Source organism: Nylanderia fulva, unplaced genomic scaffold (assembly GCF_048542155.1).
Source record: "Nylanderia fulva isolate GAGA-0341 unplaced genomic scaffold, ASM4854215v1 Scaffold292, whole genome shotgun sequence".
NCBI classification, from domain to species: domain Eukaryota; kingdom Metazoa; phylum Arthropoda; class Insecta; order Hymenoptera; family Formicidae; genus Nylanderia; species Nylanderia fulva.
The window spans coordinates 1-55,385 of NW_028190361.1; the positions used below are offsets into that span (position 1 = coordinate 1).

At 40.6% G+C, this 55,385-nt stretch overlaps 1 protein-coding gene and 1 pseudogene across 1 annotated transcript; both read right to left on the reverse strand.

Annotated features, from left to right (window-relative positions):
- Positions 1-3,180: 3,180 nt before the first annotated feature.
- On the reverse strand, positions 3,181-6,033 carry LOC146722646 (uncharacterized). Its single transcript, XM_085484128.1, has 3 exons — positions 6,019-6,033; positions 5,133-5,933; positions 3,181-5,016 (listed from the first exon to the last, which is right to left on the reverse strand). Exons 1-3 carry the CDS (start codon positions 6,031-6,033, stop codon positions 3,181-3,183), a joined length of 2,652 nt encoding a protein of 883 aa, XP_085340254.1.
- An 88-nt stretch (positions 6,034-6,121) lies between these two features.
- Positions 6,122-14,142, reverse strand: LOC146722647 (uncharacterized; annotated as a pseudogene).
- Between the last annotated feature and the right edge of the window lie 41,243 nt (positions 14,143-55,385).

Here is a 55,385-nt window from a genome sequence, read left to right on the forward strand (position 1 = left end):
GATGCACGTTCTGTAAAGTGAACGTCGCATTAACCTTCGGGGACCGGAATCCACGGGCAACCGTACATTTCTTCACCCTTCCCTGCTTACTCTCTCTCTGCTTTACAAACCTAACGAATTACTTTACCAAACCAAATGACAGTGGTCTTAATGATTATTAAAAATAATTAATTCATAATTTACAATTCAATTATTGATGCTTGAAGCTGCACGTATTAATACTCTTAATATAGATATTAATACTTATATTCAAACCTCTATTCCTAATTCCTCTATACCCATTAGAGTTATATCCTGTCAGAAGGTAAATTCGCAAATCATCTCAGAGGTGCACGTTCAGTAAAGTGAGCGTAGCATTAGCCTAATAAGACCAGGACCTGAGAATCCGGAATAACCGGACGTACACCTATCTCTCTATTCTTTCATGCTTTTAATACCCTGCATTTTCCAATAATTGCGAATTACTTTACCATACCAACTGACAGTGATTTTGATATTCATTGACAATTTGTTACTTCAAAGTCTAAGACTTATTTATTCATTAAGAATTACTATTTCAAAGTTTAAGATTTAATTACTAACGATTGAAACATCAAGTATTAATATTCTCAACGCAGATATTAATACTCCTATTCAAATCCTTCCTTTTACCCACGTTATTACCAATCCTCATTTAATACAGGTTTATTACAATAATTACTGACGTAAAGTTAATTTATTAACAGGTGAAGGGCTTTCTCGAATAAGATTAACCTTTCATCTCTGTTCGCTCTTATTAACAAGTAAATCACGCTACAAACGTGAGTTATATTCAATTATTTCAAATAATAGAACAATCTATCTTACGATTCCCATACAGCACCGATAGATTGCAAAAATATTACAACAATCTTTTACTGCAATATTGCAATATTGCAAATTCACTGCAAAATGTTGCTACATCATTGCTGTTGAATTGCAGCAATGTTAAAATGTCCGCTTTTTGGAAGATTGCAACAAAATATTACAAGAATATTGCAATATGTTATGAGTTTGCAATAATGCATTGTTATTGCAACCATAAACTAATGTTGCATATACAGATATATAAATGTAAATAAATCATTAATGAAAATACGTTGTAGTTAATTTATATATATTACAATATATAAATTATAGAATTTGGATTACATGCAATATTTCCGAAATATTAATGTCATGTTGCTACAAGTGTGCTGGAATTTTGTGCACTTATATCTCTGCAATGTCTTTATAATGTTGCATTGCAACTTGCAACATTGCAACGTTGCTGCAATATAATTGCAATAATCTGTGCTGTATGGGTTTATTCATGTAAATTTATTTAACCGTTAGATGGTCTCTCCTTTCCGACGAAGGAATCAGATCGATCGAAACAACCAGCGCCTTCACAGACTACGCGAACGTAGATCTCGAAGACCTCTAAATCTAAACGTTCAAATTTATCCAACGCGAATAATCATACAACCTCCCTCTTCAGACACTTATTCGCCAATTAATAATATTCCTCCACACATTGACTATTCTTACCCTCAATTTCCTGAACAGTCTCATTCAGAATCAAATACTTACTTAATAGATCCAAATCATCAATTTCTAACTGACCCTGAATATTACGTCCATGATCAAACTCAACAATTAGCATCTCCTGAATACGATCCATTTTTACAACCCAATTCCAATATTTTCGACGAGGACACCGTGGTACTCGCTCCCGACGACGTCAATAATTTCATCCCAGAAGGAGCACAGAATAATTTTAGTTCCTTTATAAACTATCTTAACCAATCTAACGACTCTGAACAGGAGCTCAATAACATTGTAATACAGTTCCAAACTCATCCTGAACCGAGTCAGGACCAGTAGATTTTGTGTCGACATAAAGGATTTATAAATGAATAAACAATTTTTATACTTGTAAAATATCTTTATTTCTTGACCCGACCCGCAGAATTCCTTCTCCATCCGACTTTCTCAATCGAATCTCAAGCTCTCGGCATCCCAGGGTATAGCCGGCCTAGCAGGTTGCCCTAAAAAAGTAGAGAGCAGCTTCTCGAACGTTTACCGAGGTAGACGCAAGAGAAGACCGACTTGTGCATAAAGTGATTTACCGTAAGGTGAATTGCCGGACGTAACACTCACTTTCTTCACTCACACGAAGAGTCACGCTCGCGAACTTGCGGTTGCTGGTGCGAGGTATCCGGCTCGAAGGACCAAAATATGTTCGCAAACGCGCTGCGTAAGAAAAGGTCGCGCGGCGCAAAAGATGAGTCACTTTTTTATCAAAAGAATTTAATTCTCTAACACACTTAATGACAAATACACTTTAACAAACTTTATACAAATGTTAATTATTTTACATTGAAATCGTAATCAAAAATTAAAGTGCGGAATAAGCGGCGGTCGTCAACGAATTTTTAGCGGTTTATCAAGTATGCGGTTTGCGTTATGCGGTTCACAGCGGAAAAGCGATAAGGCTGCTAAGCCGGGTGTGAGCTCTTCTTTTATAATTTTTAGGATGGAGCCCACCTTCGCGTGAAGCGCCAATAGTTTTGCGGATTTCAAACGTTGCGCGAGGTGACCTGAGCGCATTACGCGTAATTGGCCGCTGTCAAAATTAACGGGACGACGGCTGGCAGAAAGCATGCGCGAGCGGGCGATCGCGATAATTATTGGTGAAAAGAGGCGCCCGTGATAAGCCGCGCATGCTCACTGAAAAATAATTATTCGGCGGAACGGTTGTGGTACCGTTAATTGTTGATGTTTTGAGCGGTTTTTTCCGAAACAGATTGATTTATGTCGCTGTGTTTTCTCCTCGAAAAACATACAAAAACGATTTGCTGAAAATATCGATTGGTCTAGAATCTTCTAAAATATTCTGTTCGAATATATTCTATTATGCGGCTAATATTTTCTGATGCGTTTTGAACATTCCCGCCCGCCTTGTCGCGCAGTGACAACAAGTTGTCGAATTTCGGCTGCGGAATCTCAAGTCGATAATGTGGTGCGGAGCGATCAGCCGCGAGAGTGAAAACGCGTGGTTGATGTGCAATAAATGGTGTGTAGTGCAATGCGGTGATAATGAGAAGAATGAGGTGCGACAAATGTTACAGCGCATGTGATGATTATGTGGTGAATGAGTGTCGCGAGATGAGAGATGAGTTACGTGCCGGCGGGCAGCGTGTCCGCGTTATTCATGCCCGGAATACGATCCGCGCCCGGAAACATGACCAATTTAACGATCGGGCGCACGAGTTCTGATGTGGCGGTGCGGACTGAGACCACGCGGACGATACCGTCGTCCCCGGGATGCAGTCTCGTGATCCGCGCAAGAGGCCATCGGGTCGGAGGGGTGAGTTCCGAGCGGATGATGCAGAGGTCCCCGACGTGAGGTACGGGCTCGGCCTTGAACCATTTGGTGCGGGGGTTGAGACCGTGCACATACTCAGCCGACCACCGCTGCCAAAAATGGTCTCGCATCAGCTGCAGGTGATGCCAGCGTGACAGCGTGGAGGTTGATTGACCCGTCAGTGATGGCTCAGGTACCGCGAGTAACGGTGCTCCGATGATGAAGTGGCCTGGTGTGAGCGCCGAAGTGTCGTCTGGATCGTCTGACAAAGTCTGTAACGGACGAGAATTAAGACACGCCTCTATTTGTGTGAGGAGTGTGCTAAGCTTCTCAAACGTAAGTGTAGTTTCGCCTATTACTCGACGGAGATGAAATTTCGTGGATTTTACGGCAGCCTCCCAAAGACCACCGAAGTGAGGTGCCGCTGGCGGATTAAAATGCCAGCGGATCCCTTGAGTGCTGGCGGCGCGGGCGATGTGATGGCCCTCGGAGGTCGACGTCTTGAAGAGCTCACGTAGCGTGCGATCGGCGCCAATGAATGTTGTGCCGCAGTCGCTGTAGATGTCCGTGCACAGACCTCTGCGAGAGACAAAGCGGCGTAAGGCGGCGATGAAGGCCTTGGAGCCGTAATCCGAGACGACCTCGAGGTGGATAGCTTTTGACCAGAAACATATGAAGACTGCAATGTATCCCTTCTGTGAGCGGTGTACGCGCCCTTTGCTGGTCCGGATAGAAATGGGTCCCGCGTAGTCCAGACCAGTACTTAGGAATGGCCGAGTCGGCGTCACTCGGTCACGAGAAAGGTTGCCCATAGGAGGTTGTGGAGTGGCAGCTCGCCAGCGCGTGCAAGTGACGCACCGATGCAACTGCTGCTTGACGACGGTCCTTCCACGTGGTACCCAGAATCGAAGGCGAAGTAAGCCGAGAGTCATCTGGACGCCGCCATGCAGAGACCGACGATGGCAGGACTCAATTAGCAGTCGCGTCATCCAGGAGGCCGGTGGGACGATCACCGGGTGCTTTTCGTCGTAGAGCAGCAGAGCGTGCTTGAGGCGTCCTCCGACGCGAAGCACACCTTGGTCGTCAAGGAATGGATTCAGCTTGACCAGTGAACTGCGTGGTGGGCCGGGCCGTCCTGCGGTGGCAGCAGCTACCTCGTCAGGGAAGTGGAGCGCTTGCACCACTCGAAGCCACTGGAGTAGAGCGGCGTCTAGCTTGTCAGGATGCAGCGGGCGACCAGATGTGGCCTCCCGGCTTGCCAGATTGAGCCATAGACAACACCAAGCCGTAACGCGCAGTAGCTGATGAAATGCGGAGAACCGAAGCAGGAGGTCCGGTTCGATGATGACGGAACTCTTGGTTATCAGGCTGGTGGTGCGTTGTTCTGGAAGGTCGTCGTCTGAGATGTCGACCTCTGAGTTGGGCCACGTCGTTTCGTCCAGTGCCAACCAGGTAGGTCCTGTCCACCATAATGCGTGGTTGACTAATTCCTCAGGAGTAATTCCTCTTGATGCGCAATCTGCAGGATTGTCTTTCCCGGCTACGTGCTTCCACTGAGCGTCCGGGAGCTGTGTTTGGATATGAGCTACCCGGTTGGCGACGAAAGTTTTCCAGCGGGTGGCGTGTCCCTGGATCCAATGGAGGGTGACCTTGGAATCGGACCACAAGTACACTGGAGTAGACGTCAAGCCGAGCGTGTTGCGGACATGCAACGTAAGCGTGGTGAGTAGATCAGCAGCGCACACTCCAGGCGAGGCAGTGAAACTTGCTTGACGGGTGCGACCTTGGATTTCGCCATGAGCAAAGTAGTTGATGTTTTCCTCTTTTCAGAGTTGCGGAGGTAAACCGCTGCAGCGTATCCTCGCTCGGAAGCGTCAGCGAAGCCGTGGAGCTGCAGCCTTGAGTGATCGTCGTCGGTGCTGAGCCAGCGATTAATTCGTATGTTGCTGAGCAGAGGTAGCTGGTTCAGCAGCTGTTGCCAACGTTGAACATCCTTGACAGGCAGTGGAGCGTCCCAGTCCAGCTGCCGAAGCCATGTGGTCTGGATCAGGATCTTCGCCCGAATCACGACAGGCGCAAGCCAGCCCATCGGGTCGAATAGCCGTGCAGTCTCGACGAGGACTCGTCGCTTCGTGAATTCTGTGACTGAACGTGGATGTATAGCGAAAACAAACCAGTCATCTTGAGGATGCCATCGCAGGCCCAAGGTTGAATGGCTCTCTCCGTCCCATGAATGCGGTCCTTGCTGCAGCCGATGCTCTTGAGGGACTCCCGCAAGGACCTCGGAGTTATTTGAGGCCCACTTCCTCAGTGGAAATCCGCTCGCCGTGCACAGGTGGCGTAGCTCCGTCTGGAGGTTGATGGCATCGTCGAGGTTGTTTGCGCCGGTGACCACGTCGTCGACGTAGCAGTCTCGCCGAAGTGCTGTGGCCCCTTGAAGAAATTGCGCCCCCTCGTCTGCACAGAGTTGCCACAGCGTTCGTATGGCCAGGAACGGTGCACAAGCCATGCCGTAGGTCACCGTTAGCAGCTCGTATTCTTGGATTTCGTCCGTCTTGTTGTGACGCTACAGGATTGTTTGAAGACGGCAATCCTCAGGATGTACGAGGATTTGGCGGTACATTTTCTCCACGTCGGTGACAAAGACGTACCGGTGCCAACGCCATCGCAGCAACACGTCGTTGAGCGCTGGCAGAAGATTCGCCCCAGTCAACAGATGAGAGTTCACTTCAACGAAGTACCGGCCCGTGTGCGTTAAGAGCCGTTAAATACGACTCGGAGTTTTGTCGTCGTGCTCGACTCCTTCAGGACCCCGTGATGCGGTAAGTAACACTTGAGATCATCCGCTGTCGTTGCAATGTTGACTCTCTTCATGTGTTGTAGGTCTTCGAACTCCTGCATGAAGTTGCGATAGAGGTCGCCAAATCGAGGATCTCGGCTGCCTTTGGTCTCCATGGCTCTCAGGAGGCGCTCCGCTGGTCGGCGAGTCTCGTGAAGATTCGTCGGCGGTGATGAAAGTGGCAGCCTCACAACGTACCTCCCGGTGGACGTGCGTGTGACGGTGCGCACATATAATTCCTCGCACTTAGCTTTCTCGGGAGTAAGTGGAGCCCGAATTATTGGCTCGCTCTCCTGTTCCCAAAAGCGTCGAACGAGGTCGGTGAGGTCGTGATCGGCGGTGCACCGGAATGTGCGGCGATGTCCGTTGGTTGTTGTTGCGTCGTAGCCGCCGGACAGGATCCACCCCAGGCTGGTCTGCTGGGCGATCGGCATCCTTGAGTCACCCTTGCGGAGACCTTCCTCGAGGATCAAGGAGTAGACCTCGGCTCCCAGCAGTAGCTCAGCTGGGTCGTCGTCCAGGAAGCGAGAATCGGCCAGCTGGAGTCCGTCGAGATGAGACCAGCTGCGTTCTTCTCGCGAGACTGAGCCTTGCTTCAATGATATGCGGGGCAGCACAAAAGCCACCACGCGGAGCTCGGCGTTGGTCACGTTTGACGTGACGTGCAGCGTGACCTTGCCACGAGCTGATCCTGAGCGGGTCCCTCCGATTCCGAAGATCGAGAGATCCGTCGAGAATCGAGGCAGGCGGAGACGTTGCGCCAAGGCCTCAGAAATGATCGACACCTCGGAGCATTGGTCGATCAAGGCGCGTACGGCGTGTGGTGAGCCGTACCGATCGGCGATGTTAAGTCGAGCTGTAGCAAGAAGAACAGCCTTATGATCTCGATCTTGAAGAGTCGTGGTCAGTGTAGTAGCGCGTGTGGTGACCTCAGCTGCCTGTGAAGACGTGGTCGCTCCGTGCAACGTAGTGTAATGTCGTGCGTCGCACGTAAGGCAGTTCTTCTTCGACTGACAGCGAGATACGAGGAGGTTTCCTAAGCAGTTGTAGCAAAGCTTGTTCGTCTCTACAAATGCTTTACGCTCGTTGACGGTCTTGGCCTTGAAATCTCGGCAGGTCATCAAGGTGTGCTTTTCACGACACAGTGTACAGTGCGGTGGCTCAGCTCCTTGCTGCTTAGTGAAGTGAGTCTTGGCAATCCGTGAAGCCTCTCCGGGCGGTTTGCTGATGCTCTTCGGTCGTGCGGCATTGAGCGTCAGGATCCGTCGGCTGATAAAGTCAACGAGTGCCTCGTTTTGTGCCGGCTCTGATGAGTCTGACGTGGACGACTCCCATTCCAGACGCGTGCGTGCGTCAAACAATTCGGTGACTAGGAAGTTGAAGAGGTCCATTCCGTGGGTGTTAATTGGACATCCAATGCTCTCCTGGCCATTGACGGCGGCAGTAACGGCGTTGTGAATGCGTCTCAACTCCTCTGCGGTATCTTCCTTTATCTTTGGCACGGCGATAAATGTGGCAAAGTTGGAGCGGATCAATTCCTTTTTATTGTTATAATGTTTGTCCAGGATCGCCCAAGCGCGATCATAATTGTCACTGGTGACAGGTAACGACTTGATTAATTTTTCAGCCGGCCCTGTCAAGCATGAGCGGAGGTGATGAAAGCGCTCGATGTTGGAGATTGCATTGCCACTCACGACGGAGAGGAAGAGATCTCTGAACGACGGCCAATCTGCGTAGGCACCAGAGAATGGCGGTACTTTGATGCGCGGCAGTGACGACCTTGGCGTGACGTCGGCAGAAGGAGGTACGTTCGATGCACGAAAGTGTTCAGCGTAGCCGTCAAGTATGCTTCTTTAATTTACATACAGATTCTCCGTATCAGCGTGCAATTCTGACTTAAAATAATCGCTCTCGCTGAACTTTTCTTTTAAGGCTGCTCGGATAAGATCGTGCTGCGCTTCGAACTTTGTCCACAGCTGATCCAAAATTCTGGTGCGTGTGGCGATAGCACTGGTAGTGATATTGGAACTGCCCATCTTCTTCAAGTACTCCACGGAACGTGAGATGCGGATTTGAATCTCACGCTGACAGTCGACCAGCGTGGGTACATCCATGATGGCTGCACACACAGATGCTCACTTTCTTCACTCACACGAAGAGTCACGCTCGCGAACTTGCGGTTGCTGGTGCGAGGTATCCGGCTCGAAGGACCAAAATATGTTCGCGAACGCGCTGCGTAAGAAAAGGTCGCGCGGCGCAAAAGATGAGTCACTTTTTTATCAAAAGAATTTAATTCTCTAACACACTTAATGACAAATACACTTTAACAAACTTTATACAAATGTTAATTATTTTACATTGAAATCGTAATCAAAAATTAAAGTGCGGAATAAGCGGCGGTCGTCAACGAATTTTTAGCGGTTTATCAAGTATGCGGTTTGCGTTATGCGGTTCACAGCGGAAAAGCGATAAGGCTGCTAAGCCGGGTGTGAGCTCTTCTTTTATAATTTTTAGGATGGAGCCCACCTTCGCGTGAAGCGCCAATAGTTTTGCGGATTTCAAACGTTGCGCGAGGTGACCTGAGCGCATTACGCGTAATTGGCCGCTGTCAAAATTAACGGGACGACGGCTGGCAGAAAGCATGCGCGAGCGGGCGATCGCGATAATTATTGGAGAAAAGAGGCGCCCGTGATAAGCCGCGCATGCTCACTGAAAAATAATTATTCGGCGGAACGGTTGTGGTACCGTTAATTGTTGATGTTTTGAGCGGTTTTTTCCGAAACAGATTGATTTATGTTGCTGTGTTTTCTCCTCGAAAAATATACAAAAACGATTTGCTGAAAATATCGATTGGTCTAGAATCTTCTAAAATATTCTGTTCGAATATAATATTCTATTATGCGGCTAATATTTTCTGATGCGTTTTGAACATATACGTTTCTATGTAAATTTATGATTCTATTACTTATGGATTTTAAATACAAAATCTGCATATTAAATTGACAAGTTATAGAACAACACAAATCTTTAATTAAAAGAAACACAATATATTGTTCAATTTGTTAGATTAATTAAATTTAATGTACCTCTTATATGGCAATGCTGTTAAAAATACAGCATGCTCTGCAGCCAGTGCGATTTTTTTGTATGTTTTGATGCCTTTTTGTTGTAGTAATATTAAGTCCAGTTTAATAATGTAAGTACCGTCAATAGTATCTTCAAACCAATAAAGACTGCCATCAATTCAATCAATGCACAGAGAAGATGCATTGTCCCCGATTTCTGCTATTATTGTATACTTTTGATTTGTTTGGATTGCATTCGGATTAAATTCCAATGTTATTAACTCTGACTTGAAAGTAATCCCATAAATCTTATGTTCCAAGGCTGAGTAAACGTATTCAGTACAATATTTATTTATATCACGTGGAAAGCCGATCTGTAAATTTATATCCAGTACATACAATCTTGTATTATAGACGAGTAATAAAAGTACTGGATTCTCATGTGTGGTCGACACGTTGATGAACTTAGTATAAAAACCAGCACCAAATTTGTTATGCGCTTGTACTTTGAAATAGTACACTGAAATAGTATCAAGTTTTAATTTGTACGGTTTATATTGCAATATTGTGATATTTGAGATTATAACAACTCTTTTTTGAATCATTTGATTCTCGATAAACCAATATTGAACTGTATATTTTTGTATCACTCCATTTGTAAATTTATGTTCGTTCCACCTATAAAAAATATAAAATATTCAATTTTTTTATTTTTAACAAATTTCTGAAAATCATTTACAAACAACTATCTATTTACACGAGACATATACAATAGTTTCATTTTAAAAAATCGGGTTGACCTTGAAATGATCTTAAAAACGCTATCTAAAATCAAACTGATAATATATATTTTTGAGATATTTCGTCGTTCTGATTCTTTTGGTAACACACTCCATATACAAGGTATATCATATGTGGTGGACAAAATTTCAGGAATGGATTTCTTATGCTTATAGAGAAGAAAGAAATGTTATACACCCATAGGTCCGAAAATGATTAGTTTCTGGTCCGTTTCAGGTTCGGAAATTATTAGTTTTTGAGTTTTAAGATTCATGTAACAAATAATTTTTGTCTCATTTCTCGTCTTAGGAAACTTTGCTTAAAGGTATCAACGATGTTTTTCAAGTTCGCTGGCCTATGTTTACAGGAGGTGGACATTTTGAACATTTTCTCTAATTGCAAGACGAGAAATGGGACAAAAATTTTGTATTACATATATGAATCTAAGTAACTAAAAAATTAATCTTTTCCAGACCTATGTTCATATATATGTATACTTTTCTATCTTCTCTAAGCATGAGGAATCCATTCCTCAAATTTTGAGCACCACTTAAGGAACACCCTGTATACAATAAAACTTGAAACAATGAGAAGTACCAGATTTAAGAAAGAAAGTATTCATTATTTACCTTGAGAGTTATTATTTACCTGAATGTCACAAAAATGTCTTTCTAATTTAGTCCGTCGTTAAATTCCACGAATGCTCTAGGACATGTTGGCTCGCTTGGAATGCTATCTAAAGATGGTGTAGTTTCTTCTTGAAGCAAAATGATACTCGATTATATGCAAAGATCCAGTATGTATGTAAATCGTTCTAGTTTATAAAATCATGCATATATATATATATATATATATATATATATATATATATATATCATAGGCGATCAAATTAGTCAAAATTCATAATTTTGACTACTTTGATCGCTTATATCTCTGAAACCAATTTTTGGCTCAACTTAAAAATTAATTGTGATTGATTTTTCAACATAAATAATCATTTGGTAAACAATACAATTCCAAATTCGAGATACCCAAAATAGTCGATTTTTGCAAAAGCTCAATTTTCCGTTTTTTGTTTTGCCCGCCATTTTGAGTCTTGCAGTTCCGAATTTGCCACACGGCATTTAAAAGTAGAAGGTTTAATGAAAATTTTAAGCACTTAAAAAGATATTTATCTCAAGAAATAAATTGTGCAGGGAAGTGGCCGTTTTGAGAAAGAATGCCCCATATATATATATATATATATATATGGGGCATATAAAATTATGAATTTTGACTAATTTGATCGCCTATGATCAAAACGCTTCCCATGAGGCGTTCTTTGTGAAAAAGGCCACCCTCCTTACACATTTTATTTCTTGAGATAAATAAATTTTTAAGTGCTGAAATTTTTGTTGTCCCTTGTACTTTTGAATGCTTGTGGGTCATGAGACATGTAAATGCATATATTATTTTGTCGCGGCCGTCGTGAAGGGTAACACATTACGCCCGCAGCTTTGTGCAAGCGCTCCACTGGGATTATTCTGATCCATCGAAAATCGATGTAAAGAGATTTTAATGTAGTGCAAACAGTAGTTAGGATAACTACTGGAGGAAAATAGCTTGTATTCAACTCGTAATCAGCTCGTAATCATAGGCGATTAAATTAGTCAAAATTCATAATTCTGACTACTTTGATCGCTCATATCTCTGAAACCAATTGTCGGTTCAACTTAAAAATTAATTGTGATTAATTTCTTGTCATAAAGTATCATTTGGTAAACAAATCAATTCCAAATTCGCAAAACCCAAAATAGTCAATTTTGGCGGAAGCTCAATTTCTTTTTTTTTGCTTTGCCCGCCATTTTGAGTCTTGCAGTTCCGCATTTGCCACACGGCATTTAATAGTAGATTTAACGAAAATTTTAAGCACTTTAAAAGCTATTTATCTGAAGAAATAAAATGTGCAGGGGGGGACCGTTTTGAGAAAGAATGCCCCATATATATATATATATATATATATATATATTGACATATACGTAGTCTGTCAAAAAAGGAATAAAATTAAATATGTACCGCATATTATATGATCAACGCTGTAAAAATCGTAATCATATGCCGAATGTAAAATATAATCCTTCCTTCAAAACTGTACAAGTTTTAATTCATTCAATTGTATTTATATATGTCTCATTATAACATTTTTTGTAAGTATAAACAAATCTCGTCTCGTTATTGTTTTCATGAATCGTTATGCAGAGAAAAATATTGAACAAATATAGGCGAGAAACGTTAATAATTAGTACTTATATTTTAACGCATGCTTAGATTATATTATTTGATAATAAATTTTGATGATTTGAAATAAATGTACATACACAACACAACATTTTGGATACATTTATATGCATATTTTTTGAAACTTATTAGATTTTGAAATATTTACAAATGGAAGCCTTTAAAAATACTTTATGAACTCTTACTGATTTCATTTCTTTCTCTCACAGTGTCGTTTTCAAAATAATAATGAAGTGATTCGATATTTGATGACACGTACTCATGGACATCGATGAGTCTGAAGGATGCGTTATCCTAGTAATAAATATGCATCATATAACTTATAAAAATCTACTATTCCATTGAATCACATGATAAACAGTACATAATGTGAGATTAGATTAAAACTTATTTCGCAAATAATTTAATAAATAAGTCATTGTAGTAATGAATGCAAAATTCCAAATAGTTAAATTAATAGATAGATAGATATATTTATTGCCGCCCCAATTGGGGATTACAAGGCGCTTTTTTTTTAAAGGAGCGTTCCCAAACCTTTATTCCTTTCTTTACCCTTTTTCCTTAACCTAAACTTATACATATAACTTAACCTAATTACATATTATCCAATTTTCGCCACGCCTCTCCTCTTCGCCGCCTTTTTCATCTTTTCTCGCATTTCTGCCCTACCTACACACACACACGTTCGCCTTTCCCTAACCTTTCTTATCCTAACTTAACTTAACCTACGCAATCTTATATTCTACTTAGCCTATGTTGGACCTCCGCTTCCGGTTACCGTTATTCTTCCACTCCTTTTCTCCCCCTCCCTCTCTCTCTCTCTCACACTCACTCTCACACTCACTCTCCCCCTCTCTCTCTCCCCTCATCTCCTACCCTCTCTCATCCCTCTGTCCTCCTTTTTCCTCCTTCTCATTCTCCCCCTCCCCTTTCCCTCTTGCTTTCTCTAACCTTTTTAACCAAATTTCCCCTTCTCCTTCCTCTCCTAATATCTTCTTTACCATTTCCTGCCAGCTCTCTTCCCTTCCCCAATCCATACATTCCTCCCACACATGCTCCCACGTCTCTAACCCTCTCCCACATATCCTGCACTTCCTATCCTCCTCCTTTTCCCAATACCTATTTCCCTTCATTTTATTCCCCAGTCTATACCTTGCCATCCTCCTCCATCTACCTTCCGCCCACCCTTTTTTCAAATAGCCCGGAATCCCCTCCCCTTTAATCTGTTTGTACCACTTATTGTATTCCGATTTTATCATTTTTTCTACCTTCTCTTCCCTCTGTTCCTTTCCTTCCCATTCCTCAACTTCTTCCCATCTGAACTCCCCCTTTTCTCTTCTTTCCTCTATCTCCCTTAATACCAACCCCTTACCCTCAAAAAATTCCCTCTTTTCTCTTTCCCACTCTGACAATTCCCCTCCTTTCTTTGCCCTTTCTTTAATCTCCCCCAAACATATTCTCGCCAACCATCCTCCCTTACCCTCCTCTAGCCTTCTCTCATATCCCCATGCTCTTCTTCCTTGTCCTTATCTTTTCCCTTTGCAATTCCTCCCTTACCATATATCCAGGCGTTTCCCAATCCACTCCTAACATCCATCTCAGATACCTTTCTTGTATCCTTTTCAATCCCTCTCTTTCTTCCCATCCCCATATCTCCACCCCGTATCCTAAAACCGTCCATACTAACGCATTGAAGAGCCACAACCTCCTCCCCCAATTATTCCCAAATCTCCTCTTACCTATTCCCCATACCTGTCCCATAATTGCTGCCCCTCTCTTTATTCTGTCCCTTACCTGTCCCTCTTGCCCCCCATTCCTTTGAATCACATATCCTAAGTATTTGTACTCCTTTACCTCCTTTAATTTTTTTCCCTTTCAAAACCAACTAGCCTTTTTTAACCTCCCTCCCCCTTTCCTGCACCTCATCACCTTCGACTTCTTCTCATTCAATTCCAGTCCCTTCCCCTCCAGATATCTCCCTAACCTCTCCATCATACACCTCATCCCCCCCTCATCTTCTGCCAACAGCACTACGTCATCCGCGTACGCTAACGTATAAACCTTGCCCTCTCCTAACCTTACACCCCCCCATCTCCCTTTCTTCATTTCCTCCTCCAAGTCCGCCATCAACATATTAAACAGAAGTGGGCTCAGTGGGCATTCCTGTCTCACCCCCCTCCCCGTCCAAAACTTCTCCCCCACCTCCTCCCCTATTCTAACCTTGAACCCTATCTCTCCTAGCACTTCCTCGCACCTCCTCACCGTCTCTTCCTTTACCCCCCTCCCTCTTAACGCCGCCATCAACTTCACTCTGTCCACCGAATCAAACGCTGCTCTCAGGTCCACAAACAGTAGCACCATTTGCTTTCCTTTCCTACTTATTTGTCTGTTTATTAGATAATTTAGTACATAAATATTATCCACCGTTCCTATCCCTTTCCTGAACCCCGTTTGATTCGGTGGTAACATCCCTTTTTCCTCTATCTCTCCCTTCAATCTCTCTGCCAACACCGTCGCATATACTTTGTATAACGACGGTGTCAGAGTTACCCCCCTGTACTCCGAAACCTCCTTTCCCTCACCCTTCTTCAAGATTGGCACCACTAGCCCCTCACTCCACTCTCTTATCCACCCCTCCCCCTTCCATATCCTATTGCATATCTCCCATACCCACTTCTCTATTCCCTCTCCTCCAAATTTCCACACTTCTCCCGGAATCCCATCCACTCCCACCGCCTTTCTTTCCTTTATCCTACCTATCGCCCTCCTAATTTCTCCCTTTTCTATCTGATCTTCTCCTCTCTCCTTCTCTATCCTACTTCCTCCCATTATCACTCTCGACTCTACCCCTCCTAATAGATCTCTAAAATATCTGTTCCATTCTTCCATCTCAATCCCCTCACCCATTCCTCCTTTTCCTTTTCCTCTTTCCCTCCTAACCACCTCCCAAACCTGCCCCTCCGTCCTAGCTTCCATTGCTTTCTTCGTCCACTCCTCATTCTCCTCCTCCTTCTTCTTTCTACATAATCTCTCATACTCCTTTTTTCTTTTCCTGTATTCTTCTCCTTTCCCCCCCATCCTCCTCCACCTTTTTAACACCTTTGCCACCTCCCCCTTCTCTCTTCTACACTCCCTATCAAACCACCCTCTCCTTTTTTCTTTCTTCTCCTTTCCTTCTCTCTCATTCCCCTTATCTAACACTTCCTGTATCTTCTTTTTCTTCTCCTCCCACTCCCCCTCTACACCCTCCTCTTCTCGCTCATTCCTCTGCTTCCCCCATATTTCCCCTATCTTCTCCCTAAATTCCTCCTTCCCCTCTTCCGTCCAGTTCCATCTCCTCCTCTTTTTTCCTTTTCTTTCCCCTCCTCCTTCTTTCCCTTCGAACCACACTATTAACGGCATGTGATCCGCGTCCACCCTTTTACCTATCTCTAACTTCCTGATTTCCTCTCTTACCTCCTCATTACCTATTATATAGTCTATTACCGATTTCCCATTCGGCCCCATATACGTTCACCCCCCTTCCTCATCCCCTGCTATTCCTCCATTCATTATCGCCCACCCCTTTTCCTCCAACTTCTTTATCAACCTTCTCCCTTTCCCATTTACTTTTGTATTTCTTGATTTTCTCCCCTTCCCTTCCCCTCCTTCCTCCTCTCCTATCTCCACTCTTCCTCCTAAATTTTCCGTTCTTGCATTAAAGTCCCCCCCTATTATCGTTCTTATTCTGTCTCCCTCCTCCTCCATCCACTCACTCATCTCCCCTAGCTTCTTCTCCATCTCCTCATTTATGTACACTCCCACCAACCTCCAACTCTCCCCTCCTTTTCCTATCATTACCTCCACCATTCCCTCTTTATCCGCCTTACACTTTCCTTCTATTCCTACCCCTTTTCTCACCCCCACTATAATTCCACCCATAGCCCTTCCTTTTTTACTCTTCCTCCTCGCATATTGCACCTCCCATTTATATCCTCCCGGCATCCTCCCTTTCATCTTTTCCCACCCTTTTTCATCTACTTATGTCTCTAGAAAAAACATTACATCCCATTCTCTTACCGCTTTCCAGAAGTCCGCGTCCTTGTTTCTTAACCCCGCCACATTCCAGAATGCCACCTTCCATCCTTCCTCCCCTTCTCCTTCCTCCTTTCCTTCTTCCCCTCCTCTCCCTTGCCCTTTATCTCCCACTTCCCTCCTCTCTCTCTTTCTCTTTTTCACTCTTCCTTCCCCATTCTTTCCCTCCCCTCCTTTCCCGTCTCCTGTATTGTTTCCATCCCCTTTCCTTCTATTCCCTCCTCTCTCCTCTTTTCCCTCCTCTCATCCCCTGCTCCTTCCTCCTTTAGTTTCTCTTTCACCTCGTCCCATCTCCACCATTTACCTCTCATCCAAATTCTCCCATACCTTACCCATGCCCTCCTTCCCTCTCTTTCTTCCCCTCTCGCCAACTCTCCTAATCTCCACATCATCCTTCTTTCTTTCCACGTTAGATCCTCTTCAATCCTCTCCTCCCTTCCTCTCAACCTCCTTTTCTTTTCCATTATCTCCCTTTTAACCTCCATCTCTCCCACCCTTACTAATGCTATACTTGTCCCGTCCCTTCTCCCTTCCCCTATTCTCCTCACTTCCTCTACTTGCCCCCCTACCCCTATCTCTTTTAATAATTTCTCCACCTCCCCTTTCACCCCCCTTCTCCTCCCTTAATTCCTTTTATTATCACATTCTTTCTCTTTTCTTCTCTTTCCTTTCTCTCCCATTTCCATTCCATCCTCTTAATCCTATCTTCCATCTCCTCAATCTCCTTTCCCTTCTCCCCTTTCTCTCTCTCCCCCTTTTTTCCTATCTCTAATTCTTCCATTTTCTTCCCCATCTCCTTAATCCTTTCCATAAATTCCTCCCTTTCTCTCTCCCACCTTTTCTCCCTCTCCTCCATTTCCTTTTTTAGCCCCCTTACCTCCTCCCTTAATTCCTCCTGCCCTCTTACTCCCTCCTTAATCTCTTCTCTAATCTCTCTTCTTATCTCTCTCATCTCCTGAATTATCTCCTCCTTCCATTCCCTCCCCATCTCTTTTAATATCTCTCCTATCCCTTCTGCCTCCTCCCTCCTTTCAACCTCTGGCGACCTTATCACCTTTTTACTTCTCCTGAACGCCCACTCCAAATCCCCTTTTTCCTCTCTCTCCTTTCTCAACCCTACTTCCTCTAATTCCTCCCTTTTCCTTTTCAAAACCTCCTCTGCCGTCCCTGTGCTCCCTCTTCTCTCCCATTTCTCCGTCTTCTTTAATCTTTCAATCTCCTCTATTTCTTTTCTTTCCATCTGTATCTCCTTTACTCTATGTCTAGTGACTTTCCCTATACCCTATTTCAGTTACTTTCTCCTCTGCTAGTGACTTTCCCTATATCCTCGACTGGTTCCTCTGTCACTAGAGACTTTCCCCGCACCTACACCTATCCCCTATCTCTCCTCTCCTTTTACACCTGCACTCCTCTTTCCTAGTACCTTCCTCTCCCCTCGTGCCCCTGATCTATCTTCCAAACTGCCAACTCACTCTACCTGCATCACTTCTCTTCCTTCTCACTGCTCTATTCCCTTCTCACCCCACTTGCCTGCACTCCCCTTGCATTCGCCACCTCCAACTTCTCACTCTCTCACTCTTTCTCCCCCTTTCTCTCCCTCACACCTCAAATACTCCACTCAAATACACACACTGACAGCACCTCAACCTTCTCACACGCAACCGGAAACGGAAGTCTAGTTAAATTAATATATATGTGATAAATGTCCCAACTTTCAAATCAATGTTCAACTTTATTACGAGTAGAAATAGCCCTTGTTTTTCTTTCGAGATGACTGTTTTTGATTTTTTATAATTACAGAAATGACATGTATAGAGGTAAATTAAACTATTATAAAATATCCAACTAGATACATATGTAGATATACACTACTGTGCAATATATAAAATACTGTATAATATATAAAATACTGTGTAAAACACCGTTTAAAGAAACTGTTTTTATTGTGTTTCTGATCAAAATATCTTTTTAAATTTCAAAGATTTTTCTTGCATTAAAGAGAAAGTTGCAAAAGGAACGCAAGATTAGATTTATAAAAGTTATAAAGAATTTATAACTGTTTGTCTTACAAGCCTGGTTCTTTTTAATTGTTGAAATAGTTTTGTCTAATAATTGGGTTTTTATATGAGTTTATGTACATATGTTAACGTATACTTTAAGTGATAAATTGTATATTAATTAGAACATATAAAGAATAATAGCTGTTGTGTATATTATTGGCTTCGAAACTGTTTGATTGAGAACGCAATTTATTGTATGGAAGTTCATTATACCGATTTTCTATTTCAACATTTAGTAGTTTTGTACGCATGCAATTTATTTTTACTAAAAAATTCTAATTTTCTATATTGCTTACTTTAAATAACAAATAACTTACTAAAAATTTTATACAAAAATCAATAAATATAAATATTTAAAGAAAGTTTTAGAAATCACAAAAGAATAATGTGAAAATATATCTGTGCATAAAAAATATGATATACATACGTATGTCATGAAAACAGAAGATGAATCCCATACAGCACAAAACATTTCAGAGACTTTCGCAGAATTTATTCAAAAATATTTTATATACGTCTTAAATACGTGAAAATGTCCTATTTTATAGAGCTATTTTTACACACAAATATGTTTATGAAAGATCGTATAAACATTTCAAATGTTACGTTTTCTATGTTATGTTTCTTAGATGTTATAATGATGTTTCAGTGTTACTTGAAACGTTGAAATGTTTCTGCAACATTTCTGTTGAGTTTTGTGCTGTGGGATGGAATAAATAACAAAATCATTAATATTAAAAATACTTTTTCATAAACAAAACAATTATTTCAACATATGTTAAGTTTAAATATTCATCACAATTAAATTTAAATGTAAAACAATATAATCTTTAAATATATGACGTAAAATTAAACTTTACTTTTTTTATATCATTAATTTTTCATAAATAGTGACAGAGTATAAAATATTAATATCACAAACAATTAATTGTCTGAAGTGTATATAACATTTAATTTAATCGCGGGGTTTAATATTGGTTCTGTCTTACTGCGCTAAAGTTGAACATGTCCAACTTTAACGCTCTCGTTAAGGGAATAACTGAGCGACTTTAGCAGCAGCATCAAAAAACGTTCCATGTAAAGATGGTAGCAAATAAATAACTAAGCGAATAGCTAATAATTCGGTATCATGCGCATGTGCGAGACAAATTTTTGCCAAAACGCTTGCAACTTTTTTTTTATCAGCAACGTGTAAATGATTTAACGCTAGCGACTTTGTCAGCCAGAAATTCGTTTTGCAAGAGCGAAAAGCTTGCGATAAAAAAAATCAGTGACAAGCGTCAAAAGTAGCATTGTGTAGAGCACCCTTTAAAAATGCTCTTATGAAGTTGCAACCGTTTTAGCAAAAATTTGTTTCGCACATGCGCAGGATACCGAATTATTCGCTACTCACCTGGTTATTCTTTCGCTACTATCTTTACATGGAGCGTTTTTTGTCGCTGCTGCTAAAATCGCCCAGTTATTCGCTTGACAAGAGCGTTAAATTTGGACATGTTCAACTTTAGCGCAGCCAGACGCAGCAAACATTAGACGCCGCGAATTCAAAATTTTAGACGCTAGCAAATAAAAAATGTGGGTCTAGAAAAAATTTTTATCAGCGAATACGCTGGCGAATTAAGAAGTTGGCTCAAAGCGAATAAAAGCAACATTGTGTAATGCACCCTTTACACGCCGCGATTTCACAATTTTATAGCGTTTTCGATTGGGAAAAAGTTAGTGCGCACCAGTGCGCACTCAGTTCACACGAACACTGGACAAGTTCCATGGGTTGCACTGAATAGTGCAGGTGAAAAAGAACACGCCGAAATTTTCAGTGCCACTTGAGTTGACTAGATTCCGGGAAGAACGAAAAAGTAACCTCGACATCTTGTGTTCAGTTAAGTAATGATTTTTATTATATGTAATTAAATATAGAAGATGATCAAGAATATCATGTATGACAAATATAAAAATTATTATTATTTAGTATAAAAATGCTATTACATTAATACATTAATTATATTTTAAAAAAGGGTATAGGTTTGATGTTTATATATAAAGATATAACACTTACGGTGTCATTATCCATTTTTTTCACACATTCTACATAATTTACAGTTTTTGGAATTATTCTTCTAGTTCGAAGAGTTGTAATTATTTTTTCTTGCTCGCTTAAACTAGAAGAAGATTCCAAAAATGTCTCCAAAATATTAAAGAGAGCCAAATCCGAATTGCTCATTATGTCGAATTTTCGTTCAAAAGAATGCCCTACTGCTTGCATGCATCCAGTGCACTGAACTGGCACCGTCAAAATATCTCGTGCCACTTAGTGCGCACTGAGTGCGCACTATGCGAGTGTTGTGCGTTCAAACGAACACGCAACACTAGCCAAGTGCGCATTGGCACTACCAATCGAACATGCGCCTGACATTCAGTGCAGCCAGTGCACCCCAATCGAAAACGCTATTAGACGCTAGCGAATAAAAAACGAGCATCTAGAAAAAAATTTTTATCAGCGGATTCGCTGACAAATTAAGAAATTTGCTCAGAGCAAATAAAAGCAGTATCGTGTAAAGCACACTTTAAGTGTAGATCAGAGTGTATAAAAAAATGAATTTTCGGGAAACTGACCTGAGTTATACAATCTTCCTAATCCTTCGAAGAGGACGTGAGAGCCGTCCTCATTAGCATAAATACTTTTAGTAAAACACATAATATTTTTATCGTTTTTACCATAGTAAGTTTTCTCCTCTTATAGATGTTTGCACTCGATTGGCTTTCATTCTTGACTGGTGACCAACCGCTATTAAATACCATAGAATCTTCTCAATGATTTAAATATATTAATCAAATCAATATCCCTTCAATGTTTCTCGCAGAGTCGGATCTAGAGCGAGCTAAGCACTCGTCTCGGATGAAAGACATGAGAGGGCATAGAAATGAACAATAAATTAAACAATGTTTTTAAAAAAAGTTTTTTTATAAAAATGCGAAAATGATATTAACATGTAGTAGTTCAAGTATCTACCAAGCGTATGTTATTTTGACATGCGTTTGTGCGTATGTAGAGAAAGGAGACGTCAATTGCTAATAGTGCCTCGAATGAGAAAATATCTCGATCCGGCACTGATCATTCGTATAAATTAGAAATTGTTAGCTGGCGCTTCCCAGTGAGAAATGATTGGTCGAATCGTCATCGATTCGACGAATTTCTCACTGAGTTGTTTCTTACGCGCTCCGCGCACTCGGTATGTAGTTGCGGATTTATGAGTAAATAACAATTATTCGAATTTAAAATCGAAAGACTCGGGTTCAGTTTTTGATTCAACGACTTGCGGACCAACATTATTCTCGTCTTTTTTTTTACAGAAGGGTTTTCTACAGAAGGGTAGGAAGAAATAAGCGAATTTACACGTAAAAAAAATTAGCTACCATAGCTAAATTTTAGCTGTCCATATATTACACATGAAATTTAGTTATTATGCTTAAATTTTAGCTATGACAATTAATATTTTTTAGTTATAACATTCTCCGTTAAACTATGGCTAAAAAATATTAGTTACCATAGCTAAAATTTAGGCACGATAACTAAAATTCAGGTTGTTATATATGAACAGCTAAAATTTAGTAATGGCAGCTAATTCTTTTTTTCCGTGTAGTAATTTTGTATTGAGATACATTTCCTGAAATAAATCTTAGTAGTATGCTAAGAAAATATATGTGTTGGCGCACATTATTTATTTACAGCGAAAAATTAATTCTCGGTGTAATTAACTTCATCCGCGTTTGGCTCTTATAGCTTATTTATTCTTAATATACTTTCGTTTTTAGTATGTTAAAGCTTTTGTTTTTATTTATTTAAAGAATTGCGATATTATTTTTTTACACTTTAATACTTTTAAACTTGAACTAATAATCTACATATGTTAGTTTTTTAAAAATTTTTCTTTTATTTTTAATGTTTTTTAAAATTTAAATTTTGTTTTTTATGTGTTTTCTTTATTTTATTTTATGATTTGCTTTATAATTTTATATTTTTACGTGGCAAGGGGCGAGTAGATTCTAAGCCAAAGTCCTATACTTACTTACTTATCTATACTTCTATCTATATCTAGACTAATATACATATAAAGACGTAAAGTTTGTTTGTTTCATTGTGTGGGATAATTTGAGAAACTAATAAATTTTTTACTGGTGTATATCCTTCTGAGTAACATAGGCGTACAATCGTCTTGCAACTTCTAAAAATGTGCGCGTTGTACAAAAAATGCGTTCTTTGTTCTTCATATTTTCCAATAATTTAATAATTTAGCGTAAAAACTACACGATCGATTTTGATAAAATTTTCACTAGTACATTTGTATAAATATAATATGAATTATTTACGCTGCAACGTTAAATTATAAAATTGTTGGAAAAATATAAAGCGTAAAAATTTTTTTTGTATAATACGCGCACATTTTTAGAAGTTTGCAATACGATTGCATGTAGCCTACGTTACTCAGAAAGATCTAAGCTATCCACCAGTAAAAGATTTTTTCTTTATATTTGTTGCATGAAAATTTATCATGAATAATATAGATAATATATTTTAAACCACAATATTCATCTCGACTAAAGAGCCAAACGCGATGTTATTGCGACAAATTAAGATAAGAAAATTTGGAAACTAAGGAATTTGAATCCTATGGTTGGGATCTCAGAAATTCCCCCATGTTTTAATGTCAACTCTCGTAAGCGGATAACTTTGCTCAGCATTCTAGCGTGCGCTAGTAATACTCCGGAGCTTATTTTCGCTTTTCTCACCATTAGGCTTGCATCGAGTATACGAATTTTCGACGTGCAATTAGTTTCTATGAAACAAAACGTATCTTTCGAACGCACGAGTCTCAACCGCACCTCGAAGCCATTAATTAAGAATTTATTCTGATTGAAAACGTCGCAATGGAGGTGACCTATAAAATCTAGCGCGCGCCCTCCGCGTATGTAACAAGCTCGTCTCGCTATAGCGGTATTGCCTTCCGTTCCTACCGTATCGTCCATGTGCCCGGGTGTATCCGCATCTCATAAGCACGAGGTTAGATGGGAAGTTTTTGCGGGTGATGAATAATTTAACAACGCTTTGATGTACGCGCGGTACGCATAAGCGTTGTTTGGAGGCGACACGAGCTTTTAATTGAAATACACGTCGATTTGATTGAAGATGGAATGAAGAAAATGATTTACGGGGCCCATGTTGACGGCGGATGCGGCGGCGAGACCGGGTAGCGGCTCGGTTTCTACGCGTACCCGAAGACTTAGTAACGTGTGTGTGAGATCTAAATATTCTTCTCCGTGACCCGGGATGACGAATTCTAGCGGGGAGTCGTCCGAAAGCGAGGTCACGGGTTTGTAATGAATCCATTGCGAACTTTCGATGTTAGTTTGTGTGGGCGGTAAAGAGAAGAGGTCGAGCTCACTCTTTAAAGACTCGCTCGAGTGTGTGTGAAGAAATGACATTCTTTTTTATCGCCGCCCGCTCTACCAACGTTATTGTCACGGACAAACGTATTTAGAATAATGGCGATTAAGAAAATATATCGTATACTGTGCGCTTTTTACCGCTATTAGCTTTACGCCGTTTCGCGGACGACTTGAGTCTTTTTACAGTCGAGCGATTTTTCCTCGTATTATTTTTAGTTTCTTTTGTATTTGTTTTTTTTTTCCCACGCGACTTGATTTTCGATAAACTTTTTTTCTTATTTGTCTTATGCCGTTTACGCGACGCGGTTACCGAGGATTTAGCGACGTGAGTCTTAAGCCTGCCGAAAGGAAACTGTGCTACATGAATTTTTTCATCTGATTTATATCCCGTACCTTTTATTAGACTACTTATTTTTTCCCTAGCTTTTCTCTTAAGATTGTTACGCGATTGTTCAAAATGATGTTTGACAGCTACCTTTAACGGCATTTTATTTTCAACATCTTCGAATATATTAACCCCGGCCCGCAAAGCTTCTTTACCCATTGCCCCTAGACCTCTAGTTAAATAAGGCAATACACGTCTGAACATTCTTCCGAGAAAACTACCTATTCCATGACCTCGCTGATAGGGTGAACCGACAAAAACTCGTGGAATTCCACCGCCGCAAGTTCCACCGTTTTGTAATTTGTTATAATACTCCGAATAATAATCCATATTAATGAACAAATTTCTTCTTTCTTATCAAAAAAATCTTTACAGAGTATTTTTGAAAATCTAATCGATACGTTTAAAATGTAAAGTCACCGTTAACGTGCCGGTTCAAATGGTATTTTTTTCCAGTATCGTCTTTTATATCGATTTCAATCCGTCGGAAATTTGTTAGGCGCACCGAGATATAATGCGGAGATGAGAAATGTTTCACTTGATTCGTTCCAAATTCGTAATCGCCTCCCCCCCCCCCCCCCCCCGTGACAGGCACTATTCGGAGAAGAGGAGTTTGCACATCGCCTGTTATGTAAGGCTCGCAAATATCACAATAAACGAACAGTTTATCGAGAATACCTCGCGCCAAACTACACGCTTCGTAACTATAGAATCCCTTGCAACGTACTCCATTTTCGTCAAGAGAACCGAGTTTAAGAAAAATTGAAGTAGATTTTTCTTTGGAATTAAATTTAGATGTCGTGAGCATAGAACAAAAGTGACTTTTCCCCTTAGGAGCGTTATAAAGAAAATCAGCTAAACCGAGCATTTGCAAAAGTCTATCGGAAAAATGCATATAATGAATCAGATTGCAACCAGCAGGACACGCGAAAGAAAACAAAATACTACCGCCTGTAAATTTTTCTTGCTCTAAACGAAAATGGGAACCGACTTCTTTGCATGACGAATTAATCATGGAGACGAGCTCTTCCATGTTATTATAAACGCCACACGGTATTACGGCTTCCTTCGAAGTTAACACCTCATTTTTTTTATTTTTCTCTTTAACTTGAGGGTCGATATCGACGAAACTGACAAGGGACATGTCACAACTGTCCGGAACCGATTTGATTCTCCTTGAAATATGTTGTTAAATACACAAATCTAAAAGACACGTATTTTTTTATACGTGCGCAATTTGAGTTTTAAGGGGTGAAACACCCCTTTAAAGAATAACGGTATTTTTCTTTAGGATCAAATATCTGCTAAACTATAAGAGATATAAAGAAAAAACGTACAACAAATTTTAATGGCTTGAAGAGTACTTTAAAGTTATATGAACAAAAATTTTTTTTTTTTTTTTTTTTTTTTTAAAAACCCTCACCACCTAATTTTTTTTTTCAAAATTAAAAATTTTGTTTTACCTAATTTAAAGCTTATTTTTTTCCAAATTCAACCATGTGTAATAAAGTTATGTTACGAAATATCATTTTCGAAAATTAATTATAAACGCTCCCGTATATACGCTCATCCGTGCTATGTGCGTAAGTAATTACCGTCGAACAATAAAATATATAAAAATGTTTTTGTATAATTCTTATTTATGTTTTCTATGTATTTATAACTGCGTATTGTGTATATTTAGATTTAAAAAAAAATTTTTAAATATAATTAATAAGAATTTTTTAAATATATCCCCTGCTTTCTTATTATTTCTTTAATATTTAATTTCTTCTATAAAAATTAAAAACAATTATATTTTATAATAAAATTATTTTTTAATTGAATCTTGCGAATACCAATGTCGCAATATTTGGCATAAACAAATTTTATATCTTACGTTAAATGAATCATAAGATAAGATTATGTGTACGTGTTCCAGATAAGTTATAATTTTTACAATAAAATCTTTAATACGTTAAAATAAATAATAAAATAAGATTATGTGATGACGTATTTCTGATAAGTTAATATAAATTGTTCATGTAGCAGCATAATTCTCACAGTCGGTGTAGTCTTTTCGTTGTAATAATATCTGTGTAAACTGTTCTTTTATTGCAATAGAAAGCAAAATATAACATCTTTGAATATGATTATCAATCCGCTTAACGTTGTTAGACTTTTATTGGTGTCAATAAATTCAATATATTTAACAGAAACGCCAGTAACTGAAGCAGAAGTGGAATTAAAGGAAAACATTAAAAAAATATTACTGGATAGCGTTTTTCATTATAATGGGGTGGAAGTAACGGAAGAAATATATCTCGATTATGAAGAACCTTATAAATTACATAGTTTTGAAATAATTGAAGATGACGAAGAAGCATGGCATGAAGATAGTTTAAATTCTCATCCTCATTGTTCAAATGATGATACAAATTTTGATAGTTCTTATAAAAGACGAGCTGTTGAGTATTGGCGATTTCGGGACACTGATGAAAACAGTAATGACAGAAAAAGGAATCGTCCTCTAAGAGTAGTACAAAATAAATTTAGAAGAGTTTCATCTGAACGTCAGTTAAGGCGATGGGAAGAACAAATACAATCAGGTGGAAGTCGTACAGAAAAATTATCTTACATCTCCAAATTTACACATGATAAATTTACTGCAGCTGTCGAATCAGGATTCATGGTTCATGATATTGATTTAAAAAGATGGGCTTTACAAGCTCAAGAAGAAATAGGAAATTTAAATCCTATATTTAAAGCATCTCACAGTTGGATAGCAAGATTTAAGAAGTCTCACCGAATTGTTTCAAGAAAAGTTACGAAGTTTGTCACTAGAAGAACATTAGAAGATTCTGCTGATTTGCAAAAATCAGCTGATGATTTTCTGGAAACAGTAAAACCTCTTATTGAACAGTTTGGATCTGAAAATATTTACAATTCAGATCAAAGTGGTTTCCAATTGGAACTTCACTCTGGAAGATCATTGTCTAACCAGGGAGAAAAGAAAGTAGAACGTGTCGTGCAATCCATATCATCAACAACCCATTCATATACGATACAACCAATAATATCCTGTAATGGCAATTTGTTGTCCCCTTTATTTATTGTATTAAAAGAAGCTAATGGTAAATTTGGACCAAGAGTACAAGAAAATTTATTTAAAGCAGAAAATGTTATTGTAAAAGCATCGAAATCTGGTAAAATGACATCAGGTATTTTCCTTTTATAATTACTTTTTTTAACAACCTTATTTTATTTAACAATTTAATAAGAGTCATAAAAAAACTATTAAATTAACATTTATATTTTGTACAGATCATTTTAAAATGTGGTTAGAAGAAGCTTATTTCGCAAACATTGGTCCTAATAGCGTTCTTCTTATCGATTCATGGACTGGACATTGCCCCAATATGATTTCGGATTTAACACCTCCTGGAACACATATTACTACTATGATAATACCGAAAGGAACTACAGGGAAAATACAACCATTAGATGTTTATGGATTCAGAATTTGGAAAAATTTTGCTAAAAGATTTTCAGATGCGGTTTTACTGTTGGAAAGTAATATAAACTTACATGAACGAAATAATATAATAAAATTGCAATCTTTGATACATAATCAATTGTCATCCCCACGATATCAAAACTTATTTAAATATTCGTGGTTTAAAAGTGGTTATACGAATGAAAGACCAGACGAATTCGAAAATCCAGTACACTTTAGTTTAGACGAAACTTTAACAAAATGTGATATCGAAGGTTGCAATAATATAGCTGTAGTAAGATGTTCTTGGTGCAAGAAGTCATTATGTTTGAAACATTTTTTTGTCGAATATCATTATTGTAATGTGTATAATGAGTGAATAATATAAAATGCAAATACATTTTTAAAAAAATCTAAATATACACAATACACAGTTATAAATACATAGAAAACATAAATAAGAATTATACAAAAACATTTTTTATATATTTTATTGTTCGACGGTAATTACTTACGCACATAGCACGGATGAGCGTATATACGGGAGCGTTTATAATTAATTTTCGAAAATGATATTTCGTAACATAACTTTATTACACATGGTTGAATTTGGAAAAAAATAAGCTTTAAATTAGGTAAAACAAAATTTTTAATTTTAAAAAAAAAATTAGGTGGTGAGGGTTTTTTAAAAAAAAAAAAAAAAAAAAAAATTTTTGTTCATATAACTTTAAAGTACTCTTCAAGCCATTAAAATTTGTTGTACGTTTTTTCTTTATATCTCTTATAGTTTAGCAGATATTTGATCCTAAAGAAAAATACCGTTATTCTTTAAAGGGGTGTTTCACCCCTTAAAACTCAAATTGCGCACGTATAAAAAAATACGTGTCCTTTAGATTTGTGTATTTAACAACATATTTCAAGGAGAATCAAATCGGTTCCGGACAGTTGTGACATGTCCCTTGTTAGATTACTTAATATCTAGATAGGAATCATCTTTGGCTAGTGCGCATGTGTGCGGTATAAAGTTACTAGAGAGGTAGATTACTTAATATCTAGATAGGAATCATCTTTGGCTAGTGCGCATGTGCGCGGTATAAAGTTACTAGAGAGGTGCCATACAAGGGAGAGCAGGAAGAACACGTGAGAGAAAGGAATTTGCACGCGCATTGTCACGCATGATACGCAAGTACGCACATGGTCAGAATAAAGAAAGGCAAAAATGTAGGAGATAAGGATTAAACAAAAGGCAGAGGTGAGGAAGGCTGAAGGAAGGAGAAGTAAGAAGTGAAGGGTAAAAGGAGGGAGAGAAGAGGAAAAGAGGAAACGACAGAAGAGGAAGAAAGAAGACAGGAAAGGACGAAGAGGAGATAAAAGGTGGTTAGATACAGAGAAGAAAGAGAAGGGGACAGGGAGGCTGGAGAAAGGAAGAGAAAAGAGAAAAGTGCAATACAGGAAGGTGAAGGAAAGAGTGAATGAAAAAGAAGAATGGAGGAGAGCAGGACCGGCGGGTGCAAAGAAGAAATAAGGGAGCTGAAGAGAAAGATGGACAGAGTGGAAATGATGATGAAGGAGATAGTGAGGTGGGTGAGAGAAAGAAAGAGAGAGAGTAAGGAGAAAGAAGAGAAAAGAGACAAGGAGGCAGAAGGGATAAGATAGAAGAGGAGACCCAGGGGGGAACAGAGGAGGAAATGGAAGAGAGGATCAAAGGAGGAATGCAAAAGAGGGAATGAAAAGGGAAAGAAAGAAGATTGGAAGAACAGGAAAAGCTAGAAGAAAAGAGGAGAAGACTGGTGGAAAATAGTGAAGAAGGAAGAGGAAAAGAGAGAGGAAGAGGGAGAAGGGTGAAGAGAGAGGAGGATGGGAAGAAAAGAAAAAAGAGGAGAGAGAAAGAGGAAAAAGAAGGAGCCTGGGGAGCTGAAGAGGGAGAGAAACAGCAAAAAAGGAAAGAGGAAAGAAATGAGAGAACGGAGAAGAAAGATGAAAAAGGGAAGACAGGAGGAAAGGCAGAGCGGAGGGAAGGAAGAGAGGAAAAGATGGAGGGTAAAAAGAAAAAGGATGCAGGAAGAAGAAAGAGAAGACAGAAGAAGTGAAGAGGAGAATATATGGAAAAAGGGAGAAGAAATGTGGAGAAAGAAGGAAAGAGTAGGGAGAAGGAGTAGAGAGAGAGAGAGAGAGAGAGAAAGAGAAAGAAGAGGGAGAAAATAGAAAGAAGAGCTGAGAAGATGGAAAGAAGATGGAGGAGGAGAAAAATATTGCATGGAGGACTGGATGGAGAAGACCAGGAGGAAAGGAGGATACTGCTGGAGAGGATGATAGAGGTGGTGCTGGATAAAAAAGCAGATATAACAAGGTCATGGGAAGTAAGAGAGGATGATGGGAGAATGATAGTGATGGTAGAGATGGAGAATGAAAAGGATAAAAGGGAGCTCTTGCAGAATGGGAGAATGATGTGGAGGAAATGGGAAATAGGAATTGAGGAGAATTTAACAAGAGAGGAAAGAAGAATTAGATGGATGATGATAAAAAGAGCGAGGAGAGAGAGAGCTAGAGGAAAAGAGGCGATGGTAAATGGTAAAAGGTTGTGGATAGAGAGGGAGGAATAGGAATGGAAAGAGGAGGAACAGAGGTTAGAGAGGAAAGGAGAATAGAAGGAGGAAGGGGAAAGGGAAAGGGGGAAGGGACTCAGAAAATTGTAAGGTCGCAAAATGGCCAGGCGAGGAAGGAGAGGAAGATCATGTTTGTAATAGGAAAAGGTGAGGAGGGAAGGAAAAAGCAGGTTTTGTATGTTAAAGGTGGAGAGAGAGGCAGGACAAAGAGAACCGAGGACCGGGACAGAAAATGTAGCTGAGCGGAGAACAGAGAGGAGGGAACAGAGGAGTAGCAAGGGAGAGGAGAGGACAAAAAGAGGAGGGACGAAGAGGGCCTAAGTATCGATGGAGGCCCAGAAGCGGAAAGAGAAAGAAAGGAGGCGAAAAAGGAGAGGAGAGAATGGAATAATTGTTCAGTGAAAAAATGTATTGTACAATGTATTATATGGAGAAAGGAGAGAAAGGAGATTGTAAAGGGTTTGGCGCATCCTTGAAAACGCCCCGGAAATCCCAAGAGAACTCGAAATAAACATTGAACTAAACATTTATATATTTGCTAACATAAACTATTACAAAAAATTATTTTACAATCAGGAGACGCGGTAGTGTCTCCGGCCATGTTTAAACCCTAAAAGACCTTAAAAGACACTACAAGTCTCCTTATCCTGCACCATCAAAGTCCATTTTTTGGGGGTGTAGAACTACTAAAATATAAAAAATTTTAAATTGCACGTAACATAACCTGAAAGGCGGCATCGCCACGAGTAATTTGAGCCAAGAAAAAATAAAATCGGTCAAGCCGTTCCGGAGATACAAGCGGTCAAAAAGTGACGTTTTTCATGAAAAATTAAGAAACGTCGTCTTCTTCTTCTTCTTCTTCTCTGTCCGCGTCCGCTGACGTCATCAGGATTATATATATATATAAATCTCTTCTCACCTTTCACTCACACCTCCCTCAACTTCCACCCACCCCTTTCCCTCCCACATCCCGCCCCCACCCCCACCCCCACTCCCACCCCTCTTTCGCCCTAACTCACCCTCTTTCGTCCTATTTTTTCAGTCTTTTTGTTCTCTCTCACCCTCTGTTGTCCTCTTTCACCCTCTTTCACCCTCTTTCGTCCTCTTTCACCATCTTTCGCCTCTTTCACCCTCTTTCGTCCTCTTTCGTCCTCTTTCGTCCTTTTTCACCATCTGTCGCCTCTTTCATCCTCTTTTCGTCCTCTCTCACCCTCTTTCATTCTCTCTCACTCTTTCATCCTCTTTCACTCTCTTTCGTCCTCTTTCACCCTCTTTCGCCCTCTTTCAACCCCTCTTTCGTCCTCTTTCAACCCTCTTTCGTCCTCTCTCACCCTCTTTCGTCCTCTTTCACCCTCTTTCGTCCTTTTTCACCATCTTTCGCCTCTTTCACCTTCTTTCGTCCTCTCTCACCCTCTTTCATTCTCTCTCACTCTTTCATCCTCTTTCACTCTCTTTCGTCCTCTTTCACCCTTTTTCGCCCTCTTTCACCCTCTTTCGTCCTCTTTTCGTCCTCTCACCCTCTTTTACCCTCTTTCGTCCTCTCTCACCCTCTTTCGTCCTCTTTCACCCTATTTCGCCCTCTTTCACCCTCTTTCGTCCTCTTTCGTCCTCTTTCACCCTCTTTCGTCCTCTCTCACCCTTTTTCGACCTCTTTCACCCTCTTTCGTCCTTCTTTCACTCTCCTTTGTCTTCTCTCACTCTCTTTCATTTTTTTTCACCCTATTTCATTCTCTTTCACCCTCTTTCGTCCTCTTTCACTCTCCTTCGTCCTCTCTCACCCTCTTTCATTCTGTCTCACCCTCTTTCATTCTGTCTCACCCTCTTTCATTCTGTCTCACCCTCTTTCATTCCCTCTCACCCTCTTTCGCCCTCTTTCACCCTCTTTCGTCCTCTTTCACCCTCTTTCGTCCTCTCTCACCCTTTTTCGACCTCTTTCACCCTCTTTCGTCCTCTTTCACTCTCCTTTGTCTTCTCTCACTCTCTTTATTTTTTTTCACCCTATTTCATTCTCTTTCACCCTCTTTCGTCCTCTTTCACTCTCCTTCGTCCTCTCACCCCTCTTTTATTCTCTTTCACCCTCTTTCGTCCTCTCTCACTCTCTCTCACCTCTTTCACCCTCGTACGTCCTTTCTCACCCTCTTTCGTCCTCTTTCACCCTTTTTCGTCCTCTTTCACACTCTTTCGCCCTCTTTCGTCCTCTTTCACCCTCTTTCGTCCTCCTCCACCTTTTTCATTCCCTCTCACCCTCTTTCACCCTGTTTCGTCGTCTTTCACCCTCTTTCATTCCCTCTCCACCCTCTTTCGTCCTCTTTCACTTTCTTTCGTCCCTATCTAACCCTCTTTCATTCTTTCTTCCCTCCCTTTTAATTGCAATGAGTTTAAAAGTAACAATTTAATTTTAATATCATTAGAATATTATTTAGCAGCGCGCCCAGTTTTTTTAACTAAAATTTTATTCAGAAATAAATATTTTTATCGGCTCTCAATATAACTATATAGTATGCTGTCTTCTAAGCTGGGCAATAGAGCCAAGGAAACGAAACGAAAAATTAATTAAACGGAACTGTATCTCAATTTGAGATCCCAAAGTTCCACATATAAATATTTATTTCTGAGTTTATTCACGCCTTGGGCTATCACGGCGGTATTTACTAACATCTACTAAAAAGGCAAATGAAAAATATAGGATCGAAAGGGTCTGAATAGCTTAGTTGGTAAGAGCAGTCGCCCGGAAAGTGAAAGACGCGGGTTCGATTCCCGCTCAGCGACTTTTCGGACCTATATTTTTCTCGCTTATTTCTCCATATGTAAGTTTCGAAATTAATTTATATGTGGAACTTTGGGATCTCAAATTGAGATACAGTTCCGTTTAATTAATTTTTCGTTTCGTTTCCTTGGCTCTATTGCCCAGCTTAGAAGACAGCATACTTATATTAAATTTATTATTTCTTTTTATTGTTATATTAATTTTAATTTGCATAAGTTTTTAAATTTTAATTTTGACTTAGCATCTTGCATTTTAGAGCAGATAAATTTTCCAATTTTTGCTGTATCAATAATTTTACCTTTTTTTTTTAACTTTATCGTGTGTACACACAAAACATTTCTTTGAGTAACATAATTTTATATTATTTAATTTTCTTTCAAAATATTTATAGCTGATTTCAAAAAAATTTTAGATCAGCTTTGACATAGCTTATAATCTTTTTTCGGAAATGTTTAAATCGCTTTTTTTTTTTACTCTTATTAAAAGTACATTTATTTTAGTAGTAATAAAAACTCCCAAATTAAGTAGAATATAAAAGGGGGCCTCCTCGAATTATTAATGAAGAATAATCTTTGTTTTCTTGTTACATAACATGTCAAAATATCAAAATTGAAAATTTTATATATGCCTCCTTAATGTTATAGAGCATATTATAACTTTACATACATTTCTAAATATAAGAATAATATTTTAATGAAAAAAAAACTGCTGGTCAAAAATAAACTCTTCAAGTTTTTGCATTATACAATAAATTGATATACATCTCGTTCAAAGTCAACATTTGGTAAATCTGACATCATGTGAACTATCATCATTTTTGAAGATTTAAATATTCTGATGTATTCGTATTTTATGTGATATTTTTTTTTATATTATATATAGTTACATATATGCAGTATTGCATATCACTGTTTAGTATACATAAACATATTCTTTATAAATTATATTTATAATGATATTTGAACTTTTGATATTTATTAAATACTTTTATTATGTTACGTTATCATTTTTTTTATACTTTTTTTTTCATAAAATTTTTGCCAACGTTTCCACATGTGGATAGTCCCGGGGACAGGGACTAGTTAAAACATTTAATGAAATAAAAGCTCTCGATGAAAATTCTACCGAATATTACTGTTCGTCACTCATCGATGTTTAAATAACCCAAAATAGCCCTCAGGAATTAGAATCATTAAATTTGTACGATTTTCCCAAAAATTCTGGGAAATTACGAAACAGTGTCAAATAATGACGAAGTCAAGTGTTACAAAACTGGCATCGGGTTTTATTTTTAAAAAAACGAAAAAAGGGGTTATTTAATTAACCATTATCGTTTTTAATATAAAAACTGAGCCGAAAATACTTTTACTCGCTCTTCTTCTGTTCAAACCATGGAGAGTTTGGGGAAGTCAAAGATACATTCGAGACTTACACGGATGCCTTTAAAAATTTCAGAGTCTTTTTTTAACGAAGGCAATGAAATTATCACGAAAGGCTCGAAAATACAGAAAGCTTTTGAGAACTTGCTGAATTAATCGAGAAGCGCGAAAATGATCTGAAAACAGCAGACAGAGACAAATCCATGACGATGAACGGGATTGTAATCCGATAGAAGCTGACGACGCGATGAAAGATCTGGAAGATTTTGGTAAGATTGACGACCCGATTGATTTATCGAAAATGATTTGTCGCAATTGAACAAAGACCAGAAAAAGAGTCTTTGATGGAGTATGCCAAGTTTTACAAGATAAGAATCAATTCTGGCTGTAGTAAGGGGGCGAGGGTGGTACAGGGAAAATTTTCTAATTGAAACGTTTTTTAAACTTTGGATCAAATAAATTTGGAAAAAAAAGACTGCCATATCTGCTCCCACGGGTATCGCAGCATTTAATATTGATGGCTTGACAATCGATTTGAATGTTTCAAACTACCCGTTAGTCATGAACTACACCAAAATATACGCAATTGCAGACATGGTCTTGAAAACTTTTTGAGAGACAAGTTAAGAATGTCGAATATTTTTTAATCGATAAGTATCCATGATTCAAATGTGACACTTTGTTTATTAATCTACGATTATGTGAAATCTTGATACGACGATACAGATGATGGTTTCTTTGGCAGAAAACACTCTCCCGTTTGGGGGCTTGTTGGGAGTTCCTCCGTAAAAGGACAATTTTCGTTTGTTAAAATGTCTCGATCAGAGATTCAAAAGTATTGGTACCATGGGTGGGTGTGATTTGTGGAGATGTTCGAGTACGACGAACTTTTGATTAATATGCGACAAAGATGCGATAATACATATCGTGATATACTTTCTAGAATACGAATAGGTTTAGTAAAAGGATTCTGACATCAATGTTCTTCATCTAGAAGAATCAATTTTAAAGAAAGTAGTTGCGACGAAAAAAGATTGAATGAACTTTGCACTTATATGAATCAATTACCGATTATTTCAATTTGTTTATTGCCCACGTGTTATTTGTGCAAGGTTTTGAACACAGCCAAGCTCGATAAAATCGACCCGCGATTAAAAAATTTACTGATAGCAGAAGATGATTCGACTGTGCTCCAGCAATGAAAAAAAAAGGGCATAAAATTTAGAAGACAAAGATGATAAAGTGTTCTGAAACAGCTGGCATTGAAAGAGTAATAGCGATTAAAATTGGCGCTAAAGTGATGATTCGAGAAAATTGACGTAAACTTTGGGACTTGTCAATGGAACGATAGGCAATTGTATTCAGTTAATCGCTCTGCTGACGGAAAAGTTTTTCCTCAAAATAGTTTTTGGGGGGAAAAAGAAATCGCAAAACGAAAAAGAATTTTAAAAGAAATTTCCCCAAAAATGGGAAAACGAAAAAAAATTTTCCCTTTTCTGTTTTGGAATAAATACACAAAAAAAAGGAAAATTCAGTAAAAAGCAATGAGGATTTAGGAAGACGTATTCTGATGGTCAAGCCCATGTAGGTTGTCAAGTAAGTAAAAAAGGAAAAGGGCCAATTGTAAATTTAACCGCTCAGTTAAAGCAAATTTTATACTTTTGTAAAGGGTGTTCTAAAAAAATTTAAACAATGGTTTAAAAGCCGTGCGACGGTAAAATCAATTAAAAAAAAAAGGACAAAAATAAGGCTATATTTTCCAAAGGGGAAGAAAAGAATCGTGGTCACTACAGTGTTTTGAAGGGACACAAACGCGACCAATTATACGGACGCGGAAAAACGACTTCTAACTAGAATTTACAGATAAAAAATTTTACAGCGGAAGCGACCAGATTTACGGACGGGGCAGATTTAACTAGAATTTCCAACGGGACCGCGAGGGGCCCCCTAAAAAGGGGGACTCCGCGGGGCCCGGGTTTTACTTACGGAAGGCCCCATGCCCAGAACCCTCGGCCTCCGACAGGACGCCGCGGCCGGGGGACTTACGAAAGGACCGGTGCCGGAAAAACACTCGGCCTACACGACGAACCTCGTCGGGGGGGAGACTTGGGACAGGACCCGGGATCGAGAACATGGGTACCGACGAAAACGCTCGGGCCCGGGGGGAACTTGGAAGGCCCCCGGGACCGGAAAAGGCCCCAGGCGAAACCTCGTCGGCCGGGTGTTTTTCGGCAAACCGGCGACCGAGAAACTCGGCCTACACGACGAAAAACGCTCGTCGGCCGGGAGATTTACGGACAGGCCCCGGTGCCCGAGAAACTCGGTCTACACGACGGAACGCTGTCGGCCGGGATGATTTGGGCGGGACCCGGGGGGACCGAGAACACTCGGCCTACACGACGAGAACGCTCGTCGGCCGGGATGACTTGGAGTGGGGTTTTGAGGAGTGATCCCTTAGTACGTCGGGGCCGGCGGGTTTGGTGTGAAGCTTCGGCTGCCCCGTTTTTATACCGACGGGCCACCCCCCCCAAAGACTCGCTTGGGGGGGGTCGAGTAAAGGGTAGGGGGGGAAAAAAGGGGGTTTCCAACGTGTTCATGGGGTGACCCCGAAAGGGGCCGTTTAATGAGCGCGGGGGGTTTGGTTGGCCGTGCAGCTGGGGGAGGGTTAATCGGGCCGTCAAAGGGTTGTTAAAATATAAAACTTTAAATCGCTAATCCTAAAATTAAAATAATTTTTCATCACCTCACAAATTTTAAAAGATCCACAATCAAGTGCGTTAAAAAAGAATAATCTAACAAATGGTATCAAAAAAAAAATGCTAATAAAAACTTACTTTAATTATGATGTGACGTATTTTTTAATTGTAACAGTAAAAAAAGTGCGCTAGTGTAATCCTCATGTCAGTAAAACGGCTAGGGGTACAAAAAGCTCTTTGGAAAACAAAAAGTGAAAACAACTATAATATTTTGTTTTTGTTTTTTAACCTTAGAGTTTAGGTAGTCTCTCTATAGCTTCATAAAATATCAGATAGACTTTCAGTTCGTTGTAGATTGAGACATTATTTTGTCTTTTATGTAATCATTTTGATACTGATCTTTTCCCAAATTATTTTTTTATTAAATATTAATGTTCCCCAATCAAATTAGGGTTTTTAAAATTTAACGCGGGGGCCCTTTATTATGATTTATATTAGATCTAACTAAGTGTCTTTTTCAGAAATTTTGTGGCCAGTCTTCTACTGTCTGGCCAAGTAAGAAGCGTGCAGTTTGAACAATTATTTTAAAACAAGTGGATTATTTTTTTAGGAAAGATCTTTAGTACTGTTTTTTAATTTTAATTATTTTTGGGGAGATGCAAAGAAAAATTTTAGTAATTTACAATCACGATCAGCGTCAAAAAAAAGTCATGTTCCCTTTTGTATGTTTGTAAAGAAAAAATATGTCAAAATTAGAACCGTCATCACAAAAATTCTTGCGTATAAACAAAAACGGGTATCGCAACCGTTTTGCCCGGGTATTATGCGTTAAAAGATGCGCAAAATTGCCACGCGGGCCCCAATCACCAATTAAAATAGCGAGCGGCCCGCGCGCGCATGGCAAAACGCGAGCCCTTTTCGCATTTAGCGAAACGGCCAATTAGAGCTGTGTCCCCGAGTCACCTTGAACACAATTTTAAAATTTCTACAATAAGGCGCTTCCCCAAGGGGGGGGTTTTTTTCGGGAAAACCCTAAAGAGAGCTCGCACCCGAAATCGCCCTTATCGCTTTTCCGCCCTGAACCGCATAAGCAAACCGCATACTTGTTTTAAAACCCCTAAAAAATTTTTGACAAAACCCCCGTTTTTCTTTTGATTTTGATTTCTCCCCTGAAACGAGTTTAAATTTTTTGTTAATTTTGTGCGTGTATTTTTTAAACCAAAGTACTATTTATTAATTAAAATTTTTTTACAAAAGTGACTTTTCCTTTGTGCCGCGCGATCCTTTTTCACGCAGCGCGTTCGGAACATATTTCTGGTCCTTCGAGCCGGATTACGTGTGCCGGGTCCACAAGTTGTGAACGGTCTCTGGTGCAGCAGTAGTTGTAGATCGACATGGAGTGAACACTTTGACGATTGCAAGGAGATCCAGGTCCGTATTTCCGCTCCGGGAAAATTTGAAAAAGCTGGGGACCACCCAAAACACCCCCAGTGCCGTATTACAGCACCCGGACCAGACAACTGTGGACGAAATTCGAGGACAGCATGATTCATTGCGCGGCTCTGAAAGAGAATTTTGGAGAGGACATACAAGTCGGAGTTGCATGGAGATACTGAAAATCTTTTTCGTGACCCCAACCCCCGTATTTGGAGGCTAGCTAACATTTCCCGGAAGCCCAAGTTTTCCATCAGTGAGTCGCATCAAAATCTTCGCTGCGCGCATAAGTGCCGCCGTTCTTGGCGCCTACGCTGACTGGGATATTTGTGATCTCTTCCTGTCCCTTGTGAGCAGCAATTCCCTCTCGAACTCGAGCGCCTTTACCACCCGCTATGTCTGACGGTCAGGCTGAAAAGTTGATAAAGATACCTGTCACAAGTGACAAACGATCGCGCTTGAGCAATCTTTGGCAAAATTATGATAATAAAAGAGAGTTAAACCGTAACTTTTTTACGTTTACCGCGTGCCAAAGATGAAGGGAGATATCGCCGAGGAGCTGACCCGCATCCACAACGTTTGTCACCCCCCGCCGTCAATGCACGGGAGGTATTGGACGTCCTATCAACACCAGGGATGGACCTGTTCAATCCCCCGGTCATCGAATTTTTTGACGCACGCACTCGTCTCGAGTGGGAGTCAACCACATAGACCCCCACCGATCCACCAAAGAACGAGGCACTTCTCGACTTTTTTTGTCGCCGGATATTGACACTCAACGCCGCACGTCGGGGAAAGGGGGTAGGGAAAGGTCCGGAAAAATCACGTTTTCCCCAAAAAGCGCACGTCACAAAACATTAAGGCACAGATTTCACCTCAGTGGGCGTTGTCGTGAAAAACATACAATGATGCCTCAAGGAATTCAAGGCCCAAGACCGCGGTCGAAGGGAAAAGGGTTTGTGGAGCCCAAACCCCAACTGTGCTTCAATGTCTGGGGAACCACTTCTTGCCCACAGTGTCAATCAAAAAAGGGAATTGCCTCATTGCAACGCGCGACACCACACCATGCGGCAGGGGGCCCTTCCCGTAAACCCACCGTCAGCTGAGGCCACTTAAAATTTCCCACCACCGGGCCACCTCACGGCAATCTAAAAGCCACAAGGCCGTCCTTCAAAAAAATTTTTTTGGGAAAAAGGGGGTCCGATCGTACGGTACCACAGGGTTCGAGTCTTAAATTCCTGCCCCGGGGGGTTTCCTCATTCAAACCCCCCTTTGGCTCCTTTTCTCTCCCTCAAATTTCAAGGAAATTGGGCCCAATCTTTGGAAATGGGGGGACTCGCCGGGTCGGTCGTCCAAGGTCACGCTGAACATCACGTCCAAACGGCCCAAACCCCCGAGCCCCGCGGGGTTTTCCCTTTTGTGCTGCCTGCATTCATCGCAACAAGGAAACCGCTAACGGAGGTTTTAGTGGCCTCAACCCAAAAGGACCCCTTGGCCCCCCCGCGTTTCCTGGAGACGACTCGGGGAAAACTATTTTTTGGGGGAGCGGGGGGGTTTACCGTTGCCCTTTGGGGGGAAGGCCTTCGAAAGGGCGGCTAAACGCATGCCAACCCCCCAGGACTAGTTAGGATGGACCTGGGGGGGGACGACGCAGAAAGCAAACCCGAGGACTTTGCCGCCTTTTCAGTCCCCCGCCGACAACGACCCGGACCGGGATTTTAAAAGCGGGAAAACGTGAGCCAGTAGGGGGCCCTTTTGGCTCCCCCCCGACGAACCCAGATGGAGGACTTTAGTGCGCACCCCCCCCGCATTCCAGCAGAAGATAGGGGGTTTTGCGGTTGCCATTTGTTCACCGCCGACACCCTAGGGGGACTCGTCGACCTAAGGGGCGCCCCTGGAGCCATGGGGGGGAAAAGGGACCCCGGTTTTTGGGGGGGCGACCTCTTCGAGATTTCATGGACGGTAGAAGACCTCCCCCATTGAAGAAGGTTAGCACGTTACAACAGTCAGCCCAGGTGCACTTACCGCACCCCCGGGGTTTTAAGGAGTCGAGCACGACCACGAAGTCAGGGTTGGTTCAAAAGGCTCCAACGCACAGGGGCCGGGAGTCCGAACTCGCACCCCCCAATGGGGCTAATCTCTTGCCAGATCGCTGAGTCTTACTCCGTTGGCGGTTTGGGGTCTTTTTTTGTCAGGACTCGAAAAAAAATTTCCGAAAAATTCTTGTGCATCCGGAGGAGTGCCTGAAAAACCCTCCTGTGGGCGCCCAAAAAAACTGGACAACACCACGAAATACGACTGAAGAAAACCCGGGCCTACGGCCGGGGGTGCGCCCCCTTTCCCCGCCATCGGGGCTTTAAAAATTTTCCGAAAAAAAAAACGGACCCCCGGGGGTAGGCGCTGCGACACGACTTTAGTGACGACGGGTCACCGGGCTGGAAAACCTACGGGGTGCTATCAAATTTTAAAAAGGGGAACACGGAGTCTTGCCCGGGGGGGGGGATTTCCTCTAAGAAAGGGGCTGCCAAAAATCACAGGTGCTCACAAGAATTCCACCGGAACAGGCTTAAAAGCGGACCGCGCTTTGGGAAAAAGGGGGAGCCACGCTTCCTGGATTTCATGGCAACCCCAAGGTTGGGTTGGTTCCCCTTTTCCCCTACCCAGTGAATCACCGACCTCCCCAAAGAGACGAGTTTGGCCGGGAAGCCGGGCTATTTTTACCCCAAGGGCTGGCTAGCCCCGTCGTCATCCGAGCCAAAATTTCGTTTAGAAGGGGCTTCAAGGGGTGGTTTTGGGGCTCTCCGGGTGCCTACGGGGCGCACACCGCTGGAGACAGCTTTAATAAATTCCCTTTTTTTTGGATTTTACACCGTGGGGATTGTTGGCTAACACCGGAGAAAAGGCCCCGTCGAATGAGCCCATGGGTTTCCCCAGCTGGGCGAGGTTTCGCCGTGTATGTACCCTCCGCCCAAACGAAAAAAGAAAAAAAATAACAATCGGGTTTTGGCAAAATCAAAGGTCGCACCAGGAAACAGGTGTCGTTCCTCGATTGGAATTGGGGCCCCCCGCTTTTCTTACCACGCCCCCATGTGCACTACCACACCCTCGGCGGCGCTACCCGGTGCCCCGGGGTCCGACTTAAGGGGCCCCCTTACTGGGGTTCGCGGACCCACCCGGGGAAAAAACCCTTTTTCGCCAACCGGTGTCTCAGATTCAGACCCTTTCCAGACGCTCACTGGGACCCCGGGCCCGGACAAGAAAATCCTGCAGGGTTTTTGCCTCGGCGGGGGGTTTCCCCCTTTATTACTTAATCATAAATTTTGGGGGGCAGGAAAAAACCGGGGGGTTTTTGAGGACAGGGGTGCATGGCCTGGTGCAGACTACGTCCCAGGGATGACCTCCCGGAGCAGCGACCCCGTCTGGGGGTCAAGGCCCCCAGTCAGGGGAACCGGCCCCCCTTTTTTGGGTTTTTCCCCCCCTGCAAAAAGGCTGGGGCGGTCCTGGTGGGTCGTCGATGGCTCAACCCGGTTTGGGCGTGACGCCAGACCTGGCCGGGCCATTTCACCGGGGGGGGCTGACTTGCCTTTTTTGATGGTCGAGTAGTGCAGGCGCTCCCCTTTCCGACGGCGTAGCCGCGGGGCCCCCGTGGCGCACTATTTCCCCCCCGAAGCCACCTAGAAATTGAGTCCTTCCCCGAAAGGGAAAAAGGGTAACGCGTCGGAGGCCCCCCCCAAAAACCTCAATACCGTTTGACGAGAAAATCCAAAGATTTCCTGGGATCCGGCTAATCGGGTGGGATAGATTCCCCATCGACGGACACTGCACGGGGGGGTGCAGGGGGAAAAGGGGCCTGCCCCCTGGGGTCTGGGTTACCTGGGGAAAAAACCCCCGTCAAGCAGCAAAACACCGGGGGGGGTTCCTCCCACTCGAGGGTGTCCCCCCCAAACCCCAAGGGAAAACCTTTTCCCCGGGGGGAACCGAGTAAACGCCAACTCGCCCCTTCTTCAGCCCGGGGTTGGGTTACGCGGGCCCCCCACCTCCTCCGGACCAGAAAGGGGACTGGACCCCGGGCCCGCAAAAGGGGGGGACTCGAAAATCTTGTTTTTTTTGGTCGAAGGCCTTTTATTTGGGAAATCGTCCAGACCACTCAGGCTTTTTTCGCCCTCTGAAACCGTTTTTGTCCCCCCGGGGTTTTTGGGGTAAATTTTTAAACGACTGGGGGCACGACTTTTTTCGGGGGGGGAAAAACTTTTTACCTGCGAATTTCCCTTAAAAAAAAGGGGGAAACCCCCAAAAAGGTTTCCGTATCGTTTTGCCCCCCCCCTAAAGAACCCTGGCATTTCAAACTCCCCCGCGGCCCCATTTTTGGGGTCTTTGGGAGGTTTGCAGAAAAATCCCCCTTTTTCCCCTCCGTCGGGGATGGCAAACCCCCTTACTTTTAAATTTTTCCCAAAAAGGGGAAACGCGGGACGGGCGCCTGAAAGGGGGGGGGACTCCGTCGAGCGCCGGTGATTTTGGGGGAAAAGGGCCCATCCCCGGGGAAAAAATCGGCCTCACACAAACCCCCTTTGGGGGGATGACTTACAGACAACCCGGGGACCGAGAACATGGGCCTAACGACAAACGTCGTCGGCCGGGGGGGATTTCGCCCAGGCCCCGGGGATCGAAAACCCCGGGCCCTACCCCCAGAACGTGTGGGGCCGGGTGTTTTCGGCCGGAAACCCCCGGTGACCGAAAAAACCAGGGCCCCACACGACGAAAAAATCGGGCCCGGGGGCTTGGACAAGCCCCGGCGACCGAGAACCCCTCGGCCTACACGACAAACGTCGTCGGCCGGGGGGATACGGACCGGCCCCGGGTTTTGACCGAAACCTCGGTCTCAAAAGGAAAACCCCGTCGGCCGGGAGCCCCTTGGAAAGGGAACCGGGGACCGAAACACGGGGCCCACCGAAGAAGCTCGTGGGCCCGGGGGTGATTTGGGGTTTGGGTTTTTAGGATGCCCTTAGTACGCTCGAGGGACCAGGACGGGTTTGGGTTTTGTGAAGTTCGGTGCGCCGCCCTTTTTACCCGACGGGCCCCCCCCCAAACCGCTTGGGGGGGCGAGTGACGGTAGGGGGGGAAAAGCGGATTTCCAACGTGTTAGGGGGTTTTTCCCCCAAAGGGGGCCCCCTTTCATGAGCGGGGGTGGTTTTGGGTTTGGGCCCTTTGGGGAGTGACGGTTAATGGGCCCTCACAAGGTGTTAAAATATAAAACATTAACGCTTTTTCCTTAAATTTTAAAAAATTTTTTTTAAATTTCCTCATTTAAATTTTTAAAAAACCACAACAAGGCCCTTTTTAAAAAAAAATCTAACAATGGATCAAAAAAAAAAAGCTAATAAAAACTTACATAAGTATGATTGTGACAGTATTTAATTGTAAACAGTAAACAAAAGTGACGCTATGTAATCCTCATGTCAGGATAGAACGGATCCTCAGAGGATTACTAAAGATCAGTTGGAAACGAAAAGTGCCAAACAACTATAATCATTTTGTGTTGGTTATTTAACTAGAGGTTTAGGTAGTCTCTCTATAGCTTCGATATAAATATCAGATAGACTTCAGTATCAGTCTGTAGATTGAGGGGACTATTATTTTGTCTTATTATGTATATCATTCTGATACTGATCTTTTCCCATAATATATTTCTTTATCTAAAATATTAATGTTCTCCCAATCAAATTCATGGTTAAAATTAACGCGGTGGTCCGTTATTGACTGGATTTAGTATGAGTATTAACGATATGGTCTTATGTTCAGAAAATTCTTGTGGCAGTCTTGAATAGTCTGGCCAACGTAAGAAGCGTCGCAGTTGACAAGTAATTTTATAAACAACGTTGGTATTATTCATTTTAGGAATAAGTATCTTGATGTACTCGTATATATTAATTAACTTATTGTTTGAGATGCAAAGTGTAAAAATTTTAGTAAATTCTACAATCATCGATCAGAGTCAATAATAAAAGTCATGTTCCCTTTTTGTATGTTTGTCAAAGCAAAAAAATGCTATAAATTAGAACCTGTCATCACAAAAACTCGTGCGTATAAACAATTAACGGTTATCCGCACCCGTTTTCGCCGGTACTATCGCGTTAATAAAAAGCATGCGGCAAATGCCCACGAGGCCTCAATCACCAATTCGAAAATAGCGAGCGGCCCGCTGCGCGCATGGCAACACGCGCGGTCCATTTGAGCATTATAGAGAGCGGCCCAATTATGAAGCGTGTCCTCGATCACTGAAACACAATGAAATTGCTCACAATTAATTGGCGCTTCCGAAAGGGGGGGTTTTCTTCGGAAACCATAAAAGAGAGCTCGCACCCGAAATTCGCGCCTTATCGCTTTTTCCGCCGGAACCGCATAAGCAAACCGCACATACTTGTTAAAACCGCTAAAATTCGTTGACGACCGCCGCTTTTCTTTTGATTTTGATTCTCTCCGGCTGAAACTGAGTTAATTTTGTGTTAAATTTTGTGCGGTGTATTTTGTCAAACAAAGTACTATATATTACTTAAAATTCTTTATACAAAAGTGGACTTATCCTTTGTGCCGCGCGATCTTTCCTCACGCAACGCGTTCGCGACCATTATTAAAACTAAAAACGGATAATTTAATATTCAGTCTCTAATAATATTCTGACAATTGTTCAGTCAAACGGGTTTAAAAATGCGTATAGTTAAAAGGACGTTGTTTATTATTATTGTCATTATATTATTGTTAACGTTACTTGTGATATTTTTTAATTATTGAAATTATAAAATTTACTAAACGCCGTTGGTTAATAGTATGAGCTCAAGTCAAGGGAAACAGTTTTTAAAAGTATGCTGACAAACGGTACGAGAATTTTATAATGAAATCGTGGAGGTGATAAAAAAACACCGTTCTATCCACTAGACGGTACATCTTTTAGTCTCCGCTTTTGAAAAAATGGATGCGAGACAAGAAATGTAAATACATCCCCGAGAATGTCGGCTTTGTGATACCAATAGTAATTTTTAAATTTGTTTTTTTTTTCGTGTTGTTTCTAAAATATGTCAAAATCCAAAAAGTTTATTTATATTATGGCAGTTTCCAGAGTGAATTGGAGTTATTATAGTTAGTAAGAATTAAAACTCATAAGTGTATGGTTCAAGTAAAGTCAATAAACATCAATACAATGTCAGTCAACATATCCAAAGTAAATCGGGGGTGTAAATTTTAACAATTGCAATGATTTAGGCTCAAGATCTTGTAAAAACTAGATCTGCAATCACTGGTGAAGAGGTGAAAGAGCGAGAACATATGGGCGTTTCAAAAGTTTGGCGGTTAGTAGATAATGTATAAAAAAAAACAGTAGTATGAAATTTAAAACTAAGCCTATTTCATTTAAAATTCTGATTTTGATATAATCACAATCTTTTGAAATTAAAATTCCCATCTAGAGGAAATACTTTAAGCGCCAAATCAATGGGACGTTAGTGAATAGCGAGATAACATTCTAAAGAGGGATTATTTAAATCACTATCAATGTGAAATCTGTGACAATTTTTTCACTAGTTCAAACACCGTTGTCAAACCGACTTTCAGGAATTGGGAGACACGACTTTTAACTTATAATTTGTGCAGGAAAAGTCTCCAAGTTATACAGAGGAGAGTCAACCGATGGACACTATTAATCTGAACGGGCAGTTTCTTTATGCGACTTTAGGCAAACATTGCACCAGGGAGAGTTTCCTCAGAAACAACAACAATCTGTATTCATTAGTTGAAAAAATCAACTTAGATTTTCGAACGAACTAACAAGCTTAAAGACGTTATCAATTTCTAGTAGCGGGCTTTTTGACTAACGATAGTATTATTACTTTAAACAAGTTCTCAATACTTTGTTATACGTATCTTTATCCAAAGATACCGTGATGTTCATTATCCGCGTGTAAGGATAAGTTTTATTTTCTTTTACGAAATTTTTAGTAATGTGATTTAAAGGTGAAAAGCGTATCATTGCTTCATTCGTAAGTAAGAATAAGTAGATAGAAATAGATTTTATCACATTACTTGTTCCATTCCTATAATTGTACGTTCTCTAACGGTTAATTTTTAATATTATTTTCAATGTTCGTTAACAAACTCAATCGCTTAAATTAGTCTGTTGTCAAAAGGTAAACTAAAATTACTCCTCACAACTGTAAAAAACATTGGATATCATCGGGAGGGGAATATTAATTGAAGACTTATTGATAAACCATTGACTTTCACTGTTTTAAATCCTGACATGTATTATGAAAGCCAGGAATCTATTTCTAAGTCGTGATTCTTATTCGAGGTATTCCGCGTACTTCGTATTAAGAAGAGAAACATAATTAGGACATGTTGTATTGATAGCTTTGTTTGAATCTGAATTATTATATTAATAAGTATAGTGTATCGAGGTCTTATGTCACGAATGTTTAGTTTTTTCTAAGTAAGAAATAAATTTTTTATTGTATCTTCATTTTCTTCTAAAAAAAATGAATTATAACGGTAATAACGGACCACCGCGTTCATTTTAACATGAATTTGATGGGAGAACATAATATTTTAGATTATAAAGAAATATATTCTGGGAAAAGATTCAGTATTCAGAAATGATATACATAAAAAGACCAAAATAATAGTTCAATCTGCAGACTGAAAGTCTATCTGAATTTATTTTTTGTTTATATCGAAGCTATAGAGAGACTACCTTAAATCTAAGGTTAAATAAAAACACAAAATGATTATTAGTTGTTTGTCACTTTTCGTTTCCAACTGAGCTTTCGTAGCCTCTGAGCCGTTTTCTATGACAATGAGGGATTTACAATAGCGTAACTTTTGTTTACTGTTTACAATTAAATTTACGTCCACCATCATAAATTATATGTAAGATTTTATCTAGCATATTTTTTTTTTGATACCATTGTTAGATTATTCTTTTATAACGCACTTGATTGTGGATCTTATAATTAGTGAGTGTAATGAGAAAATTATTTTATTTAAGGATTAGCGATTAATGTTTTATATTTAACACCTGCCAACCTCGTAGTCCAGAAAAAGAAAACTAAAAGAGGAGCGCTTTCCCACGTTACGTAAATGTGATGGGATTAGTGGGATCCTCTTAGTGTTTATCTTCCGACGTTTATTGTGTTTATTGATGTTACCGCGTTTAAATATGTTTATATGACAACCTCAAAAGGGCCGAGAGCACATAGCATAAGAAAAAAACCCCCCCCAACGACAACTAAAGAACCACACATGATAATGAGACAAGACCCCCTCTGCAGTACCCCCTAACAAAAAGACCTTGATGATACTGAAGTCTAACGGTAGTAAAGAGAGGGCTGCGAATCTTAGGAAGAGTGCTTTACGGAATGTGATAAGAAACACAAAAACAATGCGATCGAGAACGTTAGCTTTTAATTTGTTGTAAACTTCGAAGTTTATTTTTATAATTTTATATTATTTAAACTTTATTGTTTTATCAGGATATATTGATTTTAAATGTAATAAATTAGTTTTTATAAACAGTAATATTACTTCCTGCTCTTATAGTTTTATATGTGTAATACTATATTTGACTTTAAAGAAGAGCATTAATTTGTGTGGAATTGCGGGAATTATCTCCCTAATGGGAGGACGGCGCGCTGAACCTTGGGTTTAAAAAAATGTTACTGACGGTGATGAGCAGTCTTTATTCAAGAAAGCAGCTAGTATAACAATCAACAGCCACTTCATCTAAGACTAGGAGACCAAAGGAACCAACAAGGCACCTCCCTACTAAAATTTTCGGCAATGGTTACAAACATTGCCCATTCAACCATCCAGCTATTTCGGTGCGGAAGTGCATGCCGCGAAGACAGGAAGCCCAACCGCAGCCAACGAAAACTCCGCGGCGAACAATGCACAAGGAGTATCTTGCTATGAACAAGTGCCTAGTCGTACATAGGAAACTCACTAATCGCGGCTATATACAATCGTGGCGGAGTATCGCTTTTCTCGACGTTGAGAACACCGGATGCACCCCACCCCTGAATCCTCTCCTAGCATTTGAGAAACTCTAAGAGCACCCCGTATACATGAAGAGAACGTAACCCGTAAAGACCTTCCCGCAGCCGTACCCGTTACCACCTGCCGCCTCTCCCCCGCCACCTTTCTCCTACATCTTTGGAGCAAAAAACTGTGCAAGGGAAAAGGAAGAAGAGAAACCAATCCCTAATAAAAACGGAACCGCTCATGATTCCATATTAACAAGTCATAAAAAAAACCAATGACTGGAGACGGAGATAGCCGAAACCAGGGGACATTTAAGACCCGCAACCGAACGCCGCCACTCGGATATACCAAGAGATTAAAACACCCGAGAAAGCAAATGTAACAAGAAACAAGAAACAATCCGTCTGTAGATTCGGAAAGAAAGAAGAAAACAGACTAGTAGCGGAGTGCCGCGTGAAGTGGGTAGGATCACGCGATCGCATCAGGCGGGCCGGCGTCACTACAAGGAGCGTGATTATCAGGCGATCATTTATGTGCGTTGAAACATAACGCAACATTTTGTATTTGTTATTCTAAGAGTTTAGTAAATGTCCCTAGGGATTTAACTATCAAAGATTATACAGGTTGTGAATGTCATTGGAAAAATTCGAGAGATATGGGGAAAACTAAATTATTGAAACCAGTTATTATTTAAAACATTTTAAATTCTAAAACTTCTAATGTGTAATTTAATACTCTTTATTTGAAATGATATACGTATACAAACCACACAATAATACGCGCGAGCCAACTACAAGCGGAAGGAGAGGATACCATCCAACAACCACTCTACTACTGACATTCTACCTCACCCAACCCCCCAAAGAAAAGAAAGCCCCCAAGCAACAAAATTCCACAACCCCAATAAATGGACTAGAGAAAGCAGACACCGTAGCACCTGCCGTGATGGCAACCAAAGTTACATTACCAAGTTTCACCTTCTTCAAAAAAATACCACAAAGACAAAGCTACAGAAAGCTCAGCTAGAAAATATCCCCGGCAAGACTAAGAAAGAACATATCGATAAGAGAGAAATAAGTGGAAGAGAGAACTAAAAGAAATTAGGAAGAAAAAGGGGATGGGGGGGTCCGGCAAGGGAGAAAGGAACGAGGGAAAAAAATAAAGCCCTCCAAGGAAGGAAACCATACACACCGAGCCCGTACGCACCACGCTTACATCAGAGATAAAGTCCAAGTGGAAACCTTAGTTAAATAACAAAAAAATACATCTCCGTCATCAAACAAAGAGCTCTCGAATTAGAGAGCACATCGGACAAATATCGATTAGGTGAAAATTAAGAGAGAAATGAAATTGACTACTAAATAAACGATAGACCTCGTATGTGAGCCCCCTGTTTAAATTAAAAGACTATAAGGGCTAAGGGCCGTGGTTTCTGGTTTCTTGCTCTTATTAAGGAGGTTTTCCCTTATAGAATGAAGGTTGATCAGATAACTTGTAAATATTAATTCATTTGCCGATAAATGAAATCACTACCCACTTCGCAACGCGCGTAAAAATCCCATCAACAACTCATAACTTATTACGAAGCGCCTCCAAAGATATATCTTTGTTAACTAATTATTATAAATTTAATTGTTAGTAAAGAAATTCGATGAAATGAAAAGGGTAGTTTAATCCTTAAAACGAATTTTCTAAAAAAATCCTCAAACCAAAGCCTAACCCTCACGGAACATACTCAATCAATGCCATTCACGTCTGGTACCCCCCCATATCAGGGATATAGGAGAGATAACTTCGTTTTCACCCCAACTGAAGCTCCATGAAAACCCTTCCCCTTACAACCCATCATTACAGAGAGTGAAGTCTAGGCAGACAGAGACAGTAGAAGGAGGGAAGAAGACAACCTAAGAGGAAAACACCTAAAATAGATGAGGCTCCCTAAAGACAAGACAGGGGAGAATAGGGTAAGAGGCGCGTTAAAGAACCCCCTTTAACAGGGGGGGGACAAGGGAAACAAGAAAGAAGCGAAAGCGAAGGGAAAAGGGGGAGGGGGGGACTGCAAAACGAGAGATGAGGAGCGACGCCTATCTATCCCCACGGCCCCTGCAAGAGTCCTATTTGTCAGGCATGCGGAATAATAAAAGAGAACGAAGGGGCTATGAGGCTAAGAAACAGATGAAAAAGTAACCGACCGAAAATACTAAATTTTTATTATACAAAACAATTAATTCGACCCCAAGATACCTTAAATTAAAAGGGGTATTTCAACCCCTTAAATATGTTTTCATTGCCGATAAAAAAAAAGACGTATGTCTTATTTTACCGTATTATTACCAAAGTTGAGACAAAAAAGTCAAATTAACAAAATATAAAAAATAGGAGACGTTAAATTTGGCTAGTGTTATTGCAAGATTATGAGCTTAAACTGTTACATCTATTTTTTCTTGCTTACTTCTGTCAGTCCTACATTGTCATTAAAACAATGGTGAATTGTGTCGATGGTATTGAAGTAAATTTGAGTTTTGTATTAATTGAGTGAGGAAGGGAACGCGGGGAGAGGAACAGAGGGGGTAGATGAATTGATAATTAGGAGGGGCGCATAAGAAGGGGAGCAGGAAAAAAGTAGACGTAGGGGGAGGGAACGGAGAGAGAGGCGAGTGGGAAATAAAAGGAGAGGGAGCGAAAGACAGTGGCCAAGAAAAAGGGGGGAGGGGAAGAAGGAGGGAAAGAAAAGAAGGGCCAGTGGGGGGCGACGCGGGACCAAGGGAGGAAAGAAGGGGAGGAAAAGGGGGGCAAGGGAGGGAAAGGTCGGGCAGTGAGGGGGAATTGGGGGAGGGGGAGCGCCGAGGGGGAAAAGGGAGGGGGGAGGGCGGGAGAAAGGAGAAACGGGTATAATTTATTTTGCAATTTTGTGTTTTATTTATTATTCATATTTTCAACAATTTTTAACTCAAAAACCTGTAAAAATATTTTATATTTGATAATATACTGTAAATCATAAGTTTTAATTTCAATTAATTTGTAGGGAGTGTGGGGAAGAGGCCTTTTTAAAATAGAATTTTTACCTGAAGATACATTTGGTGTGCGAAACGTGTATACATTTCATCAGTAGGATTTGAAAATATAGATAGATTGAAATACGATGTAAAGATTGCAACCATTCTTGATAAATTTAAAATAAAAAACCAAAATTACAAATATCAGGTAGATAGGGCTGACAGTAATGCCTAATTTCTGGGTTGATGAGAATTGTCTCAAATGCAAAATTATACCGGTACCATATCCAATGAAGATCTTGCGAAAGCCAAGCAGCATGTTCCCCAGAAAAAGAAGTTCTGATGATCAGAACGAAATGGTAACTTTTTATAAAACAAAAATACATAAAAATGAACAATTGGTCGAATCTATAACTTTGGAATATAATATAAAGTTTATTTACTAAACATTAAACGAATAATTTATATTTTATTTTACGGATAAATCAAAAGCTTTAACTTACAAAACATTATAAACTTGTTAAATTTGTAAGTATAGGAATTTGTTCAGAAAATAAATATTTTGATCGGCTGCAATTAAAGAATATAAATATGATGTTTTCTAAATCGGCCAACAAACCAAAGCACGAAAAATTATTAATTAAGTAATCGGAACGTATCTCTGGTTTGAGCTCACAAAGTTCCATATATAAATTAATCTCCAAACTGAAATATGAGAAATAGGCCCCGCGAACAAATATAGTCCAAAAAATCGCTGAAACGGGAACGAACCCGTTTTCACTTCCGGGCGACTGCTCTTACCACTACTAGGCTATTTAGACCTTTCGATCCTATATTTTCATTGTGAATTTTTAGTAGATGTTAGTAAGTCTCATAACGCGTCTAAGCGTCTTGACGTGTTGTCAAACCGACACTATGTTTTGTTCTTGACATCATTAGAATTATAATTTTATTTTTAATTGTACAAAGTAAGTCTCGCTTCTTTTCTTTTTATCATTTGTAATATTGTTAGTGAAGTAAGTTGTTTGTTTAATGTATAAATCTTCTGTCTATGTTATCTCTAGATCACTTGATAAGGACTCAAAAAGGGGGAAGGGTTCGAAACATTGGGATGAGATAAAAGATTGCAGAGTACGCGTCGAGGAGAAGATTTTTACCTATTATTTCTATTATAATAATTTGTTAAAAAAAGCAGTTTAATTGTAAAGTTTAATAATATAAACAATTATTAAGATAGGTTTAACATGCTTTAAAGACATAACAAATACCAAAAGTTGTTTACAAAAAAGAAATTTTGGAGGACCATTATGGAAAAACGATACGACTTTGTAAGTTATATTTTCTTAATGATTAGGATAATAATAATCGTTATTATAAAAAAAATAAAAACTATAAAACAAATTTACACACATCTCGCGCACCACAGACGCATGATACATAAACCACACACGCGCGCGCGCGCGCACACACACCGCACGCACGCACGCACACACACCACACACACATGCACGCACGCGCAAGCACACGCACACGCCCGCACTCGCAACGCACACGCGCGCGCGCGCGCACTCACACACACCACACACACACGTCACTTAATTTTAAAATAAAACATACCACATAGACATTAAATATACATAGATGCCCATTAAACGCAAAGAACAAAACGCATTACGCCACAAAAAAACAATTTATATATATTAAACATTAATATTTATTTACAAGTAAGTTTTTATTAAATAATTGTAGCAATAATTTATAATTTTAAAATTTAATTATATTAAGATATTTTAATTTTAATCAAACCTTTTCTTATTTCAATAAAATAAATTCTTTCATTATGTGAAATAATGGCTACATCAGTTCAATATTCACATTAAATCAACCACAGAAATGGCCAAAACAACCATCTTTTTAATTTTTATTATGAGAAACAGTAAATTATCATTTAAATTGCTGCCTGGAATGATTTAGCTTTAAATATGAAGACATTTATAACTCAAACAGAAAACAAGTAAGATATTTTTATACAATATTATATTATATTAAAATACGATTTTTAGATATTATTCTTAATAACATTACATTTTAAGATAAATTTAACCTATAAGACGGGCAACAAGAGCCAAATCGCGGATGACAATGCGTTATCCTAACGAAACCTAAATAATTTTCCGTTAGAATTAAATACCGGTGCACAAGGCACCAAATTTTACTTGGACACGGCCAAGATTTTAAATATAAATAATCTCATATTTGAGATTTAATTTCAATACCCCCTTTTAACCCCCCTACGGAAATTAATAAATGAATGCAAGAGAAACATATAGCTCGGAAATAGCTGAATCGGGAATCGAACCCGAGGACCTTTCGCTGGGGCCGGGCGGGACGCTCTCAGGGGTTCGATCCCGGTCAGCGATTTCGGATCTTATATTTTCTCTTGCAATTTTTTCTTTTTTTTATTTATTTTTCCGTAGTGGGGGTGTTTTAAAGAGGGTATTGAAAATTAAATCTCTAAATATGAGATTATTTCATATTTAAAATCTTGGCCGTGTCCAAGTAAAAATTTGGTGCCTTGTGCACCTGGTATTTAATTCTAACGAAAATTATTTAGTTTCGTTAGGATCACGCATTGTCATCCGCGATTTGGCTCTTGTTGCCCGTCTTATTACGTATAAATTTATATTTATTATTACAGAGCCTTGTTAATTAAAACTCTTATATTACATTTCATATCTTCTTCTCTTTCTTCACTCCAGCCCATTTCGTTCACTCCTGAACGTAGGCCTCTTCATAATCTTCAAATGGTGTATGTCATTGGCTGACATTAGCCAGATTCCTCCTGCCACTCTGCGGATATCGTCCGCCAACCGTAATTGGGGTCTCCTATGCTTCTCTTGTTATTCTCGGTCCTCTACTGCATTATTCGCTTCGTACAATCAGCTGTTGTTTAGCCTCGCGATATGTCCCGTCCAGCGCCACTTTTAACTTGCTATGCGCTCGAAGAATGTCTCTAACTCCAGTATTCTGCGGATCTCTGGCGTTTATTCGATTTATAGGCTAATCCCAAACATAGACCTTTTTATTGCTCTCTGAGCCACTGTTCTCAGGCGGCCAGCATGCTCTTTGTTATTGTAGCAGTCTCCATACGTAGGTCGTACGGTAAGTATGCAGCCTCGAACACTTTCCTTTTAAGTGTTATCGGGATTTTTCTGTTTTTGAGAACGTTGACTCAATTTACCAACGCTGCTCCACGACAATTTCACTCTTCTGGTAATTTCTGACAGTCTGGTTTTCTTTATTGTTGAGAATATGTCCCAGATACACAACTCTTGACTACCTCCAGCGTGGAATTCTCCATTGTGTGGATTTGAATAGGTCTGAACTCTTACCTTTGTTTTCTGCATATTTTCTTTCCTTCCCCGGGAAGCTTCATTGAGCTGGTCTAGAATTGTCTGAGTTCTCTGGGTCACTACTGATCAAGGGACAATATCGTCGGCATAGCCAGGATGTCAGGCGTTCAGTTCCATCATGTTGAGTCCCATTCCTTACCATTACGCTTTGTGAATATGTCTTCGAGCCCTAGTGTGAAGAATTTCGGTGAATGAAATTGTAATCTCCTTGCCGGACGCCTCTTACGATGTGGATTTGTTCTGTGACCATGTCCTCTTCCCTCCTGACCTGAAACGTAGCGTGTTCATTAGATGTATTTTATGA

Bases quoted from the DNA above. Each gene is read 5' to 3' on its own strand.
- LOC146722646 (XM_085484128.1), bottom strand. The intron at 5,017-5,132 runs GTTTCACTGCCT...TCCGATTCCAAG, and splicing joins AGGTCGCACCCGTCAAGCAA to GTCACCCTCCATTGGATCCA.